Consider the following 72,089-nt stretch of genomic DNA (forward strand, 5'->3'; position numbering starts at 1 on the left):
CCCTTCTTATAATAGTCCGAACAAAACATAACTATGACCGGTATTCATAATCGGATCTTATATTTAAGACCGTCTTAAGTGTATCTTCAGATACTGCGTAGCCAATGAAATGATCTATACAGCATCTGCAGATAAGCTTAAGACGGTCTTAAATATAAGGTCCGACTATGAATACCGGCCTATGTGTGTTGTTATACTTAACTCTGCTTACTGTAAAACCATATTTTATCTTGTTTGGATTATTATGAGAAGAACTATACATTTAACTTTCTTGCTATTTTTGCTATTAGCTTTCCTGATTTTTTAACTAATTTCATAGCTTCTACTTTGAATTCTATTGTAAATTTTCTTCCATTTGACAGATTATACCTCTATTTTTCATAGTCTAAACTACCTACCAATATTATTTCCAAACAACCCAATTACTTCTACATCAGAAAGACAAGGTGGTACTAGAATCGAAAAGCCAAGCTTATTCATCCAAGCTTTTGTATCTTCGAGAGTTTTCTTAGTATTATCATGCTCTTCACTTAGTGTTCTTATTTGAATCTCAAGAACCTTTTCATATATTTTAGATGCTTTTTCGTAGTGTTTCAATGCTTCTACTGGATTATCTTGTGATTTTAATCTGCCAAGGTTATTATTTGTGTGTGCAATATCACTTAGGGCCACTTCAATCAAAGTCCAGTTAATTTAATCGTCGGTTAACTCACTCTTCGTCTCTTTCTAAGGCAGGTAGTTAGAAAAGGACGAAGAGTGAGTTAAACTACGGTTAAAGTTAAATGGCATTGGTTGAAGCGGGCCTTAGAGTGTTTAAAGTATGTTCATATTCTGGGTTGTTGTTTTGAAACTTATGAACTTCTTCGTAGGTTTCTAGTGCTTCTTTATAATGTCGTAGTGCTTCCTCTGGATTTCTTGATAGTTTTAAATCACCAAGCTTATTATGCGTATATGCAATATTACGTGCAGCATGCAGAATATCTTGCACAGTTCTTGAATTTGCTGGGTGAGTTTCCCATTGCTCTTTTTCTTGAATTGTAAGTACCATGGCATACATTTCAAAAGCCTTATTATAATGACTTAATGTTTGATTTAACCTTACCTCATTTTTGAGATCAGATGATTTTAATCTAGCAAGTTTATTATTAACAAATGCAATATCACGTATATTCTTCACAATATCTTAACTAAATACTGCATCAGTTCTTTTTATTTCATAAACCTCTTCATAAATGTTAAATGCATCTTAATAATGTTATAACACTTCATTGAATTTCGTTTCATAATCTTGTAATCTTTTGTTTGACTTTCGTTTTTCATTAGCTAAAGATTTAAGTTCATAAGCAATATCACTTGTGACGTGACGTCTTGGCGTCCGTCACAGGGGCGTTGCTCAACCGAGGGGGGCATTTTTTTATCGGAGTCGCTCCAGCCTCCCGAGGGGGAACGATCCGTCGCGTTCTTGTCGTTGTTATTTGCAGATAGATTGCGAACGGAATTGCAGGTAGAATGACCGAGTGAGGAAACGGACAACGGAGAGGCTGCCGGACAGGGAGGAGCTAAGGACGGGGCGACTAGAAGGCCTACGAGAGGACCGGAAGCGAGCATCGGGAGCCCGGGAGGAGCCGAGTCCTAGCGGACTCTCAGCGATACCGGAGCACAGCCAAAATACCGCCCCCTCGGCCTACCGAGCAGAGGATCTGCTCGCCAGCGTTATCACTGCCTGCAAGCTGCTATTCCCGAGTACCGAGGCGGGCCCGCTGGCCAGAGCGGGTGGAGGGAGGATCTTTCCGCCTCGTCCCTGTCGGAGTCTGGCCGCTCTGGCAGGGAACTACTGGTAGTAGCAACGGGAATAGGCAGCGCAAGGAGAATTACAAGGAGTGTCACCCGAGGGGCTGCGGATGAGCCGAGGTAGCGGCCGCATCGCGGATCTATCGCCGCCGAATCGACGGATTGCGCAGATCAATGCGCGGATTGATAAGGCCCTCTCGGCGCGCTCCGCGATCCTTACTGCGAGCCCGGCTAGCGAATAGTAAGGAGCGACTCCGAGGCCCTTTCCAAACAGTTGCGACTTGGAAGATCCGGACAACGAGGGACGAGCGCCCGAACTGTAAGAGCCTCATTCAGCGGCTGCATAATTCCGTTCCCGGCCAAGACGGCCCCTCGAGCCTCATTAGTATAAAACATCGAGCTAATCTATCGGAGGCGTGTTATCGAGGCCCGTCGGCTCCGGAAATCGTCTCGCGAAAGTAGAGTAATCCCGTACACTCCCGAGTGTACCGAGCCACCGCAAGGTGTTGAGTACCGGAGTGATTATATCCTCCCTCTCGGGATTCGCCGGCTCCAGTCATATTGTATCGTATAGCGTTCCGTGTATGGCGTAATTTTCAGTATCGTATGTTCGTTTCGTCTCGTTTCCTGATATAGTGCGTACTGTCGATTACAGATCTCTTGCGTACGACCGTGTTTTGGAGGGTCATGTCGGTTGCGGTAACGCGGTAATATCGTCTCGTCCTCTCGGTTCCGGTAATTTCGTCTCGCTCTTTTGCGGTAATTGATTGCGAGATGTCGTCTCGTCCTTTCGGTTGCGGTGCTTAGTTGCGAGTTATCGTTTGCGTGGAGTACCGCTCCAGTATCGTTTTCGTATCGCTTGCGTGGAATAACGCTCTTGTATCGTTGCGTGAAGTAACGCTCGCGTATCGTGCAAGATTATCGTTTTTCGTCTCGTGGCGTGGAGTGACGCTCCCGCATAGAGAATCGCGTACCTATCGTCTTGCGTTTCGGGTGTGCTTTCCGGGTATTGTTCATCCTGTTGATATCGTTCGGAATTTGGCGTCGCGACCGATCCGCGAGATCCGACGCGCTCGTGTCTCCAAAATCGGCGTCGTGCACGTCAATTACCATGATCTAAATGGCCTCCCGCGTGGCCACATCCCGTACTATTAATTTGTCTATTTTGCGGTCATTCAGTTGTGCTTATCGTGCTGTTTTGCGTTTATCGTATTTACGAGGTCTGTAAATAAAGTAATGAGACTGGTACCAGACCGCACGAATTGGTAACACTGCGCGTCTCCGCGCCACAGTGGGCGCACTTCAACATCTTATGTAGCTTCAGCGTGAGTGGCGAGGCGCTCGTGTCAACAGGTGGATTGTGAGAGCTTTTTTGCAAAGTGATTTGTTGCTGCGTCACTATAATGAGCGAGCGGAATTACGAGCAACGGTGTGCGATCAAGTTCTGTTTGAAACTTGGCTACAATGCGACTAAGACTCTGACAAAACTCCAACAGGCCTACAGTGATGCTGCTTTGTCAAGAGCCCAGGTGTTCAAGTGGTTCAAGGCATTTTCCGAAGGTCGGGAATCAGTTGAAGATGAGTCTCGGTCTGGAAGGCCATCAACGTCGAGAAATGACGAAAATGTGAAACGAATTCGAGATCTTGTGCGGTCTGACCGTCGGTTAACTGTCAGATTAATCGCAGACGAGCTGAATTTGAACCATACGACCGTCCACGAAATTCTGATCAACGAACTGGGGATGAGAAAAATTTGTGCGAAAATGGTACCCAAAAATCTCACTCCTCAGCAAAAAGAAAACAGAAAGAAGTGTGCCGCGATCTTTTGGAGCGGATTGAAAATGATCCAGATTTTTTCAAAAATGCGATCACAGGCGACGAGACGTGGGTCTTTGAGTACAATCCCGAAACCAAAAGATAAAGTAAAGAGTGGCACACTGCAAACTCACCACGGCAGAAAAAAGCGAGAATGAGCAAATCAAGAATCAAAACCATGCTCATTTGCTTTTTTGACAGTAGAGGAGTCGTCCATAAGGAATTCGTGTCTCAAGGGCAAACGGTCAACCAACATTTGTACCGTGAAATTCTGGAGAGGTTGCGAAAACGGATTGCTCGCGTGCGGTCAGACATCAAAGACATCTGAATGCTGCATCACGACAATGCGCCATGTCACACAGCGTTTTCGATTACGGAGTTTTTGGCACGGAAAAACATTCCTGTCGTCCCCCAGCCCCCGTATTCGCCTGACCTGAGTCCCTGTGACTTCTTTCTCTTCCCGAGATTGAAAACTCATCTCAAAGGACATCACTTTGATACGACCGAAAACGTAAAAGCGGCTGTAACCGACCAGCTGAAGGCCATTCAGGTTTCTGAGTTCCAGCACTGCTATGAAGACTGGAAACAACGTCTCAGGCGCTGCGTAGCTTCCCAAGGGAACTATTTTGAAGGAGACAGAGTTAAATTATAGTTAAATTATAAATAAAAGTTCATCTCGAAAAAGTCTCATTACTTTATTTACAGACCTCGTATTTGGATCTACTTGTTACTCGCCCTACCAAATATATTACTTGTTACTTTTATATGACTCGTTACTGACTTTCTCCTCTCCAGACTCTCATATTATCCGACCTCCGCCCTGAGGTCACGAAATAATCAAGCTACGGTACGGAATCTGGTTCTTGTGTACTTTTGAGTGGTGCGCTCGCGCACCTGGCGCTCAATACTTCAGTCCCGCATTTTACCGGGGATTGGTCCTCGCTGACCATTTAACTCGACCTCTAATCACCCGTGACTCCCCACGTTCACGGCGGAACGTGGGCTAGTCACGCGGTCGCGACCGTCGTTCATTTACGGCGTCGCACACTTCTGATTTTCAAAATATTAAAATACTTTGAATCCAATGCTAAAATATTTAGATATTTTTCGGATTTCAAAATATTGTCATTATAAATCGCATACGACAATTTACTTACACCACTGTTAATTGCAAGTTGTTTCATCACTGTATCATATAAAGCTTTGTACTCTTTATATGATTCCTCATATTTACCCATCAAATGTTTGGTATATGCTATATCATTTGAGACTAATAAACAAAGCTTATTAAGCTCGATGTCTTCCATTCTAGAAATAGCATGCAATGTATTTAAACTTTCTACATGTATTTTGCCTTTTATGCTGTTAAAAATCTCAAGCGCATCTTCATAGCAGCCTTCATAGCCCTTCTTGTTTTTTACTCGTGCCATAGTACGTTGAACATGCAAAACATCCAAATCTGAACTATCTTTGCTAAGCAAAACATTTTTTATAGAATCAACTTCTTCAACTTCCAAAAACTCAAGTACTAGGTCATACTCCTCGTTACTATACAACTTATCACCTGTATTTTTTAATAATCTAAAAGCTTCTTTTACTAATTCAATTTTTCCTGAATTATTATTTAAAGCTCCTAAAATTCCTGCAACATGTTTAGGGTTTTTAAATAAACAGTACATGTTTTGAATATTATTTTTTGAATTTTCTATTATGTTAGAAAATCCTTGAGTTGTAATAACCCCTTGTGTTAACTTGTTTGCTATTATTAACTCAATAACGTAAGGTGTTATATACTTTACCTTTAGTAATTTAGTTAAAAAATCCTGAGTGATATCTATTTTTTCATTTAATAAATAGTCTAAAAATATCTCATCACTAAAAATTTCTTCTATGTTCATAGATAAAAAAGGATATAGAATATGATCATCTAACATCTCAAGCAAGTTTCTAGTGGTTTTTACTACATCTACTATCACATCAATTTTTTTACCTTTATCATTTTCTACATTAAAGTCTGAAGAAAGATTTATGGATTTATTTCTTCTACTTCTAAGGCTGCCAAGCTTCTCTTCAATAGACTACTTTTGTTGAGTAGTTAATTTTAATTCTAACAAATTAAAAATCTCCTCTCCCTTAATGAATTTATCATAACCTTTTGGGTAGGTAACTTGTAATCGTCCTTAATAGATATAAGAGCGCAAACATCGTTATTAACTATTTCTTCAAATTGACTGATTGTGAGTGGGCTATCACTTTCTACATAGTATTTAAACATTTGTTTGAGATAACGCTGTGGTATTAGGGTGGCTCTTATTTACTCTTGGTGAAAATTTTTTGGGGATTTTTTCGCGCTACCCCCCAGTTTGGTTCCATTTTATAAAAAAATAATCTGTGTAAAATTTCAGCTCAATCGGATAAAGGGAAAGGGTGCCCCTGGGACCTTGAAAATCGAAAAAATCATAAAATCACAGAAAAAATCAATTTTATTTGTTTATCTTGCGAAATATTAATTATATGCAAAAAAGTATTATACAAAAGTTGTAGATCTATTAAAAATGCACATGTTATCATCTACCACTTTTTCTCATACGACTAACGATTTCCGAGAAAAAGTAATGAAGCCACGAATCAAGCTACTCCAGTTAGTATAGTATAATAAATTCAGTTTGTGTATTATAGATACATTTTCGTGTAAATACTAATTATTCGTGAATGGTCGAAGGACGAGCGGATTCGAGGAAAATTGTATTGTAATGATTTTAAAGTCAAGGCTGCGTTCACGCATTGGGCGCTAAAAGTCTATAGTTCACGTGACATGTAATCTGGACCATCCATCATGCAAGATGGATGGCAAAAGCTATTTATTGCTTGAAAATTTTTCTTTTTCGTGGTGATTTTGTATTATCATTACAAGAAGAAAATACGATCTGTAATATTTGTATTTTTCTTGTCAGTGTGTATGTCGAAGCATGGTTTTGCGCTTTCTGCTGCCAAAGCACCGTATCTGGATTACAGGATTCTTTTACAACGTTTTGAATATCAAGCTATCGATCGTGACATCTTTTGTGCTGCTTTACAAAAACTAAACAATCATTTATGGTATTTGAGCCCTGAACATGTCGCATTAGCTTTCTTTGATCCAAATTTATCATTTGAATCGAAAATGAAAATGGTCAATGCTTTGAATCGCGAAACAGAATCATCAAACGAAAATGAGAAACGAATACAAGTACAAATTGATAAAATCCCAGAAATTATTAACAACGGAATTGAACAATTCGTTTCCACCGAAACTAGAAGATTTTTCGAAAGATTTGACTTGAATGATGAATTTCTTAAAACAGAATCGTTGACGTAGCATAAAAATGAAAGTTTTGTAGGTCTCGAATTAGTAAATAGATTGAAAGTTGTAAATGATTCGGCTGAGAGAGGGATCAAGCTTATGGAAGATTATAATAAATTATTTACGAAAAACGAGCAACAGAAACAGTATATGCTTCAGATTGTAAGTGATTATCGCCGAAAGTTTCCAGGTTATAAAAAGAGACTTTATCTCAGCGTCAAGATTTGTAGTAAAAAGAAGTGATTTTCACATTTTTCTCGGAGATCGTTAGTCGTACTTTGTATAATACATTTTTGCATATAATTAATATTTCGCAAGATAAACAAATAAAATTAATTTTTTCTGTGATTTTATGATTTTTTCGATTTTCAAGGTCCCAGGGGCACCCTTTCCCTTTATCCGATTGAGCTGAAATTTTACACAGATTATTTTTTCATAAAATGGAACCAAACTGGGAGGTAGCGCAAAGAAAATTCAAACTTTGAAAATAAGAGCCACCCTACTGTGGTATCCATATTCCATATTCAGTTCTGAGTCTTCTTCTAAGACTTTTTATTAACTGTTTCTTATTGTTATCCCCTTTAAATGATTCTTTCAGCATTTTAAAATTGTTATATATCCGTTTTCTATCAATACCTTTCAATTCCCTATTTATTACTTGGTTTTTGCTTTTTTTACGATTCTCCTCTCTTTCCTCTATTACATATTCATTATCAATAACAGACATTAACTTTAGATACTCACATACAAAATTTGAGAGTGTTAAGTTACTTTCAACTCCCCTTCTGACTGCTGGTTCAACATTACTACTTTCATTCGCAGGGTAATATTTCTTAAAATTTTCCTGGGTACATTGTAATAAATTTGAGATTCCTTGCTCAAATGTTTGCTGACTAGAACAAGCAGGAGTTAGTTTCTTGAATTCTTCGCAAACTTTTCGGCTAAAGTAGTACTTAAAAAAGTAATCTAGTAACTTGTGTATTCCCTGTTTTAGTATAAAATTCCTTTGTAGAGAACTATCACCATGTGCGTGAAAATTATGAAAAAATTCATTTCTAAATTTTCTTATTTCCTCCAATCCCTTAGCACTCAATTTATTTCGTGATTCAGAATGCATCTTTCCCAAAATAGGCATAATGTTTACAGTAAGATTAAACATTATTTCTTCCCCTTTTGCTACGTTTGGTTTATTCCCAATTTGCTTTATACAGTTTTTAAACAGTTTCGATAATTTTCCCTGTATTTTATCGCTATTCAAGACTCTACCAAAACATTTTCTATTTTGCATGTCCTTTATCTCATTTATTGTTTTTAGAAAGTTTTTAGGCTCATGATGAAGCTGCACACTATAACTTTGCACTCTATCAGATTTGAGCTTTCCATCAACTTGATTCATGTAATATCTTAACCTTCGAAAAAAAGTTTTGCAGGAAATATTGGCTTTAACAAGCTTCTTCATTTCTTGGTCAAGATTATCTTTTTCTACTACTCTCTCATATTTACTATGTAGAAACAGGTCGTTCCGTATTGTCTTTGCCAAAGCTGAATTTTCAATTCCAATAATTTCGTGTTTGACCTTATCTAGATAATCTTTACTTAATTGAGGTGAGTCTTCTAATGCAATTGCTTCTAGAAAGAATAGAAACATGTTTACGTTTTTGTAAGAGAATTTTTGAATTTGTTTTAAATTGTTAAGAATCCTTGAGCATATTTTTATCTTATCTTCCATTTTGTTTTTCTCCTCTAGTTTTTTCGCAAGATTTTTCCTATCATCTGTAAGAGAAGAATCACAGTAATAAGTGTTCTGTTTAAATAGCTTTAGTACTTGTTGTACATTTACACTTTTGTCCTGTAATATTTTTATGATAGACTCTTCATCTTTAAAAGCAAACATTCCAGAGTTGTACTTATTTGTACGTTTCTTATCGATTGTATAGTCTTTAATATTATTATTTTGACCATTGTTAATCTGGCTCCATGCATTTTTAATAGTGTTTGGCAGCTTTTGCCCCAAAGAATCAACATAATGACCATGAAATTGTTGATTTTTACAATTTTTATATTGGTGATGTTGAATCACCAATGTTACCCAATGCAGGTTACCCAAATCAATCATAACTGCCAATAACTTTTCTTGATTTTCAGGTTTTCCCAATTCTGTTTGATATTGCCCTAACAGCTGATAATCTAGCTCGTTTACTGAAGTTACTTTAAATATTACTTTGCTGTTACTTCCATACCACTTAATTTTTGCAACATCCTCAACAGTCTTTCTTTCTAAAGACCTCTCATCATTTTTAATATTATTGATGGAATTATCTGTAAAATCATTAGGATCACAATCATCATAAGATTTTTTTAACTTTCTAAAGGTAACCTTCACTAGCCTTTCTTGATAATTATTGATAATACTTTGTTCTAAACCAAAATTGTAATGATTTCGTGCTCCACCGGTTCCTGATAAGTCTATATGGAACAACTGCATTCGAGTATTACCATTCTCATATTTGCTTTTAGTTGCACCAGAAACACTAATGCTAGCGCTAAGCATTTTACTCATTGCTTTTATTTCAGGTTCACCTCCCCAAGTACTAGAGTTTCTCATATCATATAAATACTTTTTCAAAATCTCTTGCAATAAAGCTTTCAAATTTGCTCCTGTTATCTGACATATAGTTGACTACTCTATTACGAAATGTTTCTCTTATTAAATCTCTAAGTCCATTACTGTCAGGAACACCATCTGAAAGAGGATTGTAATTCTGAATTGACGTTCTAACACTACTCAAGCTTTGAGATACAGTTTCTTCACTTCCAAACAAAGCTTCATATCTTTGTTGAAATAAAACATCATTGTCTTTAACAGGTATTAAATGAGCAAGAGTAACAGCCCAAAATAAGCAACTATTATCTGCTGAAACATCAACCTGCTGAAAAGCTTGTTGTTGATCATGTCCCCAATTATTATCAGATTTTCCTGCTCCACTTCCTAACGAATCTGATGATTGTTCTCTTGGACTGCTGACTTGACGAAAAGTTCCTGACTGCTGACCATCAGAATTTCCTACATGCATGACTACGTTCCCTATAAAGAATTACTAATATTCTTGATTTAGGATATTTTATTGCTTGAAAAGATGCAACAGAAAAAATTTTTATATGTCGATAAAAAGGCCTTCAACCCCCAACTATGGATTAACAAACGGTAGAAAAGGCAAGAAAATAGGATAAACTCCCATTAAATGCTTTAAAACCACAGCCATGAATAAAGATATAACAGAAATTTTCTGTTTCATTGATGATTTTTCTAATGCTATTGATAAAAATTTTGCAGATGAGCTACTGTCCAATGGCTACTAGAATACCAGAAATCAAATACTCTGAAATTGTAACAATAATTTTGCTTTACCACCAATCCAGATGTAAAAATTTCAAATCTTTTTACGTATGTTATCTCAAATTATTATACAAATCAGAGTTTTTAACTCTACCCTTGTATGATTGATTCATTGCCTTAAAACCACAGATTTTGTGGTACTTAGCGTTATTGTCACAATGGTTATTTGGACAGGCAAGAAATACAGGAATTTCATATATAGATGCAACTTCTATTGCAGTTTGCCATGCAAAAAGAATATCAAGAAATAAGGTTTTTGCCGGAATTGCAAAATTAAGCAAGAGTACATATGGCTGGTTTTTCGGCTTTAAATTACATTTGATAATTAATGAGAAAGGAGAAATTCAAGCATTTACGCTGACAAAAGGCAATATTGACGATAGAAAACCTGTGGCAAATTTGACTAAAAAACTTATCGGTCTTTTTTGTTTGGTGATAAGGGTGTAACGATGCATGTGGTTGCATCGTCTGTATGCCGCCCGCCCGACCATCGGCGGGCGAGGACAACGGGCCTCGAGCCCGAATAAATAGTCGAATCGCCGAACACGAGCGGAGAAAACCGAGCGAGGTCGTAGCGTCGCGCCAGCCGCTTTCCGTACCGGCCGCTCCGTGGACGCGGCGCTCGCGCGTTTCACAAGCCCTCTCCGCCGACCCGAAACGCGCGACAAACAACGCGTATCGCGAATAAATAGCGAGCCGAGAAGCGCTCAAGAGGAATCCTGTCTCGTCAACCGAACCGCTCGGATCGACGCTCCCGAGCCCTTACCCGCTACGAGTCACGGACGAAACCGGGGGTCAGGAGTTCCTGGTCTCCGCCGAGTGCATCTCGGCACCGTCACTCCGAAACGGACCCTTCTTCCCGTTTCCGTCTCCCCGGGGGTCACGGATACCAGGGGTGGAGAGTGTTTCGCCTCTGTCGAGTGCATCTCGACATCCGCCCGGTCGCCGACCTCCCCCCCCCCGGCCTCTACGACGGACCAACCCACGGGGTCGAGCGTACTCCGCCTCGGCCGAGTCTTCTCGGCACCCGGACGTCCAGAGCGCTCCGGGCACCCGGCTCCACTTCCCGCAGCAGGCCTACCGCGACCGCACCGAGCACCGGGCCCCGCGGGAAGCCCGGCCTCCGGCCGCACGTCACCGCCGCGCGCGCGCCGCGTCGCGAACCGCCACGACAAGCGGGCCTCGGGTCGACAAGCCCGCGCCTCGCGACTACTGTAAATAGCCTGTACATAGACGCCTTTGATTGATAAATATAAGCGAGTTAGTAAGGGACGACCCAGCTCTCATTTTTCGCCCTGCACCTACCCCGGACCCTCCGCCACGAACCACATCCGCAACGAGCTATACCGAGTGCCCCGCGTACGGAAGGTCGTTACATTGGCGCCCGAACAGGGACCGTCTCCGCTCCGCACCGTGGGTAGGAGCATCGAGGAATGCCGAAGAGCTGGATATATAGCAGCACAAAAGCCGAGTTGCAAGCCGAGCTGCAGCGTATCGGCCAAGACGCCGCGGGTACCATCGACGAGCTGCGCCGGCGAATGAGCGAGTACGTAACCACGCATCCCGAGCACATTCCGCGACCGAATCCGCCGACTAGACCGGAAATGAATCCGCCCGCCGGAACCGACGGCGTCCGGGACGTTACGACGGTCCCCGATATTACCACCGGCCCTCCGGGAGAAAGCATGGCCAAGACCATCAACCAGATCCGCAAATGGGGATGTCATTTCGACGGGAAGGACCCCGTGGCTTTCCTCGAGCGGGCCACCGAGTTAAAAATGAGTTATGGTTACGGCGACAGCCAGATGCTGGCCGGACTACCCGAACTTTTCCGGGGAGAGGCATTGCTGTGATGCCGAAACGGTCGCGACGAGTGGCAGGATTGGAACGATTTCGTGCAGGCTTTCCGCGATCACTTCTTCCCACCTCGGTACCGCGCTCAGCTACTCCGCGAGATCAAGGACCGGTATCAGAAGCCCGACGAGCCCTTCCGCAAGTTCGCAAACGAGCTATGCACGCTGATGCGCCGGGCAGGGACGCTGACGCCCGTCGAACAACTGGATCAGTTATATGAAAACATGAACCCACAATACCGGTACCACATCTCACGGGGTAGCATCCAAAAGATCAGCGAGTTCAGCGCGCGCGCCAGCGAACTCGACACGATCGACGCCGAATGTCGCGCCCGACGACCGGCCCCGAAACATCCGGTCATCGCCAGCACCGCTTACGACCGCACCGAATGCTGCTGGCGGTGCAAGCAGCGGGGACACACGCGACGCGACTGCCAGCGACCCATGCGTAAATTCTGCTCGCAGTGCGGGAAGGACGGGGTCTTGACGAGAGATTGCCACCCGCCGGGAAACGCGACCCGGGCCGGGGAAATAGCGGCCGAGCCCCGGCCCCCGAGCTAAAATATATCCCGAGACCACACCTGGCCGTCTTCGTGCGGCACCGGAAATTTCAAGCCCTCCTGGACACCGGGTCCGAGATCTCGTTCATAAACGCGACCACCGCGAACCAGCTCAAATCTCTCGGGTACCCGGCCCGGCCTATTGACGGTTGGGTGCATCTCGCGGACGGGACCGTCTCCGCCATCCACGAGCTCGTCCGGATCCCCGTCCGTCTCTGGGGGATAACGATGACGCATGACTTCCAGGTCATGCCGACACTAGACGAGCCGTTTCTGGTCGGGGTCGACCTCTGGGCGCGAACGCGACGACCGATTCCGCCCCCGCCTTTAACCCTGCCTACGCCGACCTGCACCGGGACGGTGGGCACCATCACGGGCCCCGAGGACAGCCGTCTCCAAGCGTTCTTGGCAGACGAGCTGCTCAAGTTCACAACCGTGCCAAGACCCACCGATCGCATCCAGCACGAGATCCGCGTCGCCACACCGATGCCGATCAAACAGCGCTACCGGCCGCGGAACCCCGCGATGCAAGCGGTCATTGACCGCGAGGTCGAGCAGATGCTCCGCGATGGAGTTATTGAACCCTCCAACAGTGCCTGGAGCTCGCCGGTCGTGCTCGTAAAAAAGAAGGACGGCTCGCACCGGTTTTGTGTAGACTACCGCCGCGTGAACGACGTCACCGAACGCGACGCCTACCCGCTACCACAAATCACCGCGACTCTCGACAAGCTGCGCGGCGCCAAGTATTTCTCGACTCTCGACCTGAAGAGCGGGTACTGGCAAGTACCCCTAACGGCCGGGAGTCGACCGGTCACCGCGTTCACCGTTCCAGGGAAGGGACTCATGCAGTTCCGGGTGATGCCCTTCGGGCTGCACTCCGCGCCGGCCACTTTCCAGCGGCTACTGGACCAAGTTCTAGGGCCCGAGCTCGAGCCCGAGGTCTTCGTATACCTCGACGACATCGTGATCTGCACGCGTACCTTCGACCGACACCTGACCGTTCTGCGCGAGGTATTCTGCCGCTTGCGGGAAGCCAAGCTGCGACTCAATAACGACAAATGCCGGTTTTGCACCAGTCGTATCAAATACCTCGGGCACATCGTGGATCACGACGGGATCCGTACCGACCCCGAGAAGGTGAGAGCCGTCGCGAAGTGGCCGACCCCTCGAACTGTGCGTCACGTCCGGCAATTTTTGGGCGTTGCCTCGTGGTATCGCCGATTCGTGGCGAACTTCGCGACCCTCGCCAGCCCGCTGACCGCTCTCACCCGGAAGAACGCGAGGTGGACGTGGGACGAAGCCGAGAAAAGGGCCTTTGATACCCTCAAGACCGCGCTTACCACGGCCCCCGTCCTGGCATGCCCGGATTTTCAACGGTAATTCGTGCTGCAGACGGACGCTAGTGCCACCGGGATGGGCGCCGTGCTCACACAATACTTCCCGGAAGGAGAGCGCGTGATCGCGTACGCCAGCCGCACGCTGAACCCCGTGGAACGGAATTACAGCGCAACCGAACTCGAGTGCTTGGCTGTCATGTGGGGGATCCGAAGGATGCGGGATTACTTGGAAGGTTACCACTTCCTGGTGATCACGGATCATCAGTCCCTCCGCTGGCTGCAGAAGCTCGAGTCGCCAACCGGCCGCCTCGGACGATGGGCTTTCGAGCTACGCCAACACGATTTTGAGATCAAGTACTGTAGAATGGCAAGAAGATTGTTTTAGTTTTGGAAACGCGACGTTGTAATTTTAGTTTTGTTTTAATAGCGCGGTGATCGCGTTCAGTTTGATATGCGGTTGACGATTTATGTTACTTTGTTTCCGCGGGCGACCACGCAGCGGCGTGAGCAGCGCGAAGGGAGTCGAGATCTGGCAACGAGCGAGTCAAGACGTGTTACGCGCAAGCCAGTTGTTACATTACGTTCTTCTATTTTATTGTACCGTATCTCAGTAAATTCTTGTGTGGATCATCAAGGATTCTTGTCATCTTTATCCCACTTTCGATAACATCCCACATATAAGTTGGGGGCTCGTCCGGGATTCGGACAAAATAGAGGAAAAAAGAAGGCGCGGTGGCAAGATGGCGTCGAACGAGGAGAAAGGCGAAAAGAACGATGGACAAGACGTTGCGGAAGCGGAGGCCATGACGGTAGCCCAGTTAAAAGACGAATTGAGACGACGTAAATTAAAGACGACCGGAAACAAAGCAGATCTGGTGGAACGTTTTCGTGCGGCCATGTTACTCGATGATCAAAAAGACGAAGATGCTGATGTTAGTGACGACGATGTGCACGGCCAGACCGATAAAGACGACAGCGAATCGGACACCAGTGACGAAGCGGAAGACGATGGACGACGAGGGGCACCCTCGGGCGCATCACGCAGACGAACAAGGTACACGTTAACCTTTAAGGACGTTGAGGATTCCATTGATACGTTTAGCGGCGACGACGGTAAAAATATCAAACAATGGATCAAGGATTTTGACGAAACAGCAACACTGTGCCAGTGGAATGACGTGCAGAAGACGATTTATGCGAAAAAACTTTTACGCGGGTCAGCGAAGATATTCGTGAAGTACTAGACACGAGGGAAGACATGGAAAGACGTGAAGATCGCATTGAAGCAAGAATTCGCCCAGAAAGCCGATAGTCATGATGTACACCTGCAGTTACAACGGAGAAGAAAGAAGATAGACAAGACATACCAGGAGTATTGTTATAAGATGGTGGAGATCGCTTCCAGAGCAAAGATGGAAATTAGTGCGGTAATACAGTATATAATAGACGGCATTCACGACGATGAGGTAAATAAGGTTATTTTGTATGGTGCGAAAAGTATAAAAAATAATACGTTCTTTGTTCTTATTCTTTCTTTCATTCTCTAAATTATGACGTCCGTTCTTGTGCTTTAAGTGTTTTATTCTTTTAAGTACATATTTATTTATAATGTTGACCGGATAACCGTTATTGGAAAGAATATCTTTGACAATCGTAATGTTTGAAACATGGAACCTGTCATCAGAGAGTAAAATGGCACGATCCACAAGGCTGTTAATGACACTAATTTTATATTTAAAAGGGTGGTTAGAAAAGTAGTTAATGTACCTACCAGAAAACGTGGGTTTCCGGTACCAATTTGTTATAATTGTACCATTGTCAACGATTATTTCAGTGTCAAGAAAGCTGATAGAACCATTATCACCCACTTCATATGTGAATTTTAACCTTGAGTGGTAATTATTGAACATGTTAAGTATTAGTGTTATACAATTAACATAAATTAAATTTAGTTTTGTTTGGTTAATGTACTATTACTAGAGATAGTATTATCTAGTGACTTTTATTTTTTTAGTGCGTTTGCCTTTCTATGTTAATTGGTTAGTTTTAGTTCTCCCCCCCCCGTTCCTTCGAGTTTCGAAGTTAATTCAGTTATGTTTTCGTTATACAAAGAATCCGACATTGTAAGCAGTCGATTAAATATAAAGTTTGTTTTTATAAAAGCTACGCCTTTATTTAGTACTGGTAGAACCTATATGCTAAGATTAAGTGCGTCATGAAGCCTGTCTTTTGAGATTATCATGAATATATCGTCCACATAACGATAGTATACGCGTATTTTGAAGTCAAGGTTGGTCAAACATTGTGATTCTAAATCGTCTAGAACCATATCCGCTACAATGGACGATAATGGCGAACCCATGGGAGTGCCAAAGATTTGTTCATAGATTTGTTTATTGAAGACAAAACTAGTTGAGCTCAATATAAGGTCGATTGCATATAAGAATTGTTGTAGGTTAAGTTTAGTAAAGCTACTGATCATTGGCCATCTTTTTTCTATACTATTTATAACTAATTCTTTAGGCACGTTTGTGAATAAAGAAGTAACGTCAAACGATACCAATAATTCATTAGGACTAATAGCAATATTTCTGATTGTATTAGCGAAGGACCAACTATCTTGAATAAATGAATTTGGTTTCGGTACGGCTTTCTTTAGGATCTTACTGAAATAGCTAGCTATGTTATACAATGGACTGTCGTTAGTGGAAACAATGATTCTCAATGAGTACCCTGGTTTATGGATTTTTGGTAATCCGTAGCAACGTGGCAGGTTTCCATTGGTGTTATGTAAATATTTATATGCGATTTCGTCTATAATTCCTTCGTCACGCCATACTTTGACCATATCGTTTATTTTATTCATAATCCTTTTAGTAGGATACTTATTGAGTCTATTATAGGTAGTTTTATCGTCGAGCAATAAAGACATCTTACTGTAATAATCAGGTTTGTTCAAAATCACTGTTGTCTGGCCTTTGTCCGCTTTGGTCACCATTAGGTCATCATTATCTCTAAGAAATTTTTTGCAGTAATTGAAAATATTACTAATATGTTTATCTACGTGGTTAATATGTCGTCTCCTATCTAAGAACTTTTGTAACGCGTTAGAGATAGCACATCTCGTCTCATTAAGAAGGTCGGTTGGTAACAAGTGATACTTAACTTCAAAATTCTTAACAATTTCCAAGGTAGAAGCCAAACGATCGTCTTTATGTGTATTGCTTATCGGCAAACCAAATTTGCCACCTAAACTCAACATGCTTAAAACCTCCTTAGGGATCTGTTTATTGCTAATGTTAACTAACCATCCGCTATGGTCGTTATTGAAGAGAATCTCAGGTATAGGAGACTGTCTAAATTTATTCAGATTGAATTTGTCAATTAATCTATTTTTTATGTCATTGTTATGTTTATTAAATCTGTTGTAATTGCTACGCATGAAGCTACTAATTTTCATGACACTAAGATTGATGTGTTTGATTGCGATCCACTTTTATTTTATTTTACTTTTTGATTTTTAATGACGTGCAAACATGTAAGTACAGTTGAAATTTGATTATTACCTTTTTTACATTTTGTATATTTTTTATATTTTCATATCAAAACACGATGTTCTTTTTCTAGTTATAATTCATTGACATCTTGCGTCCACAATTTGTCCGTGCCTCAAATGTTTTATTAAGACTTATTGTTTGAAGAAGACCAGAAACCTTAGTCGAAACATTACATTGAAATAAAGTGAATTTTGCCAATTAACGGTCGAAAAAACTACACTTCATTATATATTATCCTACAATTTTGGCGAAGAAGATAGTATAATAATTAACTTAAATTATAGTTTATAATACATTACGATCAGATTATGTTATATCTACAGCTTCTTATGTATTCCTTATAAAGGATAATATTTTTGTTTCTTAAATTGTGACAGGTTTCAAGAGAAAAAAGTGTGTATATCGTACCGGTGGCAATCCTATTCCAGAGTATTGCAAGACGACTCGTTATATGCTGCGATCTACTATGTTTTCCTAAACTTGACGTATTGTCGGAAAAGTATTGGTTATTAAAATGGAAGCCAAAGTATGGTTAAACTACTTTTAATTTGGGCTAATAATATCCTTCTTAACTTATCATTTTTCTTTCGCACTTATGTATACCTTTTCATTATTTTATTGCAGTAGTGTAACAAACGAGTATTTTTATATTGATATCTTGGTACATCCTGATATGGATCGTAAACTAAATGTCTCAGAGGTAATTATTTATAATATAGTTTATAATATAGCAGATCTTCAAATGGAAAAAGAATTCTTAAAAGTAACAAGATTCAAATACAATAATTGGTCACAAACATGCAAGTTGGTATAAATATGTTAAATTACACATTAAAGAGTGATTCGTTTCTAATTCCAAAACAATTTTTCGTTTTTCAGAATTTTAGTTTAATCTATGAATGTAATATTTGTTTTATTTGACATTAGAACTGGATGACTTTTATATCGAGACGAAGTCGTTTTAATATTAATATAATTTATGGTTATATCATTCCTGTTGTGTATGGGACAACATAAGGTTTACAGAACTCTTTACTGACACTATTATAAACTAATATATTTCGATAGCTGTTCGTACAACAGGTGTAACTCGTTCCGAGTCTCGTGAGAGAAGAGCTACGTTCCTTGTCGGGAATCCCTTCGATTCCACGAGCGAGCCCGTGAGACCTCTACACACTGGAAAGTACTCGCATATGCGCATCCGCAAATCGCTGTATCCAAACGCGCGCAATACGACTATACAGTCTTCCTTCCTACAAAATACACTACTAATATTAACATAATAAACGTAATCTCATAACAATTCCATATACTTGGATAAAGCAACTCGTTGGTTTCGGAAGCTTGAAGATCTGATAAAACAAGAGGAAGAATATCTGCCGACCTTAATACGGGAAGAAGAAGATGTAGTTACTTTCAGAAATAGATCACACGAGGTACCTGAATAAATTTATAAGCAAAGAAATGTGTGCGAGATCCAACTTTCGTGGTCGGATTCCGGCATTGACTGCTGATTTCGTTCGAAAGAGAACGTGCGACGTGAAAAGTGACCACTCGGTGATCACGGCAAGGACTGGGGCGTGTGACAGGAGTTCACTAATTCCGCGGAATGTTCGTTTAACAAGTTTATTGTAACACAGTCAAAAAATGAACAAAAAGTCAGTCACGGATTGTCTCGAGAGAACGCGAATCTGCGTGCATGTATCGTCCGTCGAAGATATCGAGCGTAGATCGGGAACGCGCGTATCTGCTACAGTGGAAAACGCGACGTTGTTCTACGGATGCACTCCGAACTCGATCTCGAGAAATTCGAACGATTTAACGTGCGGCCAAACTTGGGCGAAATAGATGAGTACTGTCTGCGACAACGATTCGTTAGCGAACGAGGCTGAATCTTATCTGGCTTTGTTCTCGATGAGCGATCGACAGCGACGTCTCTTGTTTGTCGCCTTCGGTGGAAAAAAATAGGCATACGTGGCCAAACAAGCGATCTCTTTCGTCTCTGTCCATCGCACGTGATGATTTAAGCCGTGCGAGCGAGATCGTCGGGGTTCGCGCCTGTACGAGGTCAATTTTCGATCGCGAACGACGCAAATATTGTTAGATCTGGATAGCGCGCGACAAACATCTGGTGCTCGATTTGCCACGCAAGACTCGACGAAATTTTAATCGAAGTCTAATTACAAAAATGGTTTGACCGTGGTCCGGATCCCTAACATACCGCCCGCCTCGGGACGACAGTGCCGAATGACGGATTAGTCCGAGCGACGCGCGGGGATTCCATCGAGTCGTGAGTGATTCAGCATGTATACATAAAGCTGGGATTTAAATGCCCGAGGTCTGCAGGCTCGGCGAAAGAAATGACGGCATGAGACGCTTGGTCAACAATGCCGCCCGCCGTGGCGAAAATGAATTGTCGCACGCTATATTATTCATCGCAGTAACTCGCGATCAAAAAATACAAATTAAAGAATAATGGATACGAAGAATACATCGAATTATTACATTGAATTAAGCGAACAACGTAAAGAAAAAAAACTAAAAGAACCGTTACGCTAATGGAATGAACTAGTTACATGACTTTATTGCCGAGTCGGTTCGATGTTGACTGGTAAGACGCATAGTTTGCGGATCGGTCTTCGGTACTCGGACGTTGTCGTGCGTATGGTCACAACGCGTACGAAGCCATCGTCTCCGGCGTGGCATTGGCTCACTCGACCGAGTTCCCACTTGCATGGGGGGAGCGGGTCGTTCCGTATGAGGACCAATTGTGCGACCTTAACGGAAGAGGTGGGTTCTCGCCACTTTGCCCGTTGTTGCAGCGTATTGAGGTAGTCGGTCTGCCACAACTTCCAAAATCGTTCGGACAATTGGCGAACGATTTGCCAGCGAGACAACCGGTTCTCGTTAAGGTCGAGCAACGACGGTTCCGGATGCGACGTCAACGCGGATCCGACGAGGAAATGTCCCGGCGTGAGACATTCGTAGTCGTCGAGTGTGTCGGTGAGAGCGGCCAACGGCCTTGAATTGAGGCAGGATTCGATGTTGCATAACACCGTAGTCAACTCTTCGAATGTGAGTGTGTGACTGCTGAGAACCCGACGGAGGTGGTGTTTTACGCTTTTCACCCCGGATTCCCAGAGTCCGCCGAAGTGCGGCGCGGACGTCGGTATGAAATGCTACTCGATGTGGTCCGCGGCGGTTTGATTCAGAAAATTTGGATCCCGTAAGGCCGTTTTATAGGCGATCGTCAATTCCTTGTCGGCGCCAGTGAATGTGGTGCCATTGTTAGAGTACATGGACGCCGGCAAACCACGTCGAGCACAAAATCGCGAGAATGCGCCGATGAACGCCGGCGTGGAATAATCGCTGACGAGGTCTAAGTGCACAGCCTTGGTGGCCAAGCAAATAAACACCGCGACGTAGGCCTTTCGCGAAGTAATCCCGCAACCGGCGGAAGCGCGTACCAACACGGGACCCGCATAGTCGACGCCGCAATGCAGAAAGCTCCGGGTCGTTGGCGTGACTCTATGTGCCGGTAGATCGCCCATTATCTGCATCGGAATCGCGGCTCGTTCACGAGTGCACACGATACATTTATGAATTCGAGCTTTGACCGCATTCCGAGCACGGAGTATCCAGAAGTCACGTCTGAGAACGTTAAGCGTCAATTGAGGCCCGGCGTGTAATGCGCGAATGTGCGCGTTGTGTATAATTAATTCGACCAGCGGATGAGCCGATAGTAGTACCGGGTGTCGAACGGAAAACGCGAGGGGAGCCTTCCTCAGGCGGCCGCCGACGCGCACAAGTCCGTCGCGATTGAGAAACGGAGTGAGTGCGAGGAATGGACTCCGTGACGATAGCGGTTGCTGATTGGCGAGCGCGTGGATTTCCGTAGGAAAGTTCTCGGTTTGGATCTTTTGAAGCCAGAAAACCTTAGCTAACCCGATCTCCGCGGATGACAGCGTTGGACCGAGAGCGCCGGTTGGATCACCAGGTCGAACCTGGCGACGACATAATCTCGTGAACCGAATTACGTACGCAGTCACGCGAAGTAGTTTTGGCCACGACGAGTACCGGGACGCGAGAGTCCAGGGTTCGGGGAGGGGCGCGCACAGGAGTGCGGTTCACTTCTCTTCGAGAGAGGCGTCGGCGGTAGGGATGGCCGGTCGTGAGGGCCAGTTGTCCGCTGACAGCTTAAGCCAGGATGGACCATGCCACCATAGTGGATGAGTCCCGATTTCGTTGGCGAGTACTCCACGGGACGCGCAGTCGGCGGGATTGCAGTCCGTGGGTACGTGATGCCATTCGCAGCTTGCTAATTGCTCTTGGACCTCAGCGACCCGGTTGGCGACGAAGGTTCGCCAGCGGGATGGATGCTGAGAGATCCAGGCTAGTACCACTGTGGAGTCAGTCCAACAGTGGCACGGAAGATCGTCTATTCCGAGATTACGTCGAGCGAAGGGAATAAGTTTAGCAAGTAACCCCGCGGCGGAGAGTTTTAGCCGCGGAATGGTCATCGGCTTGAGTGGAGCGACCTTCGACTTTCCGACGAGCAGAGTGACGCGTACTTCCCCGTCGTACTGGACGGTTTTGATATAGACCGCGGCCGCGTAAGCTAAAGTGGACGCGTCTGAAAATCCGTGAAGCTCGGCGTACCGAATATTAGCGGAGAGGCCTGTCCACCGGGTCACGGTCAATCCGTTAAGCGAGTCGATGATCGCATAGATTGCGTGCCACTTACTTAACAGCGGATCGGGGATGGACTCGTCCCAACCGAGTTTCGTCTTCCAGAGCTGCTGCATGAAGATTTTGGCAGTCGTGATGACGGGTGTTACCCAGCCGAGTGGGTCGAACAGTTTCGCAATCGACGAAAGAATAAGCCGTTTGGTTCGCGGTTCGATATCAGGCAGCGACACTCTGAACTCGAAAGCATCGGCTGACGGATTCCACCCGATTCCGAGAATTTTTACGCGGTCGTCGGAGGAGAGATCCTTACTGCAGGCGAGCCCGTGATTAGCCCTGTCGATATCGGCGAGGAGCTCGACCGAATTACTAGACCACTTACGGAGCGTGAATCCCCCGCTTTGCAAAAGCGCGATTATCTGGTCACGGACCAGCCGAATGCGAGTTAGATCGTCGGCTCCGAAGAGAACATCGTCAACGTAAATTTTATCCCGGAGGACCTGAACCGCCAACGGGAACCGGTGTCCTTCGTCGCGACTTAACTGACGTATGACTCCGAGTGCAAGGAAGGGGGAACAGGCCATTCCGTAGGTAACGGTGAGAAGCTGATAATCGAGCGGCCGGGATTGCGTGTCAAGCCAGACGATTCGCTGGTAATCAACATCGTCCTCGTGAATGCGGATTTGGTGGTACATCTTCACGATGTCGGCCGAATATACGTATTTGTGTTGACGCCATTGCATGATGACCGCGGGCAGGTCGGTCTGCAGTTTCGGACCTGGCAAGAGATGGTCATTCAATGACGTGCCGTTAGACGTAGCGCTCGACGCGTTAAACACTACGCGGAGACGAGTGGTTGTGTTGCTTTCCCGAACAACCGCGTGATGCGGGATGTACACAACCTGATCGGTGGGGTAACGCAGCCGAGGAGCAGGTCGCATATGTCCGAGCCTTTCATAGTCGTCCATGAACTCGGTGTACTCTTTTTTAAGATCATCGTTCCGTCTAAGCTTGGCAAATACGGAATGTAAACAACTCTCCGCGCGGGTCCGAGAATGGCCGATATTGATGGGTGGACCGCGTCGAAACGGCAACCGAACGATATACCGGCCCTCTGAATCGCGAGAGTGGGTCGACTGGAAATGTTGTTCGCATTGATCATCGAGAGTATCCGCGATAGGGCGCGACAGCACTTCTTCCGTTTCCCAGAATCGTCGAAGCTCTCGATCAAGCGATTCGGACGAAGAAACGTGATGAACGTGAAGGTGCCCGGCGGAGATCGTCGACTCAGCGGTGGAACCGGGATCCGATGGTTCTACGGGACCGGAAATGATCCATCCGAACACCGAGTTTTGTGCGATGGGCTGCCCGGTCTCTCCGCGACGAAATCCGTCTCTCAGGATGTCGCTGTATAAATCGGCACCGAGTAATACCTCGATCGGTTCCGAACTGGTCGGGTCTACGTCCGCGAGTGTCAGATTCTTCAGGTGCGCATACGACTCGAAATTGCACCGGTCAGTCGGAGCATACGACGTAAGCGTCTTCGGCAGAATGACCGCGGTGGTGTCGTACGTCGGATTAGACGCGTGACTAGGCGTGACTCGAATTTGCACCGCGTGTCGGAATGTGCCGGCGGAAATGCCACCGAGCGCGGAAACAGATATAGGCGATCTAACCCGTTTGGCCTTCAAGAGTTGAACAAGGCGCTCGCTGACAAAGGTCATCTCCGAACCCTGATCGATAAGAGCTCGAACGACAGCAAAGCGACCGGAGGAAATGCTCACTCGGTTTAGCGCCGTGGCTAATAACACGCGAGAACGCAATCGCTTGTCCGATGAGGAGATCAGCGAGGTCACTTCGGCCGCAGGTGTAGTCGAGATGGACGCAGTATCGGTGGTTGCAATGGTCGATGACCCCGAGCTAGGCTCAGCGCTCGTGTGAAGCATCGAATGATGTTTTTGTTGACACGACCGACACGTATGACGCTTCGGCAGTCGGCTAATGCATGATACGCGCTTAGGCAGTTTGAACATCGTTTATACCTTTTAACGACGTCGCGACGCTGTCCGGCATTTTTGCTAATAAATTCCGGACATTTCGACAGATAATGTCGAGCCTGGCACAGTGGGCACAGGTCTCGATCGCTCGCAGTCGAAGAGGCGGTAGATGCGCTAACTCGCGGCGTGGACTTGGATCCGGACTTGCGGAGCGAGTCGGGTGCGAATTCTTCGATGGCGCGAACTCGTGCGTGCAAGAATCGCGCAAGGTCGTCGTACGTAGGTAGGAAATCCGCGTCGCCCGCTTTCAGGGTCCAAGCCTTCCGCGTAACCGGGTCCAGTTTCTGTACGACGAGGTGGACGAGTCCGTCGTTCCACAGTTCGAAATCGCTGCGATTAAGCCGAGTTAGAGCCGATAGCGTGATATTAAGTTTATCGCGTAACGCGTGTAAATTGCTGGCTGATTCGCGTGTGACGGCTGGCAAGTTAAGCAGCGAAGACAGATGTGTCGCGACGAGACGACGTTTATTCTCGAACCTGCCTTTCAGCGTGTGCCACGCGATCGCAAAATTATCGGCAGTTACAGATAAATTAGCTATGCATTCGAGCGCGCGACCCTTTAAGCTCGAAGTTAGGTAGTGCATTCGGGCAAAATCGCTCAGATCTGGATTGTCGCGAATGAGAGCCGTAAAGCGATCGCGAAAGTGCTCCCATTCTTCTTACTTGCCATCGAAAGGCGGTAACCGAATAGTCGGGAGATGAGACAAAGAAAAAGGCGACGTGTCGGATCGCACGGTACTGTTCGCAATTGATTGAGTCTGACTCACGACCGGCTCCAGCTCTTCCAACCACACGGCGAGGTCGTCCATGGTGGCGTTGAACGCCGCTTCCGTCACATCTAGCAGGTTGTTGGAGAAATACTCGACAGTCGGACGGGACGCCGCAGAAACCAAGGTCGTCAACAAGTCGTGCCCTTGCTGATACTGCGCCCAGGCCTCCTTCACGGTGGCGATTCGAGAACGAACGATAGCAGCGTTCATATTCTTTCGGCCCGTCTTCTTGAAGTTCTCAATGGTACGCTCGATAGAGCGTTGGATTCGCGCTTGCTTCTCAATCTGCGCGTCCATGATCCCGTGGATTGCTTGTTAGGTCGTGTCACTAGCCTTGCACTCGCGCCCCAATCCGGCTCGAAGGACCAAATTTATGTGCGAGATCCAACTTTCGTGGTCGGATTCCGGCATTGACTGCTGATTCCGTTCGGAAGAGAACGTGCGACGTGAAAAGTGACCACTCGGTGATCACGGCAAGGACTGGGGCGTGTGACAGGAGTTCACTAATTCCGCGGAATGTTCGTTTAACAAGTTTATTGTAACACAGTCAAAAAATGAACAAAAAGTCAGTCACGGATTGTCTCGAGAGAACGCGAATCTGCGTACATGTATCGTCCGTCGAAGATATCGAGCGTAGATCGGGAACGCGCGTATCTGCTACAGTGGAAAACGCGACGTTGTTCTACGGATGCACTCCGAACTCGATCTCGAGAAATTCGAACGATTTAACGTGCGGCCGAACTTGGGCGAAATAGATGAGTACTGTCTGCGACAACGATTCGTTAGCGAACGAGGCTGAATCTTATCTGGCTTTGTTCTCGATGAGCGATCGACAGCGACGTCTCTTGTTTGTCGCCTTCGGTGGAAAAAAATAGGCATACGTGGCCAAACAAGCGATCTCTTTCGTCTCTGTCCATCGCACGTGATGATTTAAGCCGTGCGAGCGAGATCGTCGGGGTTCGCGCCTGTACGAGGTCAATTTTCGATCGCGAACGACGCAAATATTGTTAGATCTGGATAGCGCGCGACAAACATCTGGTGCTCGATTTGCCACGCAAGACTCGACGAAATTTTAATCGAAGTCTAATTACAAAAATGGTTTGACCGTGGTCCAGATCCCGAACAAAATGAGATTCTTGTAGTTTTCTCTTCTTTCTTTTGCGTAAGATTGATTAATATATTTTTACGTAATGAGAATATAGAACAATTGTAATGCTGGTATTGTGTATATTAATAGTTTATTTAGGTTTTTACATAAATCTTTTCGTTTTAAGTACTGATATGGCTTGAAGTAAGCGTATTACATATTTGTATTACATATTTATCTGCTGGAAGAAAAGTTTTCTAAACAATTCTCGTGTTTCCATATATATGCAGGTTGAATCTACCGTTACACGCTCTGCAAGGGAATCCGTGGATACACTACGAAATAAATTGATCAATTTGGTAACTCGGGTATGTACGTCTGCGCTCGTATGTGATATCTTTCAAAAAAGAATTCGACACACTCGAAGTTCTTTCAAAAAAGAACTCTACGCGCCCGAAGTTCTTTCAAAAAAGAACTCTACAAAACTAATGATATCAACAAATTGCGCCAACTACAATGGGTATTTATGCAAACCAGGAAATCTATTACTTTTTATTATTACTCTTTGGCCGATATTCATTGTTGATTCTTATTTAAGACCATCTTAAGTACATTCATAAGATATTTGAATTGATACGAATAAATATTTTAATACATATACATATATACATATGTCAATACAAATGTGTTTTTTGAAAATACTTGGCGCTGCTAAACCGAATAAAACATTCTCAACAAATCGAACCAATATGTTAATTGCCTTATTCTCTTTCTTCCTCTTTTGTGAATGTGTGTGTGTGTGTATTTCGGCGATTGTGTTATGTAAGTTAGGTGTGTGTGTGTGTGTGTCTCTCTCTCTCTCTCTCTCGTGCGCGCGCGCGTGTGTGTGAGACATTAGAGTTAAGTATAGAATAAGTGTAATTAACTACATTTGTATATTTCGGCAAGTTGTTGTGTAAATTAGAGTCTAAGCAAATTATTGTAATGTTTAGATTATTTAAATACTAAGAGAATTTTTTATTCGGTTTAGCAGCGCCAAATATTTTCAAAAAACACATTTGTATTGACATATTTATATATGTATATGTATTAAAATATTTATTCGTATCAATTCAAATATCTTATGAGTGTACTTAAGATGGTCTTAAATAAGAATCAACAATGAATATCGGCCAAAGAGTAATAATAAAAAGTAATAGATTTCCTGGTTTGCATAAATACCCATTGTAGTTGGCGCAATTTGTTGATATCATTAGTTTTGTAGAGTTCTTTTTTGAAAGAACTTCGGGCGCGTAGAGTTCTTTTTTGAAAGAACTTCGAGTGTGTCGAATTCTTTTTTGAAAGAACTTCGGGCGCGTACACTTGGCGCTTTTTTGTACCTTTTTTAAAAAAGGTAATTTTGTTGTGATTTCACACATTTTGTAGTGTGAAGTATTCTTTTTTATACTATATGAGGATTTGCATAACACGAAACATTATCTGTATTTTGTAAACCATGTAAACCCCAAGCAATATTTTGCCGTGATATTTGATTTTGACAATTCTCTTGAAGCAATTACTTTTGACAATGCCCATGGAACATCTTTCACTTTGCGATAGCGTTCTTTTGTAACAATAATTTACAATGAGATTTTAAGGCTTAAAACTTAAAATTTAGGCTCGATTGCACCTTTGTGTTTTTATAAAGGGCACATAAAAAAGAGACGAAGAGTGAATTAAGAGTGAATATTTTCAATTATAAGCTTTATAATAAATATTTTAAATATTTTACTATTTTAATTTTTTAATTATATCGATATCTTAACAAATGGCAAAGTTAGCTATTTTTTATTTAAACAAATGGTAATAACTTTTGACAGTTCAACTACAAACGAAACAACTAGAAACGGTTCTGAAAATGATAGCGCAAGCGGATTCGCGACATCTTAACAAATGGCAAAGGTAGCTATTTTGCGTTTAAACAAATGTTAATTAATACCTTTTGAACAGTTCAACTACAAACAAAACGAAACTACAAACGATTGTCAAAAAGTCAGCGCAATCAGATTCGCGATATATCTCAATCACACAGATACACCGACTGCATGAGATCGCTGCTGCCACCTATCGGAGCAAAACTGTACTGTACAAACGACGATGACGACGATAATAATGATGACGTTTCTTAATCGAAAATTTGCCAATTTCAGACTTTGCATCGCAATATCTCCGCTCGTAGGGCACGTAGGAGAAAAATGAAAACACTTTTATTATATAATTCGACCGCAAACTATCCATTGAGCCTACTTAGAAGTTGATCCTTTCAGCGATTATTGAGATCTAATAATCTGAGTGTCTGCGAAAGCGTCGCTTCGCGTAAGAGTCACGGTGCGGTCTCGCTGCGCGTATACTTGGCGCGAGACACTACCGTGTCTCTTGATATAAAAATTATACACACATATATACACACAAAAAGCAAAGAAATAATATTCTTGCAAATTTTCTCTTCTTCCTTTTGCATAAGATTGATATATTTTTACATGATGAGAAAATCTCCATGTAATAAAGGAAACCAATATTAATTGTATATGTGAACACTGTATTTAGTCTTTTACATAAACCGTTTCATTACAATTATTGATATGGTCTGAAGTATTACTACATATTTGTCAAATAAAATATCTGCTGGAAAAAGTTTTCTAATCAAATCTTGTGTTTCCACATATGTTCAGTCCGGTGTTAGACACACTATAAGGAGATTCATGGATTCAATACGAAATAAAATAATCACGATAGTATCTGGGGTATGTATGGCGCTCGGTGTGATATATAAAGATTACACGTATACATATAAAGAAAAAAGAAAACATAAGCAATAATAACAGATAATTATTTATTATCGTTAATTATTATCGTTAATTATATTTTCTAGTCGCGTGAACAAGAAAAATACACACTCAAACCGAAGATGAGGAAGCCTAGAATGCGATTTGCAGTGGAAATGATTGTGGAAATTTACGATTCGGGTATTGTAGGCGTGATAATCGGATGGAGGGAAAGAAAAGATTTTAACCCGAGAGAAATAAATATTCTATCTGCGCGGTATTACTTAGTGTTTTGCGAGAGCATGAACATACTTGGTGTTCCTGAAGGTACAAACAAACTATATTAAATAAATTATATTATAGTGTGAATGATATATTTCCTGTACATATAATAAACCTCGCGTGCATTTTTTTATTTCAGAGGGGGTAAGGAAGGTAGATACACCGGAACCTTTCAATACCTGCGCAGTCGGAACATATATTTTTCTGCATTTAAAAACACATATTACGTACCAAATAAAAGGCTGGCAGATGAGTATGGCAGAGAAGATATATTATTTTTATCTAATGAATTGTAGCGACAGCTTTTTTATTGTTATGTTTTATTGTTATTGTTTGAGGATGAGCGGAATGAATATAGTTTTGAAGAGAATTTTAGTAAAATCCTAATTTCTCACGAAATAATCTCAGTCCTTCGCAAGGACTCAGTACATTCGGTATTTGTCTGAGCAGGGGAAAATATTTTTCTCTAATGTTCGGCAAACATCGGTCGAAGCGGCTCGCGTTGCCATATATGGGCATGTCGAATCGTCGTTCGAGCAACTCGGGCGAATAACGAGATAGTTTGGAAGACCAAATGAAGAAAATACTGCGGCAAAAACCGAATCAGTTGTCTCACGATTCTAGTCGAAGAAAGTCTTCTTCTCTAGCTCGTAATTTTCTCTTTGTTCGGTTCACCTCACGAGTGCCGTGTAACCGAGTCTCGTTCGAACGACCATTCGACGCCTGGTTTTATTAAATCGGGTTCTCTGCGTTAACCACTATTAAACTGAGACGACAAATACAGATTCAATTTCACTGAATCGCAACCTTTACTTTCTTTGGTGTGTTGTGTCTAATCCTGCCGTCAAATCCTTATCGAAGACTTCCGAGTCTCGAGTGCACGATTCTCGCGCTCAGCGCTGGGCGTCGTCAGTGAATCTCGAACAGTTATATTCAAGATGTAAGATGTATTCTAAATATATTACCATCTTTCTATATATAAATATTGTCGAGTATAAAACTATATTTTATAAAATAAAAATCAAAAACAGTTGAACGTTATTACACCTTTACCTTGACAAAACCCAGTGAGATCTATCGAAATATGATTTTATTATTTTACTTTGCGACATAGATGAGTTATTGTTTGAAATTGCCTTCATTTTATTGGTTTTTGCTACTGATTGCCCAAGGAGGAATTGCAATCGCAGAAGTAATTGCAGCTGCAGCCCTGAGCCGCTAGTGTGGTAGGGCTTGCTCTTTTTGCACCCTTCACCATTGCACAGGCGAACATTCGAATCCCGCCGATGGCAGGCTTCGTTTTTTTTGTTACAATTAATCTAGAAGATATAATACATCGACATCGTTGACATACTCCGTCCAGTACTGTTGGAGGGTGGACACTTATTAACTTGCACTCTCGTTATACACTTTTAGATATATATTTGAATACAAACTTGCAAATTAAATACAAAATATATGTGCGCTTATGTAACACGCGACTCGCTAAAAGGGCTGGTAAGGCGTCATGTGTATAAAAGAAAAGTAGTGCCAACGCTCAATGTATCCTTGCGCCTGATACTCAACGATCGCTACCCTGCTTTATCAATAAACTATATAGATACATGGGCAATACTCTCAAGTACTATATGTCGATGATATATAATAAATACTTTTTTCCTTACTATAAAATTTTTGTTATATTCTGTGTTTTTTTGTTATAGTCCGCTTTTCTGTGTACAATTAAAGAAATTTCAGGCTGTTTGAATGTAAAACAAAATAAAAAAACAAAAAACACAGTTTTACAGTCATCTGGGGGTCTATTACGTATCTCTAACGTGAGTGAACATGCAAAAAGTGAACAAATTTACTAGCATATTTATAATTTGATTGGTCAACACCTAGTGAATTTGCTCACTTTTCCCATTTTCACTCACATAGAGATACGTAATAGACTCCCTGATTATATTTTCCACAAAGTATAAATGTTATGTTGTTTCACGGACTTTATACGTCCCTGAAAAGTTAGCCAATCACTGCAGTGATGCCAAATTCTGGGTACAGTACCATGGAGGGGATAATAGTGCAGATGATTCTCGTAAAGCACACAAGCTCTGCTCATTTTATCCCGAGCACTCACTCTGCTAAGTAGTGTTTCATCCGATTTCAAATACTTGAGCGACAAACCGATTCAATTAGTTCTACAACGAAACATATAGAAAGTTTGTACAAGTATCATATAATATATTCATTTATATTGCTTTTCATATATTGTTTTCCATAATGATTACGATAACGGACCTACCCGAAGAAATGGTACAGACAATTCTGAACTGTAACATTATCAGTTTCCAAGATATTGTAAATTTCTTCTCCACGTGCAAGCATTTCTATCAAATGATCAACGACGAAAATACATTCTGGCGACGGAAATTTTATAAAAGGTATTATCTATTTTTTTGTATTATATTTTCTTATTTTTCTTTTCTTCTTTTCTTCTATTTTCTCTTTTGTCCTCATTTAAAATAGTTCCGCCGTTGTGATTGATTGTAAGTATTGATGATACATAAATTACACATGCGCGTATACTTTACGACTGTATAGTAAATTATATCATGCATTTATGACACTAATTTTTAATAAATATCAAATATTAGTACAGTTTGTTCCGCCAGGAAAATTCACAGTAACAATTTTTTTTGACGACACCACTGGCAACTTTATTAAAACGTCGTTTTTTCTTAATTTTAATATAGTTGCCAGTGGTGTCATAAAAAAAATTGTTTAATAAATATGTAAATAAATATTTTTTTTGCTGCTTTATTCCTCTTACAAAGTCCACGTTATTCAAACAGCTTAGAATCGAATTTCTTTGCGACCACGTGTCTTTACGACCACGTGTCGATATGACCACGTGTCTATACGTGTATATACTATGTAGTACTGTGCCTATTGTAAGCGACCGATCAGTGTTTCTCATCCTAGACATAAGGGGCTTAGTGGACTATACGCATGCGCGTATACTTTATGACTATCTATTATACAATACGTTTCACTTGTTGCTGCTCAAAAACGTTTTAGAGTTTTATTTTACACGTTATTGGCAAAATTAAGTATACCCTGTTCTTACATTATTATTCCAGTTGGCCTGGTTTGAAAAACATTTGTAAAGAAGAGGAGCACAAAGAATATCTAGACTTTAAGGAAGTAGTAAGAGCACAATTAAACTGTAGAAAAGAATTGCGCCTTTTTTTAACGAAACTGAGCGAAAAGCATTATTATTGCTTTTATGAATCTTTGTTGAGTGAAGATATTACTTGGCGCATGTGGTTGGACGAGTATCGTTATCGGAGCCACTCGAAAAAAGTATTTGTCGAGGAGAAAGAGCTTGATGCATTAATGCATTCTAATAAAGTGACACATCACTTATATTATTATTTACTTATGGATGAGTTAAGAAGTTTATATAAACGATCACAGAGGTGAGATTCAATCAATGATGAATATTTTTAAAAGTTTCTATGGATAATTAAGTAATACTATAACGTATATGTTAAAAAGATAAAATACTTATTGCACAATTAATATACAAAATGTTTTAATTTTTAGTGAACATAGGACTGATCTCACATATATTTATTATGGAAAAGAGCTTCTGCCACATGTGAGGCATTATTATCTAAAACCCATGTGGCATGAATTTATGAATCGTCCTATTAAGCAGCAGATATTGGAAGAGGCGGCAACTCTTGTTGCACAATGGTTCCAACCGGAGCAACATATCTCTTACTCGTATGTAACAACGGAGCTGGAGAATATTGCACAACAAGTGATGGAGCGTCTTGAAGTTGTGAATCCTCAGCATCAAATATTCTCGGTATCTTGTGAACAGATCTCGTCTTGGAAATCCAATAATATCGATAAAGATGAATGGAACAAGAGTGATGCAAGAGAGATTTTATATATTCTTTCCGAGATATTATTCCAGAAACAAAAGTTCCAAGGAATTAGAACTTTTGGGAATACAGATTTCCTTCAAAACTACTTATGTATAAATTACGTAAGTTATAGCTTATAATACATTAGAATCAGATTATGTATAGCTTCATATTATTTTTTAAACGTTAATATCTTTGTCTCTTAAATTGCGACAGGTTTTAAAAGAAAAGTGTGGTTATATTGTTCTATTGGTAATCGTATTCCAGGCTGTTGCCAGAAGACTTGGGGTATGCTGTAAACTATTGTCTTTTCCTGTACCTGAAGTTTTGAGGGAAGATTATTGGTTATTGCAGTGGAAGCCAAAATGGTTAAACTAATTTTTATTTGGATTAATTACATCTTTCTTAAATTTTCATTTTTTTCGAACTTATATATATTTTTCCATTTTATTTTATTGCAGTAATGTAACAAATCCTGATGATGAGTTTTTGTATATCGATGTCTTACACGGTGGAATCATTTTTAATAAAAATAACTGGTCCAGAATTTGTGAGGTTGCACAATGTTCCATAAGTTCTGATGGATATTGCAGAATAAATTCCGTAGAGGTAATTATGTATAAAATATCATATCTATTAAATGAAACAAGAATTCATAAAATTAACGATTCAAATATAAGTAGTCACAAACACATGCAATTTGGTATAGATTTATTAAATCTCTGATACATCAAATTCGTTCATAATTCAGAAAAACAATGTTTTGTTTTCAATAATTTTAGTTTTATTTATGAATATGATGTTCGTTTTAGCTGACAGCATATTTGAGTTGCTGTTTTACTGCAGCAAACGATTTTGTTGATTCTGTTTATCATCACATAAACTGGAAGAATGAAGTTTGTTGGTTTTCGGAGCTTCTAGATCTCTTAAAACAAAAAGGAATATATATGACGATGGTAAATTCTGATACGTGGAGACCAAATTATGGAATACTTGTTACTTTTTGTAAGTTGCTACAGGTACGTCAATAAATTTATAACTAAAGAAAAGAAAGGAAAATAAAATTTCTGCAGTTTTCTCATTTTTCTTTTGCATAAGATTAATTCATGTTTATTGATTAATATATTTTTGCATGATGAAAATGTCTCCATATAATAATGAACACTTTATTTAGTCTTTTACATAAATCTTTTCATTACAAGTATTGATATGTTTTGAAGTAAGCATATTATCACATATTTGTCAAGATATTTATAAACTATCTGCTGGAAGAAAAGTTTTCTAAACAAATTTCGTGTTTTTACATATGTGCAGACTGAATCCATTATTATACGCAATCCAAGCAGATGCATCGATTTTGCACGAGATATAGTAATAACCAAGAGCAGATCTGGGGTACGTGTGTGTGCGGGCTCGTGCGTGCGCGCGCGCGCGTGTGTGTGATTTATAAAGATTCTACACCATGTGTACATAAAGAAACATAAGCAGAATATTCTGCGAATAATTATGTTATTTTAGTTATTTTACGTCACGATGACATTCTGAAAAAGATGATCTCCTTATATAATATAATACAAGAGGAAAAGGAAGCATAAATGTATAAAAATGTAGAAATGTAGATTCTAATCTTGATTGTGCATTAAATTTGAGCAGCTCGCGAGCGTTACTGACGATGGAAACCGCTATTATTATATACTTATGTAGACCCCACAAGTCGTTTACTCCAATTTACCTCCTTTCAAAAGATCATCTCTTTTGGAAATGTGTTTGAAGTTACAACAGAAACAGATTACTACAAATTACCAGAAAGATATAATTATTTCGTATCATTACTTTTCACTTTCTAGTCATATGAAGAACAATTCGCGCCCGAACCGAAAAAGAGGACACCAGAAATGAGATTCGCGGTTGGTATGATCGTGAAAAATGTCGAGTTGGATCTGACGGGCGTGATAATCGGATGGCTGGACACAAAACCTTGGCAAATGTATCCTGATTCGCCAGACGGATGTTATTACATAGTTCTTTGCGAAGACTTGCCACATGAATTTCAAGGTATAAACACACACTGTATTATATAAATTGTGTTATTCCGAGTTATGTATATTTACTATATACAGGGTGTTTTTAAAAGGTCTGGTCAAACTTTAACCACAGATGTTACGTATCAAAACAAAGCAAAATGTCCATATAAACATGGGTCCGGAAATGCTCCCCTTCTGAGATAACACAAGATAAAGTCACTTCATAGGCTTCTTTGGCTCAATTACTGTAGTAATGTTTTTTTTGTTTCGTCGCGGAGAAAACCTGCGCCAAGTTCGATCCCGGCCTTGGGGCAGCGGGGGATATGGGGATTGTTACCACTCTAAAAATCCCATCGTCGCCTGCCTCGAGTGAGTGGCGGAGGGACACCGGAATCTCTCACGAAAACGCCGTGAACTCCGTCCTCGCCTACGGGGAGGACGCCCAGTTGCGCACAGAATAAATCGGACACAACAGGTTTAGTGAAGGGTGTATATTACTTGGACACAGTTCAATTGGACACGTTGCAAATGGACACCGTTCACTTGGACACCGTGCAGTTGGACACCGTGCAGTTGGACACCGTTAACTTGCACACCGTGCAGTTGGACACAGAAAAATGCACACCGTTCACTTGGACACAGAAAAATGCAAACTGTGCAGTTGGACACGAAAAGATGGACATAGTTTGTTTGTTTGCGCGCGCGCGCGCACACACACACACACACACACACACATCGAAGGGGGGGGATGGAAAACGCTTTTTTTCATGTCTTTCCGTGTCGAAATAAATGGTGTCCAACTGCACAGTTTGCAGTTTTCTGTGTCCAACTGCACAGTTTGCATTTTTCTGTGTCTAACTGCACAGTTTGCATTTTTCTGTGTCCAATTGCACAGTTTGCATTTTTCTGTGTCCAACTGCACGGTGTGCAAGTTAACGGTGTCCAACCGCACGGTGTCCAAGTGCACGGTGTCCAAGTGAACGGTGTCCAAGTGAACGGTATGCAATTTTCGGTGTCCAAATAAACGGTGTCCACTTGCAACGTGTCCAAATAAACTGTGTCCAACTGAGGCGCTCCTTTAGTGAATCGGACACGGACCCAATCGGACACAATAAGAAACGGACACAGTGATAATCGTACACAACGCTAATCGGACACAGTGGCAATCGGACACATTGTCAATCGAACACAGTGGTTGCCAATTGCACACAGTAGGAAACGGACACAGTGGTTGCAATCGGACACAGTAGGAAATGGACACACGGGGGTTGCAATCGGACACAGTAGAAAACGGACACATGTTTCGTGACAGTTTCATTCTAATAAGGAAGAGTCAAAATTAGATATAAAGTAAACATTGCTTTGTCTTGCAAAGTACATGCGTGGATACAGTGTGGATACTTTCCCAGTATAAACTTTCTTTAATATTATTAATTTTTTATGCTAAGAAAGTATATGCTTAGGTGGAAGAGCACGAGGAGACGGGCTTCGCCCGTCACCTAGTACTCTTCCACATAAAAAAAAAAACTTTGGGGTGACCAAAAGTACTGCGTGGAAGTTACAATGTAGAACTTTGCTTTGCGTGGAACCTCGCTTCATATACTCTCAGTATATGCTTTCTAAATTTATTAAATATCGCACGTATGCGCAAAGTAAGCATGGTAGCATCGCTACGCCACATAAGAAATAGAAATAGAAAAGTCCTTACAAGTAACATTTCCAGGTTAGGAAAACTGTCACGGAACATGTGTCCGTTTCCTACTGTGTCCGATGCAACCACTGTGTGTCCATTTCCTATTGTGTCCGATTGCAACCACTGTGTGTCCGTTTCCTACTGTGCGCAATTGACACTGTGTCCGTTTTCTACTGTGTCCGATTGCAACCCCCGTGTGTCCATCTACTGTGTCCGATTGCACCACTGTGTCCGTCTACTGTGGCATCAAATGTTCTGTGTCCGATTGCCACTGTGTCCGATTAGCGTTGTGTACGATTATCACTGTGTCCGTTTCTTATTGTGTCCGATTGGGTCCGTGTCCGATTCACTAAATCTGTTGTGTCCGATTTATTCTGTGCGCAACTGGGCGTCACTCCCTGATTCTTAGAGTGGTAAAAATCCCCATATCCCCCGCTGCCCCAAGGCCGGGATCAAACTTGGTGCAGGTTTTCTCCGCGACGAAACAAAAAAAACATTACTACAGTAATTGAGCCAAAGAAGCCTATGAAGTGACTTTATCTTGTGTTATCTCAGAAGGGGAGCATTTCCGGACCCATGTTTATATGGACATTGTGCTTTGTTTTGATACCTAACATCTGTGGTTAAAGTTTGACCAGACCTTTTAGAAACACCCTGTATAGTAACATGCATGTATATTTTTTATTTCAGTGACTTTGGAGACGGTAAATAAGCCAGAACCTATCAATAGCGATGAAATCGGCAGATACTTTTCCAATTTCAATGGTAGTTTTTATACGCCAAATGAAGTGCTGGCAAAAGAGTATGCAGAAGACGTGGTATACTTAACTACTCACCTGTTACGACAACTTACCCTTAATATCAACCCTTAATAGCACGGAAGTATTCTTTTTTAATAATCTTGAGAAAACGTGAAATTACGTACGCGCAGTGTTCTGGGTGCACACTTTAACCGGTCTTTATTCAACGAAACAAAAGAAATAATACACAACACGTTTGACTGTTCTAAACAACTAAATATGATAATAATCACGACAATGGCGAGCATGTGGTACATGCGTGCCACCACGATAGCGAACGAACGACTTCTGCCGCGAACAAAGAAAACGAAATAGGGGTGGTGCGACGACGTCGCCTCGCGCGCGAAACTAAAACGATTTGTATCACTACGCGCAATGCCGTAGGGTCCGATTAGGTGCCACTTTCTTACAAAATAAAAGCTCGAAAAACCATAATCCTTAAGGCTACGTTCAAAAACACTACCCGAGTGCCCCAGTGTATCATTTTATCCTTGTTGTTCAGCGAATAAACAACAAGGATAAAATGATACACTGGGGCACTCGAGTGATGTTTTCAAACGCAGCCTAACACTCCCGGTTTTTGAGAGCTTCTAAACTTATTCTACACATGCCAATTCTCACTCGCAAATTACAAAATAAATCCGCGAGTTGATCTCTGCTAGGCATATAATTAATATCGATATCTCCGCATGTGTATTTTTCACGAATGAAATGATAACGAATATCAATGTGTTTACTTCTCTTATGGAATTCGGGATTCCTTATAATTTTGATAGCACTTTGATTATCAACGTTTATGACCGGAACGTTTGTCCATTGATATCCACTATCATTTAATAATTGTTTAAGCCAAATCGCTTCTTTAACTGATTCGCAAGCCGCAATGTACTCCGCTTCTGTTGTACTAACATAAGTGACACGGTTCTTTGGCGAATAGAGCCCCACGTAACAGCTCCGTCAGCTAATTTAAATAAATAGCCACTAGTTGAACGTCTGGTATCGAGATCTCCAGCGTAGTCAGCATCTGAGTATCCCTGAAGACATGCGTTTTCAACTAAACCATTATACAAAATACCCATATCAATTATACCTTTTAAATAACGAAAAACATTCTTAAGTACGCGCCAATGCTGCTCATCATATCCTATTCTAAAAAGGCGTGTAACTCCTTGAAATTTTTTTTTATCGCATATTGAGGCCTCTTTTCCGCGACGCTGATTGGTTCTCTCGCTTGGCTCGAACTTCGTGTTGCGAATGTCAGAATGTCATAGTCGCTGTCAGTGCGGTTATATTGACAATTTTATTTATTATATTATTTTTATTTTTTTTTATTTTTTATTTTATTTATAGCGCGCGTAGCGCGCGCCTGTGTGCTAGTCTGAAAATAAAACGACTTAAATAGTTCACTATAAACGCAATGTCCGGTCGCGTCACGTTTGCAAGGAACATTAAACTGCCAATGGCCTGATGATAAGGTATATTATTACGCATATCGTTTTCTCCCGTTGAAACTAAACTTCTAAATCCGCAGGAGTCTCTTTAACTTTCGCATCTAACATATTAAAACGTTGCAAAATGCGTTTAACATAAGAGGATCTGTTCAAACTTTAATCGGAATTAAGTTAATCATTTCGCACAAGTTTATTCTCTTCCGCTTCCTTTCTTCTAAGTCGGTCCCCGGTGGATCGAGTAGCTGGGGCTCGATAGGGAAGGAAGGTTGAGGTCGAGGATTAAACTTTATTCGGCATATTTCGTCTTTATTTGCGTTCCGATAAATTCAATACATAGAATAATGTTCGCGGAATTTGGTGTTTTTCTGCTTCTCGGCAGGGCGATATTTTCTATATTCGATCGATAGCCGCGCCGATACAAACATCGATACACCGCACCGCACGCGTCCCGCCTCACCAAGCTCGCGACATCGTTAGCAGTGATGCAAACTTCATACCCTTAGCACCATCGATACTGCACCATGGTGCTCACGCAACAAGCGCGAATCCGTGTCCGTGTGCGCTCCGCGCTCGGCGGCGGCTCGGCTGAGCTCGACGGCGACTCGGCTGAGCTCGGCTCTGCTTCGGACATTCCATGAAGTGGGCCACGACGCGCTTCTTGTTGCGTGTTGTAATATTAATATTAATATTAATTAATTAATATTAATATTATTATTAATTTATTTTATAGTCTTTATAAAACTATAAACTTTACACACACAAGCCGTAAACTTATATATATATATATATATAGTATAAATTTAACTTCTTCAACGATACCTAGTGAGGTTCAATGCTTACTTCAATTGGGTGGCAATTTTTCTTTACCAATTATTAATAAAAAGAAGTCGGTAGTTGAATTTGTTAAAAGTATTGAATCGAATACTGTTACGTCCAGGAGACTTCACGGTTCCTCGCTTCCATAATAAAAATATTAAATTTAGAAATAGGAAAAAGTAACAAATAAGAACTAAACCCCACCAACGGAAAAAATGACCGAACGAGCGCAGGGGGGCCAGGTGGACAGGCGTTACGCCAACCATAAGGCTCGCAGCTTTTCCAATCCCAACTGCGCTCGGCCGGAACGTCCGATAGGTAATAAACAACCAGAATTAAGAGCTAAAATCACTTAGCGAAGACAGCTCCAGAACCTGGAAAAGCGGAGCGGTACCCGCTGACGACAATAAAAGTAATCCACCACAATTAAATACTGAGAAATCTACCATACATGGGGAGATTCGAACTAGAGATACGACGCAAATGGACTAATGGAAACGTGAGCATGGATTGCAATATGGTAAACGGAGTGGTCTTCACAAGTGCCGCACTTTAACTTTCAAGAACAAAATCATAAATCTATCGGATGCCAGCTGCAATTCGGGAAAACCAAGCGCTCCAATAGAAATGAATTTGTTTTACTCTTCTTTTCTTCTGGGAAACAAATAACCCCCACCTACGCTCTTTTAGCCCTATATAAAGGGAACAATTTGGTCAGAGGTCCTCTTCAATCTTCAGTTGGCTTACAACACATATCGTACTGTTTCGTTCTCGTGATCGGGACATCGAGCTTAAATCTTAGAGTCAGTGTTGGACTCCACCCGAGGGACCTCTGGTCAGGTTGGCTCCCTCCTCAAACGCATTGACGATCAACTCCATCCAAGAAGCGGTACCAGAAAAGTAAGCCTAAGTTCATTATTAATTTCATTTTACTTCCCTCCAACCGTCTTCGTGGTTTCATTTCGGTTTCTGGCACAAAGAATCAATTCCGTCTTATTTCATTTAAGTGTCAAATTTCAATCGCGGACGCAGAAATACCCCGACAGAAACACAGGCAGAAACTGTGACGTGCAGCCAAGGGACACCTTACACCGATTCAGCACAATTAATAACCGATTCAGCACAATTAACAACCGATAACACCGAGCGTTACTCACCCCTTTTTGTGAATATCCCGTCACCTGGATCTAGCGTAATCGGGAATCCATCTTCTTCTCCCAACCACTCCCCCCTTTCCCTCCTTGAGTTGTCTCCACGGTGGTATTCACCCATCCCCTCTCCTGAGTTCGGGCGGACCCCAAACTCAGCCATCCCTTCCTCTACACCTGAACTAAGTACCTACCTTCCCTCACCAACTTCAGTCCTTGAGAACCTCGATTTTTTCGGCCTGGCCATCCCTACCATTCCTACATTAAGGGACTTTTCGCAGGGCGCTTTTCACCTATTATTGGAGTACTTCCTAGATTTCTTTCCCACCTATTCTCTTCCACTCCCTCCTACCACTATAATCTGCTGGCCAGGACCCATAAATATTCCTGCTCTCAGGATCGCAGTCGAAAACGCTGGTCCCGACACATTTATACCCTTTATAACCCACCACCGCGTTCATCCTGTATTAATCCCGGCGATTTATATTAGAGAGTTTATGTTTAATTAGGACATTTAAGTATGAATACGGTAGATTTATTTTATTTATCATTATAATTTGAAATATCGAATATGTATCAATAGTATAGAGAGTTTAATTTTTGAATTTTTAAATTTATATAGATAACCTAATATTACCTCCATTATGTGTTTCGAAGTTATAATTATCTATCCGTTACCTTAAATTATGTTATACACACACACACACACACACACACACACACACACACACACACACACACACATATATGATGTTCGGAAATGTATCATTCTTCTAATCAGAACTTTCTCAAATCTTTTTGTCTTAATTTTAAAGTTAGTCAAAATTACATTTGCGCTATTTATAAGAAAGAGAATCATGAATAAATTTGTACTCCAAATTCTAAATTATAGTCAAACGTATCAGTAGCGATTCATTAATTTCATTTATGTAACCATTAAACAGAATATATTAGTGGAAATGTTTTAAGTGACAAACCCAAGTTTCATTTATTTCTAACTACCCTCGTATAACATCCCATTCCTTGACAGATCGTACAGGTCCTATCCTTGGTAATAGGGATTCATTTCCCTTACCTAAAAAGGACCATCGAGTTGACCATCTCGAATAGTAGGGTAAAATCGACTTCGGTCGTTGACCCGAAAATCGAGTGTCCGTTTCGAATAATAGGGTAAAATCGACTTTGGTCGTTGATCCGAAAATCGAAACGTATCGGTCAGCTCGAACACACGAGGTACGGCGGTTGTGTGCCTACGTACCTCAAGAGGCGTCTGGTTGCGCCCTTCCTCGAGCTCACGGAGCTCTGGACGTAACAATACAAAGTACCTTAAATTTGATATACAATCAGCCATTAGAAATCGTGCTTGTCCAATTATTAATAATCTTCTTTCTTTTTCTCCTAAGGGATCATTGCATTATTCTGAATTAACAGAATTATTGAAATGTACTAAATCATTCATTTCCAGTAATTCAGATATTGTTTTTACCAGAGCTGATAAGGGCAATATCACAGTAGCTCTTGATGTTAATCAGTATAAAAATAAGATAGACAATATGTTACAGGATAAGGATACTTATGAAATAGTGAATAAAAATCCAATTAACTCTTTAATTAGTAAACTGAGAGACTTGCTTATGAGATGAAAAAATAATGAATTTATTTCTACGGATATTTACAAACAGATTTATTGCAGCGATGGTGTTTTACCGAGGGCCTATGGGTTGCCAAAAATTCACAAGAAAAATATTCTTTCAGAATTATTGTTTCTTCAATTAATAGTCCGTTTTATTCATTTGCACACTTTCTTCACAAATTGTTATCTGTTAATATTCCTAAGTCAGATAGCCACATTGACAATAGTTTTCAACTAGTTCGTAAATTAAATGGTACATTGATTGGCAATAATTACATTTTTATATCACTTGATGTTATTTCATTGTTTACAAATATTCCTTTGGATCTGGCTGTGGATAGTATTGTAAGAACATGGAATTTTCTGGAAGATTGCAATATCCCAAAAGATGATTTTATTATAGCATTAAATTTAGTATTGAATTCAACTTTTTTCACTTTTAATAATAAGATTTATAAACAAAAATTTGGCACACCCATGGGCTCTCCTCTTTCACCTATTATAGCTGATCTTGTAATGCAAGACCTTGAGAATTGGGCTTTGAACATGCTTGAGATTACTCCTTCGTTTTATTACAGATATGTTGACGACATAGTAATGGCCATTCCATCAAATTGGTCTGATAGGATACTCACTATTTTTAATTCTTACCATCCTAGAATGCAATTTACTTTGGAGGTGGGTGGCGACAGAATTAATTTTTTGGACGTTACTTTGATTAGAAATGACAATTATATAATATTTGACTGGTATCACAAGCCTACATTTTCAGGACGTTATCTTAATTACATGTCTCAGCATCCCATTTCTCAAAAGAAAGGTACTATTATGAATATAGTAGACAGAGCCTTTTTATTGTCATATCCGAAATTTCACGATAAAAATATTAATTTTATAATAAGCACTTTATTGAATAATGACTATCCTCTTGATTTTATTTTTGACACTATCAACCATATATTAAGATCTCTTTTGAACAATAGAACTATGATGCAAAGTAATACGGTGGTTGTTAAGGATACTGTTAAACAATCATGGTTCTCGATACCGTTTGTGGAGAATATTTCTAGAAAATTTATTAATATCACACATGACTTAAATGTCAAATTAGCTTATTTTAGTTTGAATAAGTTACAAAAATTTGTGAAGCCTCTTAAAGACACTCTCCCAGTGAATGTTAGTAAAAATGTTGTATATAGGATTGCTTGCAAGGTCTGTGATGCAACCTATGTAGGACAGACTTCTAGATTATTAAAGACTAGAATTTCGGAGCACAAGAATCATATTCGCAGAAACACTACTTCACATTCTGTTGTTACTGAACCTAGACTCAATTTAGGTCATGAGTTTGACTGGGAGAATGTCATTGTTCTTGACCATGAAAAGTTTTTGTCGAAACGTTTGATCTCTGAAATGCTTCACATTAAATTACAAAATAATAGTATTAATTTACAGACGGATACAGAGTTTTTGCATCATGGCTATTGTTCTGTTCTTTCTAAATTGTAATTTTAATTTGGAAATGTTTGTGCTTATTTCTTGACATTTTCACCTTGTTTTGGCTTTGAGGCAAGTTGTTTGTCTCAGCGTTCTTGTTGCTCCGATGAACCGACCCATTACGTGATATGACTTCGTCCTAATAGTTACATATTTTTGACTCACGACTTCTGTTAATTTTATACTATAATTGAGTTATTTGTTCTTTAGTGTATTCTTTGTTATATCTTGGCGTTTGTATATTGTGGGAGTGTTTAATAACATCAGTTTTTATTATTTATTGTATTGCGCGCTATAATTCTTCTGATCGTTTACAGATTTGGATCACTTTATACTTATACTTTAAATTGTTCACCTTGGAATTGTACGGAACCAACTTGTTACTAAAGATGGCCTGATATTGTGGCCGAAACGTATCAAGAGACACGGTAGTGTCTCGCGCCAAGTATATGCGCAGCGAGACCGACCGTGTACTGTTACGCGAAGCGACGCTTTCGCAAACACTCAGATAATTAGATCTCAATAATCGCTGAACGGATCAAGTTCAGAGTAGGCTCAATGGTTAGCTTGGGGTCGAATTATGTAATAAAAGTGTTTTTATTTTTCTTCTACGTGCCCTAAGAGCGGAGATATTGCAATGCAAAGTTGGAAATGACGATTTTACGATTAAGATACTCCGTTTTCTCCGTCATCGTCAAGTGTGGACAAGGGGGATTGCGGAAGGGGAGAAGAAATGTGCTACAGAACGTTCTTCATTGGCTAGAGACTTGGCCAATCAAGAGGCACGATAATGTCTCGCGCCATGTGTGAATATTAGTGTTTACGACGTGTGAAGTGCAAGAAGTAGTTTGAGTGAGTTCAAGTGCAATAGTCCAGCACTGCAGCTATAAAGAACACATGTCAAGGAAGATGTGAGACCGGGCGGAGAATCCGAACGCAGCCAAGGAAGACATGTGCGGCTGTAAGTACTTTTTGGTAATGTTGATTAGCTGTCAATAATTTTATATCTACGTTCTTCATGCCAGTGTTACCAGACTGTTCGCAACCTGCTAATAATTGCATTTCTGTCCTTTATCAATGATTAATTTTATTTATTGCATTTCTGTTCTTTAATCGATTATTAATTTTATAAATATTCTATCTATGTTCTTCATGGTAACTGTTCGCAACCCGCTAATATTTTTTTGCATTTCTGTTCTTCTATTGATGATTACTTTTATAAATTTTATATCTTTGTTCTTCATGGTATTGCTAAATGTTTATTGCATGTGTGTTCTTTTAGTTTATTGCACTTCTGTCCTTTTATTGATGATGAGGATGAGAGCCCAAGAGTGATGTGATGTGATGTGAAGCTGGGATAAATGCTGGATGGATGCAGAGAGAGATATAAAGATAAGGACATAAATTTTATATATTCTGATGTTCAGCACGTTAGTCATTGTTCTTTTATCGATGATTAATTTTATAAATTTTATATCTAATAGTTTAGTGCATTTCTGTTCTTCTATTAATGATTACTTTTATACATTTTATATCTTTGTTCTTCATGGTATTGGTAAATGTGTATTGCATGTGTGTTCTTTTAGTTTATTGCACTTCTGTCCTTTTATCGATGATGAGGATGAGAGCCGAAGAGTGATGTGAAAGTTGGATGGATGTGGAGAAACATTTAGAGATAAAGAGTCAGGCATGAGTTCCTTTACGATGGTGAGGTTGATGCCAGAAGAGTGATGGAAGCTGGGATGGATGCTGGATGGATGCAAAGAGAAATATAAAGATAAGGACATAAATTTTATATATTTTGACCTATATTCTGACGTTCAGCACGTTAATCATTGTTCTTTTATCGATGATTAATTTTATAAATTTTATATCTAATAGTTTATTGCATTTCTGTTCTTTTATTGATGATTACTTTTATAAATTTCATATCTATGTTCTTCATGCTACTGCTAAATGTTTATTACACATCTGTTCTTTTAGTTTATTACACTTCTGTCGTTTTATCGATGGTGAGGGTGATGCCGGAAGAGTGATGTGAAGTTATCATTACAATTACAATCATTACATTCGTGTATATTCGTTCCGATGTTTCGCATCATCGTTCACCGAGTTTCCTTCGCTTCCTTTTCGTTATGACAGTTACATGTAGGCAGGGATATATATTATTGTTAATATGTGTTGTAATTGTGTAGTTTATTTACGAAGATAGTTACGAAGAAAATCGTTTTGTTAGAAAGAAACTCGTTTTGTTAGAAGTAAGATGATTTTATAAGATGATGTTGAAACAGTATAATTGTCTAATGGCAAGATTGGCTGTGTATTCTGTAATTCTTTCAAACCCGAAATTCTTTCAAAAAAGAACTCTACAAAACTGATATCTTTCAAACTCAAAGTTCTTTCAAAAAAGAACTCTACAAAACTAATGATATTAACAAATCATTTTGCTGATAATAAGTGTTATTAATGCCATTAATAAAAAGAAAAGAATAACATACTTCACACTACAAAATGTGTGAAATCACAACAAAATTACCTTTTTAAAAAAAGGTATAAAAAAGCGCCAAGTATAAGCGCCCGAAGTTCTTTCAAACCCGAAATTCTTTCAAAAAAGAACTTTGCAAACCTGATATCTTTCAAACCCGAAGTTCTTTCAAAAAAGAACTCTACAAAACTAATGATATCTTTCAAACCCGAAGTTCTTTCAAAAAAGAACTCTAGAAAACTAATGATATTAACAAATTGCGCCAACTACAATGGGTATTTATGCAAACCAGAAAATCTATTACTTTTGTTGGGTATATGCAAACCAGAAAATCTATTACTTTTTATTATTACTCTTTGGCCAATATTCATTGTTGATTCTTATTTAAGACCATCTTAAGTACATTCATAAGATATTTGAATTGATACGAATAAATATTTTAATACATATACATATATACATATGTCAATACAAATGTGTTTTTTGAAAATACTTGGCGCTGCTAAACCGAATAAAAAATTCTTAGTATTTAAATAATCTAAACATTACAATAATTTGCTTAGACTCTAATTTACACAACAACTTGCCGAAATACATAAAATATATGTACAAATGTAGTTAATTACACTTATTCTATACTTAACTCTAATGTCTCACATACACACACGCGCGCGCGCGCACGAGAGAGAGAGAGAGAGAGAGAGAGAGAGAGAGAGAGAGAGAGACACACACACACACACACACACACCTAACTTACGTAACACAATCGCCGAAATACACACACACACACACATTCACAAGAGAGGAAGAAAGAGAATAAGGCAATTAACATATTGGTTTTGTTTAGATTTGTTTAGAATTTTTTATTCGGTTTAGCAGCGCCAAATATTTCGTTGAATGTCTTCTAATGTTTGCGTTGTCTCTGAGTTTTCTAAAAAATGACAAAAGAGTTAACAATCAGTAATGGATATGAAATTGTAACAAATAAATAAAGTACAGCGTTATAACGCGAAATATGAGAGAAAGACAACAAGAATATGACGGTATATTTGATAATAATTAATTTATTACTTACCGCATTCCATCTCCATACTTCAGTGAAGCTGTCCTGTGGAAAAATGGCTAGAACCTATGATGGGTGTTTATTATTCGAAGTTCATTTGTTGCACATAATCTCTGTCTGCTTGTTTATTACTTTTCTCGCTCTGCGTGAAATCGTTGCGGAAAGCTGAAGCTGAAAGGGTCTCGACTGTGAGTCTTTGAAAGCTTATTTCTTATACAGCTGTTAAAACTTTTTCTTTTTTTACTTGTTCATTTTCCTTCCTTTCCACTTCTTGAAAGATATATAAATATATTATTGAAAGATATATATATATCTTTTTTGAAATGTGTGATTCATTAAAAAAGAAATCTAAGCGAAGCTTTTCAGAAGCTTGGCTTAACGATGATCGCTATAAGACTTGGATACGGAAAGTTCCGTTTAATGATAGTTCTTTTCATTGTACTATATGTAAAAAAGATTTTTCTTGTAACACGTGCATTTCAAGACATGCGGATTCTTCGTGTTACAAAAATAATATTAAAGAAATCACATCTTGTGAATCAAATAGCGATAGCGATGTTAATTTGAAGAAAAGAATTTGTAAAAGAAAATTTCGACAACAATGGTTAGACATCGAAGAATTTCAACCCTGGTTACGCGAAGCATTACATGCCGAAAATTTATGTCTTTGTTCTTTTTGTGAAAAATATATGACAGCTAATTTGTCACATATTATACGTCATGCAGAATCCGCAGCATATATAAGAATTGCTACACAAAGAAATATAGAGAGAAAGGAAAGTGATGAAAATATTAATATAACGGATGTTGTGCATTTTTCGGATACTTTTGATCAGCAAGCGAAGACAGCACAAATTCGGTTCGCTGCGTTCATTGCCGAAAACAACATTCCGTACCAAACTGCTGAAAAAATGCTCAAATTTCTCCAGCAAATTATAAAAGATTCAAAAATATTGCCAAGTATAAGTATGAGTCGAACTAAATGTCAAAAAACTATTTCAAACGTGTTGTGTCCTGTTGAAACCGATCGTGTAGTCGATATTATTCAAAATACAAAATTCACTGTTTTTATTGATGAAACGTCAGATATTTCTAATTAGAAATGGATGACGTTTCTTGTTCGGTATGTCGATCCTGAAACATTAAACATTCGCTCGCAATTAGTTAAATTAATTGATATAGATGCAAAAGATAGTAGCGCTGATAAATTATTTAAAGCATTTAAAGATGAAATGTGTAAATTACAAATTCCATTTCTAAATATTGTTGCTTTATCATGCGACAATGCGTCCGTCATGATAGGCAAATATTCGTCATTTAAAACAAAACTTGAAGAAATGTGTAAAAATTTAATAACATTTTCATGCCCATGCCATTCCGCTGCCTTAATTGCACATGCTGCATGTAGTAAGATTCCAGACTATTGCGAGGAATTTGTAAAAAAGATAGCAAATTATATTAATGGTAGTCCCAAGCGATTTGCTATTTTTAATGAATTTATGAATTTTTTTAGGAAAGAAACCGTAAAATTCTTAAGTTGTCCGATACACGATGGCTTTCCCGCTATTCATGTATTGAAAGACTTCTTCAATATTGGAATACAATCGAGCTTTTTTTAAGAGAAATGGTAGTAATTGAAAAGACGACATCCGGAGAATATTTATTATCGATAATGCAAAAACCTGATGTAAAAGCATATTTCTTATTTTTAAAATATATTTAAAATTTTTTTAATTCTTTTAATGCATTCTTCCAAGCTTTGGAGACAATAATTCAGTTATTGCAACCAAAGTCATTTCAGTTCCTAACCATAATTTGTAAACATTTCTTGAAACCAGAACTTTTGTGCAATGTAAATAATAATCACAACAAAATTACCTTTTTAAAAAAAGGTACAAAAAAGGTGCCAAGTATACGCGCGCGAAGAAAAAAAGAACTCTACAAAAGTAATGATATCAAACCATTGCGCCAACTATAAAAATGGGTATTTATGCAAATCAGAAAATCTATTATTTTATTATTATGTATACAACATCCTATTCCAATCCAAGCGTTATTTTAATTCTCTTTAAATATTATTATAGTATTTTGTCACAAAAATGTATGAAATCTTCAAATTGCGCCAAGTGCAGAGAGAATGTATCGAAAATTAATTATTGTACTATTTAAAAAACTCAAGTGGTAGTATTCTTATCAATTAGAAAGAGAATATATGTATATATTGTTTTGAAAAATTATTGTTGTACTACTTTCAAAAAATAAAAAGTGATACATATCTTTTTATTGTCACTCTTCCTCTTCCAATCCAAGTGGTAGTAGCTTTCATTTATCACTTGGATTTTAATTTGTTTGAATTCTAATGGAAGGAATAGGAAACGTAATAGAAAAGAATAAAAGAGGTTACAGTACAAAATGTAAAAAAATAATATTTAGTTAGTGCAAAAAACTTGGCGCTGCTAGACCTCGCTACCGCCCCTTAACGCACGCATGCACTTTATATAAAACCTCAAGCTGCTCGTTCAGATATAAAACTGCAATCCAAGAAATTTTACGCATGCATAAGCGCTTATTATATTATTATATATAAAACTTAAATCTAATCTAAATTTAACAAACAGCTTACATTTAATGATGAAAAATAGATAGAGAGATAGAGAGATAGATAGATAGATAGATAGAGAGATAGAGAGATAGATAGATAGATAGATAGAGAGATAGAGAGATAGATAGATAGAGAGATAGAGGGAGAGAGAGAGAGAGAGAGAGAGAGAGAGAGAGAGAGAGAGATAGAGAGATAGAGAGAGAGAGAGAGAGATATTGATTGATTGATTGTGTCTATATTTAGCATCTGCTACTTTTGCATAAATCACAATACACATGCATCATATGTATCACATGCAAATCCCATTACACATTTCATGTTATAAACAATTCTTATCATAAATAAAAAGAAAATAAATACAATAAATAAATACCTAAATCTTCATAAATAAAATAAACTATAGTTACAATACCATTTCCTTCTTTTATCTAATCCTATCCTATTTTTTCTTTATATGTTTCGCTAGTTTCATCTTAAACTCTTTCATTTTCGATATCGTTTGTATTTCTATTGGGATCTTGTTAAACAATTAGAATCCATTATATATTAAATTCTTATGCGCTGTTAATGTTCTTGTTCTTTCTATTGCTAATTCCATATTGTTCCTAGTGTTATATACATGTTTCTCATTTATTCTCCTTATTTCAGCAAATAAATATTTTGGCACCATGTTATTTTTCATCTTATATACCATTATACATACATTATATTCCATCCTTTGTCTTACACTCATAAAACACAATGCCTCCAACATGTCTTTAATCGCTGTATACCTATTTACATCTAGTATTATACGCATTGCACGATTTTATGTTTTCTGTAACATTTCCATTAATCCTTGATTGAAATTTAACATTATGCTACTACAATATTCATAGTGTGGCGCAATTATAGTTTTATATATTAACACCTTTGCATAACTACTTAATGTTTTTCTCATTCTACCTAGAAAACCTATTTTCTTACCTACTTTTTTAGCTATATACCATGCATGCTTCTCGAAAGTTAAATGTTTATCAATTACTATTCCTAAATACTTCGTATCTTGTACCTCTATAACTGCTTCCTTCTCTATGCATATATTATAATTTGTTCTCATTTTTATTTTTCTGGGGTCACTAATAATCATAAATACTGTTTTTTTTTTATTAATTTTTAAAGAATTTTTCTTTAACCATTCTGTCAGTGCATTTAAAATTTCATTCAAAGTTTGTATTATAAAATCACTATCGTCACTATATACATATATTATTTTGTCATCTGCAAAAAGTCTAAAGCTACATGTTTTACCTCTATAAATCTTAATAATGTCATTAATATATAAATTAAACAACAGTGGTCCTAACACAGAACCCTAAAGTACTCCTGTTTTAATTTCAAGCTTTTGAGATAATTCTTCCCCAATTTTGACTTGTTGAGTTCTATTTTCTAGATATGATTCAAACCATTTCAATACAGTTCCCCCTATACCGTACATTTTCAACTTTTTTAACAATTCTTTCCGATCAATGGTTTCAAATGCTCTTTTGATATCTATAAATACTACTCCTATTTTTTCATTCCTATCCAATCTCTGCCTCCATTCTATAAGCGTTTTTTGAATTGCGGTTTCGCACGAATGTCCCGCTCTAAATCCTGACTGCTCTTCAATCAATATGTCATTCTCATTAATATATTCGAGCAATTGGTCTTTCACTACTTGTTCTAAAACCTTTTCATATACCGGTAACGTATTTATCGGCCTATAATCCTCCGCCTTATTACTGCCATTTACCTTTGGAATTGGTGTAAGAGATAGAGAGATAGAGAGATGGAGAGATAGAGAGATAGATAGATAGAGAGATAGAGAGATAGAGAGATAGAGAGATAAAGAGATAGAGAGAGAGAGATAGATAGATTGATTGATGTCATTTATTTAGCTCCAGTAGCTACTTACAATACAACTTACCTACTAAAAAAATTATGTTTCGCCACATTAAATATTATTCATTACACCTTCACGCTCTCTCCTCTTAATATATATAGCTAACATTCTTCTAAATCTTTGTATACTTTGTTCCTCCTTAATTTCTCTTTGTAAATTATTATACATTTTAAATCCTCGATATAATACCATATTCTGTTCCTCACTAGTTCTATATTTATCGACATATATATTACCTCTTTGTCTAGTATTTATTGCACTTTCATACTGCACTATTTCTATTTTACTATGTAAATAGTTCGGACACATACCATTAACCATTTTATGCACCAGTACACATACATTATAATCAATTCTTTCTTTAATCGACATAAAATGCAACGCTTCAAGCATGTCATTTATCCGTACTCTTCTATTGCATCTAAGTATAATTCTCATACCTTGATTTTGCAATGTTTGCAGGTGCTGTAAATTGGTTATACTTATACCCACTAATAATGACGCACAATATTCAAACAATGGTGCTACTATTGATTTATACACAACACATCTCATGTACGGTGTCAAATCTGATCCAATTCTTCGCATATATCCTAACTTTGCTCCTACTGTTTTACTAATATAATCAATATGCGCCGAAAAATTCAAGTGTTTATCTATTATTACTCCTAAATATTTTATTTCACTCACTAATTCCAATTTTTTATTATCCATATAAATTTGTACATTGTTTTCTACTGTTTTCTTCCTAATCCCCCTAATCAACATCACTTTTGTTTTATCTGCATTTAATTTCAACCTATTTCTTTTCAACCATTCTTCTATTCTCACCATTTGTTCATTCAACTTATTACTAATTTCCTCACTCGAATACCCAGTAACATAAACCAATGTATCATCAGCAAATAATCTTATTTCACCACCGTCATTAATAATTTCAATTATATCATTTATGTATATCAAAAATAATAATGGCCCCAACACCGATCCCTGAGGAACACCTGTATTCATATTAATGGGATCCGATATCACACCATTAAATTTTACTCTTAATTTAATATTTCTCTATCTACTATTTCAAATGCTCTCTTTAAATCCAAAAATGCCACTCCTATCATTTTCCTTTCTCCAATTGTTTTTTTCCAACTAGTTATTACCCACTGTAAAGCTGTTTCACATGAATGTTTAAATCTAAATCCCGACTGACATTCTTGTAGCAACTTATTGCTTTCCAAATACTCAACTAATTGTTTTTATACAACCATTTCTAATATTTTTTCATAAACTGGCAATTTATTTATCGGCCTAAATTCATTCATTTTCTTTGTTCCTCTAACTTTAGGTATAGGAACAACAATCGCTTCTTTCCATTCGCTGGGGAATATCCCCTCTTCTAATGATCTATTTAATATATTACATATTTTATCTCCTACTACTTCTACTACCATTTTCATTATTTCAACTGTTATTCCTTCTTCAGTTCCTGCTTTATTTTCTAAGTTCTTTACCATGCTATATAAATTCTCTACTTGAATCTTTTTAAAACCCTCAAATATACTATCAGTATATTTCGCCTTCACTAAATTATCATCGTTACAATCACATCTTAACTGCCTAACACTATCTACGAAATAACAATTAAACTCATTAACCATCTCTTCAACGTTACCAATTATTTTATTTCCACATTGTATTTCATTATACTCATTATTTCGTGTATCTCCTTTCAACATCTCTTTCAATGTACTCCATATTTTCTTTGGATCTTTTTTATTTTTATCTAATTGTTCTTCTAAATAGCCTCTTTTTGCTTTCCTACAAATATCCACAGTTTTGTTTCTTAACTGTTTAAATAGATCCCAATCCTCTTTCCTTTTACTCATTCTAGCTACTTTATACGCATTATCTCTTTCTTTTATTACTTCATAAATAAAACTGGAATACCATTGTTTTCCCTTCCATTTATCTTTTATAACTATTATCTTTGGTGGTGCTACTGTATCAATACATTTAACTATCATACTTATTGCTAATTTTGCCAATACATTAATACTATTTCCTTCAATGGCACTGAAACATTCTTTAACCAATCTTTTAAATTTTTCCACATCCATCCTCTTATAATCTCTGCGTACAATACTCTTGTTCTTTTTTTCCTTTAATCCTCTTATGTTCAAATGTATTACAATTGTCGAGTGATCTGTTATCTTTAGTTCGTGACACATTTTTGTTTCTACATTCATATTAGAAAAAACTAAATCTATTATAGTTTCAGATGTATTTACAACTCTCGTAGCCTCATTAATCATTTGTTTTAATCCAACTGTATTCATAACTTTAATCAACTTATTTTGAATATGATTATTTAATTTCATATCTATGTTAAAATCCCCCATAATAATAATGTTATCTCTCCGCATATTGCTAATACATGTTTTCTCCAAAAAATCTACAAACTTAGCATCACTGCTATTTGGCGAGTGATATACTAACATTAATACTCCTTTATATTTCCTATCTACAATTTCTACTGTTAACACCCACCAGTTTCTTTCACATGTCGCAACTTCAATCTCTCTAAACTTAATTTTACTATTTATATATAATAAAACTCCTCCTGCCCTGCTTAATTCCGAATCGCATCTTACACATTTATACCCATCAATTTGCAACTCGTGGTCTTCAATTTGCTGTGTTACATGTGTCTCAGTAAACCCTGCTATACAGGGTCGTAATTTTCTTATTAGCACATTTTCTATTTCGTCTTTATGTTTTAAAAACCCTTGAGCATTTAAGCATAATATACTGTTTTCTACTTTAATCGAACTAACTAATTGCTAACTACCTTGAATTCTATTTTTCTGCTTTTCTATTTCTCTTTTGTAACATGGACAACTACTATCGTATGCTGAATGATTTGATTTCAAATTTTTTATTTTAAAGTTCTTAATCTTATCCTCACAATTCGCGCACTTTTTTTCTTGACTTCTACACTCTTTCGTCGCATGCTGACCAGCGCAATTTCCACACATTTCACCCTTAGTACAATCCTTCGCAAAATGATAATATCCGCAACATTTATAGCATCTTAAAATCCCTATATATTCTTGCACTTTACATATTTTCCATCCTATTTTCACTTTTCCTAACTCTGTCAGTTTATCATGTGTCTCGTCGTTTACTTCCGCTATAATTGTAATTCCTCTTATTTTCCCGTTTGTTGATTTATGAATAATCTTCTCAGATGTACCGTTCTTCCTATATCCATTTTGTTCTTCACCCTTCTCCCAAAATTTCTTCTCCTTCTCGCTGTCCTCCTTGTCAACATCAAATATCCTTATTTTCCTCATTTTCTTCATTGGTGCTTGTATTATACAGTATACTTTTCTCCAAGATCCCTAGTTACTTTATTCTTCAATTTTTCAGCCTGCCTCTTATTTTCGCATCCTACCACTACTGCTCCTCTTGTCACTTTTGTCATTTTGGTAATACCAACTCCCAATTTTGTTATATCTATTTTCCTTTTAATTTCCCTCTTCGTTACTTCGCTGGAGTTCTCTTCTTCTGCCTCCTTTGGTTTGATGATTATTACAGACTCTTGTTCCTTTTGTACTGCTTCTCTGTAACTTTTACTTTTATCATCTCTGATCCCTGCATTCATCGCTGGTGAATTATTTACTATTTTTTGCACTTCCTTCATGACCGTTTCACTTATCAATAATTCCAATTCATCATTCTTCCAGTGTTGTATTTCTTGCCTTACTCTATCCATTTCCTCATTAATAGCTTCAGTAATAATATTCCTAATAGCTTCCTTTCCTACCATTTCATCCTTTATTTCCTTTATCAGTTTATACATATTATCAATTTTGTTCTCCATCTTCCCTACTAGAGGGCTACTTGATGCTTTGCTGGTGTCTGACATTTTCCTCTCTCTGCATTCCGTGATTATTCGCACGCTACTACTACTTTCTTTCTCTGTATCACCACTCTTACCACCTATTCTATTTGTATTACCACTTTTACCACCTACTCCATCTTTCAACATAATTGTTTCAACTTTTCCTTTGCATAGTACTAATTCATTCGAGGCATTGTACATTTTATGCAATTTGTGACAGTTTGGATGATGTAGCTTATCACATGGTATACATCTATAAGCCTCAGTTTTTATTTCCTTCCTGCATTGCCTACACGCAACCGGTCTTTGGATTTCCACATTCATTTCAATTACCGACGATGCTCGCTTTAATATACGCTTTGGCCACACAGGTGTGTCGCTGTGCGTAGCCGCTAATCCGGTGATTCACCAAGATGGACAGCAGCGAACATGGCCCACCTGCTGAGCGCTTTCACTCTTCTTCAGTCCCTTTTGTTCAAATTATTTATTCTCCACTTTAGATAACACTTCCACAACAACTTCCACGCATCTATCTTCGCTGGCCACCTTCCTTTCAACTCAAAAATAACTTCTTCCTCGTCAATTACTCATTCTCCTGGGAGTACGACGTGACACGACGAGAGAGAAGGAGAGAGAGGGAGAGAGAGAAAGAGGGAGGGAGTGAGAGAGGGAGGGAGAGAGAGAGGAGAGAGAGGGGGGAGAGGGGAGAGAGAGGGGAGAGAGAGAGAGGGGGGAGAGAGAGAGAGAGAGAGCATACACACCTACTATTATGCCCAGTTTCTTCATACCTCTCAATAGCTATCTTCCAGATAACTAAAAATTTGTTTTCTTTATTGAAACCTCTGATTACGTATTTAACGGATAGCTATTCTTCATACTACTCACTTTTGACACAAAGTGTCTAGAATGTTATTATAAATTACCATATTCTGTCAGGTTACAAAAGTGAAGAAAACTGATTCTACGAGATATCTTTTGGAAAAAGTTATCGAGAGGTGAAGAAATTGGGCCTTAAACGATGAAAGAGAGAAAAGCATTTCTCGTATTACTCGGTCTAGCAGCGCCAAGTTTTTTGCACTAACTAAATATTATTTTTTTACATTTTGTACTGTAACCTCTTTTATTCTTTTCTATTACGTTTCCTATTCCTTCCATTAGAATTCAAACAAATTAAAATCCAAGTGATAAATGAAAGCTACTACCACTTGGATTGGAAGAGGAAGAGTGACAATAAAAAGATATGTATCACTTTTTATTTTTTGAAAGTAGTACAACAATAATTTTTCAAAACAATATATACATATATTCTCTTTCTAATTGATAAGAATACTACCACTTGAGTTTTTTAAATAGTACAATAATTAATTTTCGATACATTCTCTCTGCACTTGGCGCAATTTGAAGATTTCATACATTTTTGTGACAAAATACTATAATAATATTTAAAGAGAATTAAAATAACGCTTGGATTGGAATAGGATGTTGTATACATAATAATAAAATAATAGATTTTCTGATTTGCATAAATACCCATTTTTATAGTTGGCGCAATGGTTTGATATCATTACTTTTGTAGAGTTCTTTTTTTCTTCGCGCGCGTATACTTGGCACCTTTTTTGTACCTTTTTTTAAAAAGGTAATTTTGTTGTGATATCATTACTTTTGTAGAGTTCTTTTTTTCTTTGTTTTATTAACGGCATTAATAACATTTATTATCAGCAAAATGATATTTCGCACTAAATTATTAGTTACTTACTTTATTACAGTATGATTTTGCAACTATGCAACACTTCTTTTACTCTCACCAACCCTGTATGGGCGCAAAGCGACCTTGTATCCTTGTATATATACGGGCGCAAAGCGATCCTTGTATATATGATACGGGAGCTGATATATACTTTATGTACTATCAAGTTTTTGTAAGAACAATAATAAATATCTTTAGCACCTCTAGGCCATTGTCTTTTTTTAATTTGTGCATCATCAGCTTCAGTCCAATTACTAGACATTCCTTCTCTACATATACTCGTGTAATGACCATCCTCAATACATAAACCACTATGAAATATAGCATTCATAAGCTTATACGTTTGTCTAGCTATTAAAACTTTAGTTGTAGGAATAGTACATATATTAAATTTACGTATTGCTTTCATCATTTTATCATCTTGAGATGAAAATAATACTAAACGAATAATAACTATATCTTTCGTTACTGTTAATTCGTTCTTCAACAAAATATTATTTCCTGTACACTGTTCGCATGACCCATCAGATTCACACCAATGTGAAACTGTAACATTTAATAAATCATTAAGAGTATAGCTTTTTTTCCCAAATTGTTAACAGGTATTGAAATTACTACATCGTTACAAGTAAATTCCTTTGTATAATCACAAGATTTACATCGACTAGTAGAAGTTACTTGATGCTCTACCAGTTGTCTTATACAATCATATTTAGTGAACAGGATTGTAAGAAACTCAAACACATCACGTTTTACATTTATTGAAAACGGTTCTCCTAAATATTGCCGTACTGCATATGTACTCAAATTGCACATTCCATTTTCATATTGATGCATCAACATTCTTAAAACATCTGATTTATTATACTTCACCAATTGTTTTCTAATAGGACTTAAATGCATTAGACATTGTAATGCTGCATTTGCATAACACGAAACATTGTTTGTATTTTGTAAGCCATGTAAAACCCAAGCAACATTTTGTCGTAAGTTTTGACATATTCTAAATATATATTTCTAAACATATGTTTATAACATATAACCATATGTTTAGAATAGGGCAATCATGTTGAATCGTCTTGACTTTACTTCTCTCATAGTTTCCGAGATATTCGCAATTATCTTCGAAAAATAGTTTTTTCGCGATATTACGAACGGAGCGTCCTAGAGGGTTCGTTCAGAGCCCATTCGACGGGGATTTTCGAACCGCGTCGAATGCTACCAGAAACAACCCTCTATCTCTCATAGTTTCCGAGATATTCTCAATTTTCTTTATAAATTGTTTTTACGCGATATCTCGCGAACGGACCGTTCTAGAGGGTTCGTTCAGGGCCCATTCGACGGGGATTTTCGAGCCGCAATGAGTACCCTATATATTAAAAGACCGACTGCTGCTGCTGCCATCTAGGAATAGAAAAATGTACTGCACAAACGACGACGACGGTAATGATAACGACGTTTCTTAATCGAAAATTTTCCAATTTCAGATTTTGCATCGTAATATCTGCACTCGTAATGCACACAGAAAAAAAATGAAAAAACGTTTCTTATATAATTCGACCCCAAGCTATCCATTGAGGTTACTCTGAAAATGATCTTTTCAGAGGTTATTAAGATCTGATAATCTAAGCGTGTCTGAAAACGTCGCTTCGCGTAAAGATACCCGGTCGTGGTGCAACGTCGTCCCCGTCATCGTCCGGCGACGTGGTGCAACGTCTTCGCCGTCGCCGTCCGGCGACGCGGTGCAATGTCTTTGCCGTCGCCGTTCGGCGACGTGGTGCAACGTCTTCGCTGTCGCCGTCCGACGATGTGGTGTAACGTCATCCCCGTCGCCGTCCGGCGACGTGGTGCAACTTCTTCTTATATATTACTTATATATTAAAAAACCGACTGCTGCTGCTGCCATCTAGGAAGAGAAAAATGTACTGTACAAACGACGACGACCGTAATGATAACGACGTTTCTTAATCGAAAATTTTCCAATTTGAGACTTTGCATCGTAATATCTGCACTCGTAATGCACATAGAAAAAAAAATAAAAAAACTTTTCTTATATAATTCGACCCCAAGCTATCCATTGAGGTTACTCTGAAAATGATCTTTTCAGAGGTTATTAAGATCTGATAATCTAAGCGTGTCTGAAAACGTCGCTTCGCGTAACAGTACACGGTTGGTCTCGTTGCGCGTATACTTGGCGCGAGACACTACCGTGTCTCTTGATGTCGAATTTACAAATAAAGAAAATCAAAAACCTTTAAATGAAATTAATTTAGGAACTGAATGTGAAAAACTTAATGAAATTATTACAGAAAGACATGCAGACTTAGTTGCAAATGTTCGAGAGAATTGTTTGCAATTTTACATTACTGCTGCCGAGGAAATTAGTAAAAGATTACCAATAAATGATAAATTTTTATCAAAATTAAACGTTTTTCAGCCGGACATCGCTTTACGCGATATTAACAGAGAAACTTCATTTAATGATGTTTCTTTTATCGCTCAAACTATTAGCGGGTTTGATAATAACGATTTAAGAAAAGAATGGTTTGCTTTACATCAAGGTTTTACAGAAGTAGAAAAAGATAATCTTGCAATATTATATTTTAATACGATGTAGAAACAAATTTTCACACATAGTCAGCAATATCCCAACTTAAAATCTATTTTGAATGCTGTAAGATCGCTGCCAAATTCGAATGCCGATTCAGAAAGAATCTTTTCCTTTTTGCCAGATTTGAAAACGAAAAAACGAAATAAACTTTCGCATCAAAGTGTCAATGCTAGTTGTGTGCTTAAATCGGCATTGAAAGCAAGAAAGGAAACTGCTGCAAACATAGAAATTACTGACAAACATTTGTCTTACATGTCAAAGGACAAATTATATTCTGCATGTCCCAAGAAACCAAAAAATCAGTTAACATTATATGCTGCAGATGATGAAATTGCTGGTCCCTCCTCTATTGATATGTGTTAAGAATCTGTCGAACACTGTGTGTACTGGACATCACATCTCTAAATAAGAGATGTGATAAGAATCTGTCGGACACTGTGTGTGCTGACATCACATATGGGTAAATTATGCATTATAGGGGAGCCAGCCCTGATGACCTTGACCTTGACATATATTGGGTCATTAAGTATGAAACTTTACAAATAGAACATAAACTTTTGCATTTTTTGGCACATGGACATGATTTATTTTCAATCGAAGTATGCGCCCATGTTATCTACGCACTTCTGCCATTTTAGTGGTAGTTGGTCTATGCCTCTACTATAGAAGCCAGGAGTACGGGAATCGATGAAGTCGCGGAAGGCTGTTTCGACTGCCTATTGAGAATTGAAGAATTTTCCCACCAAAAGTTGTCCAAATTCCGGAAAAAGTGATAGTCGGTAGGTGATAGATCTGGTGAATATGGTGGATGACGGAGAGTTTCCAATTCCAACTCCTGTAGCTTTGCCACGGTCAGTCGTACAGTGTGCGGTCGAGCATTATCATGCAACAGGATTGGCATTGACCGATTGACCAATTTCGGTTGTTTAATAGCAAGTTGTTGCATCATTTCGTCCAGTTGCTTGCAATATACTTCAGCCGTTATCGATGTACCAGGTTTCATAAAGTTGTAGTAGATAACACCTGACCTGGACCACCAAACAGTCACCATAAGCTTCTTCTGTGTAATGTTGGGTTTCGCGTGATGTCTCGGTGGTTCATCAGCGTTCAACCACTGATGTGAGCGTTTACGATTGTCCACTTTTCATCGCAGGTCACAATTCGATTCAAAAAGATTCATTTTTGTGACGGGAAAGCAAAGAAAGGAAAGCCTCTAGACGTTGCGCCTGCTGCGCATCGGTCAATTCGTGCGGGACCCATTTGTCCAACTTCTTTATCTTACCAATTGCAGCTAAATGAACCAATATGGTGGGTATGGAAACATTGAATATCGATGCCAATTCACGTGTACTTTGAGATGGATCGGACTCTACTACGGCTCTCGAGTGATCATTATCCACCTTCGTCTTTGGTCTTCCACGTGGCTCATTAGCGAGGCTGAAATCTCCATCTCTGAAGTTTTTGAACCAATTGCCCACCGTTGCTTTAGTAGTTGAACCTTCACCAAATACAGCGTTGATATTACGAGCTGTCTCGGACACTGTGGTTCCACGGCGGAACTCATATTCATAAATCACACGAATTTTGGACTTTTCCATAGTTCTATAAAAAATAATCCACCAATAAAACTAATGAAGATATTTGAACAAACAAATATGACATTTGAAGAGCGAACATACATCTATCACACTAACCTAACCTGATACTGACGTCTGGCGCCAAATTTGAGATAACAAATGTTAAAGATGGCGCTTTTACATTTGTAAAGTTTCATACTTAATGACCCAATATTATAGAAGTCACCCTCCTGAGTGACCGTCAGAAGGTTTTAGCCGGCGGTCATTGTTTATTAAAAAATTAATAACCAAAAAAGTTTAATAATTTTGCACAAATTTTCAACTATCTACGCTCGTTCACAGCCCTTTTCGCGGGAGAGCGGGGGGTAGGGGCTTCGCCCCTCCCCCCCGCCGGAGCCAGTGTAACAGATTTCACCGCACAGAGTTCAAATTAAAAAGTTATTAACAAAAGAAGTTTCGAAAATGTAGTCGTTATTTTGAATATTCAAAAACATAAACGACGAATATGTATATGAACGAAGGAAGGAAAGTCATTTAAAGCAGTGAATCGTTAATATATAGAATAGTTTCTTTTAATATAAGTACAAATTATTCTCTGCTTTAACCTAACCTAACCTAACCTGGCTTCGCCCCTCCCCCATCGGGATCCGTGCCGTGTACCACGTGATCAAAATCTGTATTGTGAAATCTGTTACATTGACTCCGGCGGGGGGAGGAGCAACGCCCCTGCCCCCAGCCCTCCCGCGAAACAGGCTGAAAACGAGCGTATGTGCCCGGGGCTCCACTTTCGGAAAATATAACCTAACCAAGGTTAGGTTAGGTTAGGTTAAAGCAGAGAATAATTTGTACTTATATTAAAAGAAACTATTCTATATATTAACGATTCACTGCTTTAAATGACTTTCCTTCCTTCGGTCATATACATATTCGTCGTTTATGTCTTTGAATATTCAAAATAACTACTACATTTTCGAAACTTCTTTTGTTAATAACATTTTAATAAACAATGACCGCCGGCTAAAACCTTCTGAAGGTCACTCAGGAGGGTGACCTCTATAACATATGTCAAGGTCAAGGTCATCGGGGCTGGCTCCCCTATAATGCATAATTACCCACATATGTGTTAAGAATCTGTCGAACACTGTGTGTGCTGGACATCACATATGTGCTAAGAATCTGTTGAACACTGTGTGTGCTGGATATCAATCTCTACATAAGAGATGTGGTAAGAATCTGTCGAACACTGTGTGTGCTGGACATCACATTTATATATACATATATCCTTTGCAGCATATAAAAATATTAAAATGTGGTACAATAGGGCTATAGGCGAAGGTCCACGTTACAAAACCTAACGCGCTATTAGTGGCACCTCATGGGTAGTGTGGAAGACCATTTTAAAATTAATAATTAATATATACTTAATTTCAGGTATTAATTTTTAGTATAATTATAATTATTTATAATTTATAATTAATTATAATTATACTAAAAATATAATTATTAAGTATATTTTATAATTACAGGTAAAATAAATAAAATTAGCAATAACAATTTGTCTGAAAACATTTATTTGTAAATATATATATAAGTTTACGGCTTGTGTGTGTGTAAAGTTTATAGTTTTATAAAGACTATAAAATAAATTAATAATAATATTAATATTAATTAATTAATAGTAATATTAATATTATAACACGCAACAAGAAGCGCGTCGTGGCTCACTTCATGGAATGTCCGAAGCAGAGCCGAGCTCAGCCGAGCCGCCGCCGAGCGCGGAGCGCACACGGACACGGATTCGCGCTTGTTGAGTGAGCACCGTGGTGCAGCACCGATGGTGCTAATGGTACGAAGTTTGCATCACTGATCGTCAGCTGATCGACACAACAGCAAATTCAGTCAGTTGTTCGCTCTCGATCAAGACACTAGTCGAATTGTTCGCCGGTCAGCAAAGTTCTTTTTTCTCGTTTCAAGTCGTTATTCTGTATTTAATCGAATAAACTATCACAGTTATCTATTTTATCTAGTTCGTATTATTTACAAGTGCCGATTCAAATCAAACCAATTTCAGATTCTATATTTGCATTAACATTTAGTGGTCCTTCGAGCTGGATTTCCGGAAAAAACGGTTACATTGAAAACGCGACTTATCTGATCGCCGCAGTTCTGCGTTCTCGGTTGTGCCGAATTCCTGTATAACGCGTCTATTCGCCGATCAGTGATTCGGTTACAGTGCAGTTCGTATTCCGGTCTTTGTGAGCCGATTTAGCCGTTAGTTCAGTGGAGTCTTTGTCTTCGCTTCGTAACAAACAGGACTATCGAACCTTCTCGAACGTCCTCAAAACAACAGTCATGACAACAGTCGGTTCCATCATTGAAAAACAACATGACCTTCTCGGGCGTATTTCTCGAGCGTTCACCAACACAAAGAAGCTCGGAACGGACAAATTAAACCGGTTCACCTTGGATGCCAGGATCAACACCGTCACCGCTGATTGGGAACGATTTCAAGTAAATCATGACATTCGTGACAAACTAATCGGTGCACTGACGGAAGAAACTCGGAAGCTGGATTACTTTGTCAACGATGTTTATTCAACATGTGAAGAAACCTACTTCGATTCGGTTTCATCGATCACGCAACTTCGGGAGTCGATATCGGAGCCTGAACATGCGGCAGCTGACTCAGCCAATGCAACTCTTCGCACTGGCTCTTCTCAATCTTTGCCAAAGATCCAATTACCGAAATTCATTGGGACCTACCAAGAATGGCCTGCCTTTCGAGATTTATTCGCCTCATTGGTGGTGGCTAATCCTGACATCACTTGAGTGGAGAAGCTACACTATCTAAAAACTCAAGTGTCTGGTGAAGCGGCTCGGTTTCTCGCAAATATCTCGATTACATCCGAGAATTTCGCACGTGCCTGGGAATCGTTAACCTCGCGGTATGATAACAAACGGCTGCTGGTCTCCGCCAATCTCGACCGGTTGTTTGAGTTGAAATCGCTGACGCAAGCCTCCGGTAGTGACCTCAAGCTTCTTCTGGCCACGGTGAAGGAATCTCTAGGCGCTCTCAAATCTCTCGGCGTTCCGGTAGGCTATTGGGACGTCATCGTGCATTTCGTGACCAGGAAACTCGACCCCAAAATTCTGGAGGCATGGGAGATTCATCTGGGTGAGTCCACTGATCTCGCTACCTTTTCTCAGTTGGAAACGTTTCTTGAAAGTCGTATTCGCGCTCTCGAAGCGGTCAGTTCGCGCAGTAATTCCTCAAAGGCTACTTCGGCCTCGAAATCTGCATCGAAATCGAAATCATCGGCTCGGTCTTACGCCGTTGTAGTCGGCAATTCAAGTTGCTCGTTTTGCTCCGCTTCTCACTACATCGCGTCGTGTTCATACTTCGCTGCCAAATCGCTAGACGAACGACATGAGTTCGTCTCGCGGAAAAACCTCTGTTACAATTGTCTCGGCGCTCATCGCCTAACGGACTGTCGTTGTGTCAAACGTTGCCGACGCTGTAAAGGGAACCATCATTCTCTGCTGCATCGCGATTCTGTTTCTTCCGTTCCCGCGGCCAGTACGTCGGTGACTCAACCGCCAGTTCCTACGAGCTCAGCATCCAATCCGTCTGATACGAGCAGTAAATCCGCCGCTCATTCACGCTGCTTCGGACCTCCAACACGACGGTAAACCCGTGCTTCTTGCAACTGCTCGCGTTCGGTTGGTCACTGATGGAAATCACAGCATCGAAGTCCGCGCTCTTCTGGATCAAGGTTCGGAGATATCTCTCATTCGAGAGTCCTTGGTTCAGTTGATGCATCTTCCTCGTCATCGAGCTTCACTGTCCTTATACGGTGTCGGCTCGAATAAGCTCGGCTCGTCTCGCGGACAAACCTCCGTGCGAATCCAGTCGCTTCTCGATCCGCAATCAGAATTTTGCGTCACCGCGTATATTCTCCCGCGGTTAACTGGCAATATTCCATCCGATCCGATCATCGATGCAACTTGGCCGCATCTAACAGATCTTCAGCTCGCCGATCTGAATTTTGCTGTTCCGGGATGTATCGATCTCATTCTTGGAGCAGATGTTTACAGAGATCTCATTCTCGACGATGTAAGAAAGGGAACCGTCGGCACTCCCGTCGCTCAGCTTACTGTACTCGGTTGGATCATTTCGGACCCAACGGGTAATGACTCGGCGCATCCGACTAACCGATCCATTGTCGCGTATTCCATAACGGAAGATTTTAATCTTAATGACGAATTGTCCAGATTCTGGACTCAAGAGGAGGTCTTCGCATCCGCGCACACGAGTAAACTCACGGCGGAAGAACAGGAGTGTGCAACGCACTTTCTCACCACTCACTCACGCGATAGCACAGGACGATACATAGTTCGATTGCCTTTTCGCAAATCGGTCAATGAGCTAGGTAAATCTCGAGCCAAAGCTGCACGAATACTTGATCGCGTTCGCAGTCAATTTTGGACCAACGAATCATTCCGTCAATTGTACGTTGCATTCATAGAAGAATACTCTGCATTCGGTCACATGGTCCGTGCTTCTCCGTCGGATAGATCCGTGTTTCTGCCGCATCATGGAGTTCTTCATGAAAGTAGCACCACGACCAAATTGCGAGTAGTTCTAAATGGTTCATCACTCACGACTAACAACGTTTCGCTGAACGACTGCCTACATGCCGGATCAAAGCTGCAACAGGATATAGATGCAGTTATTACTCGCTGGCGTGTTCACGCGTTCGTCTTTGCCGCGGACATCGAAAAAATGTTCCGGCAGATTCTTGTTCACGAAGACGATCGCGATTTTCAACGAATATCGTGGAGTGAAGCCGGTCCGCCGGACGAATATCAGCTTTGCACGGTCGCTTTCGGCTTAACAAGTTCACCGTTTCTCGCTATTAGTGTTCTATTTCTGTTGCGACGAGTCAATGTGACCGCGGGACCAAGCACGCCATCGCTCTAAGCCTGTCAACACCCGCCTAAATCACCGCTTCGATCGATCCCGATCTGTCTCGCTTCAATAACATGTTTCCTTCTGGCCGCGTGAATTGTCGTTACGTCCCCCGCTCCGACCTAGCAGCCAATCGAAGAAATCCACGAACGTGTGATCTTCGCAATATCGCCGAAAAGCCGAGCTCCGACGGCTCGGACGATTCATTCGACCAAGCGTCGGGTCTCAAGTAAAGTCGGTCCGGGTAGCGAATTCACTCATTGTTCAAACCGCAATAAATCAAACCAGTTTATCGAAAAAAATCACTTCAAGATCCTCCACCACTCCTATCATTCCTGGAACTCTCCTCAAAATTCTCGAAACATTAGATGGTCCTTCGAGCCGGATACCAATTTTCGCGCTACACATCAGTTATCTCGTACCTCGCGAATCGCCAAGTGATCTACCTCTCCAGAGTCTCTCAAGCGTACAGGGCATAAGATTACGCCGTTCAGCGAAGACTCTGCGATCAGCAGCAGCCCGCCTTTATACGCCTCCACCATGGTGAAATTCAAAGCCGTGATACAAAGTCAACAAGACCTTCATCATCGCATAAGCCGTACCGTGGAAAACTTCAAAAAGGTCAGTAAGGACAAAATGACGCCACTTAACATTAATACACGACTAGAAATGTTGGAAGGGCATTGGAAATCGTTCCAATCTGCTCATTCCGCGCTCGTCTCCGCTCGCACCGAAGAGTGGTCCGCTAATTCCTATTTCAAGGACGACTTTTATGAAGTTTGCGAAACCTCTTACTTCGCTAACAAAGATAAGCTCCTCGAACTTCGTCAGAAGCTCTTATCGGAATCGGCGCCCGCGACAAAACCGCACGACCTCTCCGTCTCGCCGGCAACCCGTAGCGCGATCGCTCGCGCTCTGCCGAAAATTTCGCTGCCAAAATTCGCTGGAGACTACAGAACGTGGCTGGTCTTCCGAGATCTTTTCCGCTCCATGATCATTAACAATTCCGACATTACATCCGTCGAAAAGTTACACTATCTCAAAAACCACGTTACGGGAGAAGCAGCGCGTCGCATTACTAACATCGCGATCACCGACAACAATTTTGATCGGGCTTGGGAAGCGTTAGTCACGCGGTACGATAATAAACGGGTACTGGTTTGTTCATATTTGGAGCTACTGTTCAGCATCACATCAGTCTCGCGCAAGTCCTCTGAAGATCTCAAGGAATTACTCGCAACAGTCCACGAAGCAATCAGCGGCTTACGGTCTCTCGACGCTCCAGTTGACTCGTGGGATTATTTCCTGGTTTATTTCATCGTCGGCCGTTTAGACATCGACTCTCGCAAGGCGTGGGAGCTCCAGCAAGGATCCATCACGGAACCTGCGACATTCGCTGAACTCGAAGCATTTTTGGACGGATGAACGTGCGCGCTTGAAATGATCTCACCGAGCCCGGCGGACAAACCTTCGCGTACGGCCAAACCGGGGACGAAATCAAGGAACCCGGCACGTACTAACGCCGTCACCACTTCTTCCGCCAAGTGCGCGTTCTGCAGCGATGACCATTACCTCGCCTGCTGCCCGGGATTCTCGGCGAAAACGGTTACTGATCGCCGCGAAATCGTCAACGCGAAACGACTGTGTTACAATTGTCTCAGCGCCCACAAACTAAGCGAATGCCGCACTCTGAAGCGATGTCAGATCTGCCAAGGTCAGCATTACACGCTAATCCATATCGCAACGGCAAGCACCGTCACGAGCAGCGCGGCTCCTACTTCCGCGACCAGCTCCGGAGCCAACATCTCGACCGAGGCCGGCGCCACATCATTACACGCCGCCTTGGACTCGACCTCACATCGATCGCCGACGCTTCTTCCGACGGCTCGTGTACACATCATCTCGGACTACGGCGCCCGGGTCATAGCGCGAGTTCTCCTCGACAGCGGGTCCGAGCTCTCATTCGTACGAGAATCTCTCGCGCAACTCCTTAAGCTTCCCCGTAAAACCGCCGCTATTCCGATCCTCGGCTTCGGATCGCGGTCCGTCGGATCAACCCGCGGACTCGTCGCGCTTCGCGTTGAATCGCGCGTCAGCCGGAGTTTGGCTGTAAGATCGACGCCCACGTAATGCCCAGTCTCACGGGTCGCATTCCAGCCGCGCCGCTGTCGACCAGCACGTGGAGGCACACCCACAATCTCAAGCTCGCGGATCCATCGTGCGCCATCCCAGGCAAAATCGATGTCATCCTCGGCGCAAACGTGATCGGATCGCTACTGCAACCTGCCTCGGGTGTTCCGGCGCCTTTCACTGTCCAGGGTCTCGAAGGTCAACCAACCGCGCAGTACACTCGACTCGGCTGGATCCTCTTCGGAGCAACAGAAGCCTCGCCGCGTAACATCCGCTCCAACCACGCGTTCCACGGAGTTCCGGATCACGATCTAAACGAAATGCTTCAGAAATTCTGGGCTCAAGATGAAATCCCAGTCGGCAAGCGTCACATACTCAACGAAGAAGAAGAACAATGCGAAAAGCATTTCCGCGACACGCACTCTCGAACCGCCTCCGGGCGATATGTGGTCCGCTTGCTATTCCGTTCGCACAGACCAACCCTCGGCTCTTCCTACCTCACTGCTTCTCGCGCGCTCACGAACCTTCACCGTCGTCTTGCAACAAACGCGACGTTTTCGCGACTTTACACGGAGTTCCTTCACGAGTACGAAGCTCTCGACCACATGTCTTGCTTACCAGCAACCTCGTCCATGGAACCACCAGCGTATTGGTTGCCTCATCACGGAGTTCTTCGCGAGACCAGCGCCACGACTAGACTTCGAGTTGTGTTTAACGGATCAAGCCGAACCAGCACTGGCGCTTCATTAAACGATTGTTTGCTGGTCGGGCCGAAGTTGTAAAGCGAAATATTTGACGTTCTGCTTAGATGGCAATTACACGCCTACGCCTTCACAGCAGACATATCGAAAATGTACCGGCAAATTCTAGTACACCCGGAGGATCGCTCGTATCAACGGATTCTATGGAGTGTATCAAGACCAGCTGCGACATACGCGTTGAATACCGTCACGTACGGTCTCTCTTGCTCTCCCTTTCTCGCCCTCAGGGTTATTCGCCAGCTCGCACAAGACGAGCGAGTGCAATACGAAATCGCCGCGGACGTGCTGCTCCGCGACCTGTACGTCGATGATGTTCTGTCGGGAGCCGACACAATTTCTCTCGCGCGGGAGAAGGCTCGTCAGGTAGACCGGATTCTCATGGCGGGCGGCTTCCCGCTTCATAAATGGTCATCCAACGAACCCGCCGTGATTGACGATATTTCAACTGATCGACACACGCCCGATGAATCGCGAGACGTAGGGTCGGACTCGTTCTCACGAGCGCTCGGATTGTCGTGGCTACCTTCAAGCGACTCCTTCATAATGCGACTGCAATTTACCTCGACATCCACTAGACTAACGAAACGCGGCATCCTTTCGCGCATCGCGCAAATCTACGACCCACTGGGCTGGATCACCCCGGTCACCATCGTCGCCAAGATGCTGATTCAGGATCTCTGGAGACTCGGAAGAGACTGGGACGACGACCTGCCTAACATTTACGAGAAGCGCTGGAGGGACTTCGAAGCCGATGCACCTCCACGACGTATGCGATACCGCGATGGCTTGGATACTCCTCACGCGTGATTTCTGTCGAGCTGCATGGCTTCGCCGATACCTCACAACACACACTTGGCGCCGTGGTGTATCTCCGAATGTTAGATGACGATGATAACGTTCGCATTTCACTAGTGGCCGCCAAAAGCAAAGTCGCGCCTCTTAAACAAATGACGATCCCGCGATTGGAGCTTTCAGCCGCGGTACTCTTAGTTTGGCTAATCTCACGGATTCAAACTGCGCTAACTCTCGATACCGTTTCGCTATAGTTGTGGACCGATTCCAGCGTCGCACTCACCTGGATTACTGGACATCCCTCACGGTGGAAAGAGTTCGTCTCCAACCGGGTCGCGTTTATACGCGACCAAGTTCCATCGGCCCGATGGCGGCACGTATCCGGTGTCGACAATCCCGCCGATTGTGCGTCTCGGGGCTTGTCACCCACCGCCTTATCGAAACACTCGCTCTGGTGGAGGGGTCCAAGCTGGCTGGCGAGACCGTCTCTCGCCTGGCCGAACGACGCTCCCGCCCCGAAGAAGGAAATCGACTTCGAAGAACGACCGCACCATTGCACGATCGCAGTCACCCAGACACCCGACCAATGGGATCTTCTCGGCCGATTCTCCAGTCTCAACCGCCTCGTTCGGGTAACCGCCTGGATCAAGCGTGCGGCAGGTCGATTTCAACGATCACCCGCAACCAGTCTACCGACGAGAGCTCTAACGGCAGCAGAACTCCGGAGCGCGGAGTTATTCTGTGTGAAACTCACGCAGGCTTCGTATTTTTCGGAGGAAATCGCTTCTCTCTTGCGCGGCAAGTTTCTTCCAAAATCTCACCCGCTAAACCGTTTTACTCCTTTCGTAGATTCCGAAGGATTCCTACGCATCGGAGGAAGACTCAACAACGCGCAGCTCGACCCCGATACGAAACATCCCATCTTGCTTCCTCGAGAGTCTGCCTTCACGACGCTGCTGCTGGCGGACACGCATCGTCGAACCCTCCACGGGGGGTGCAGCTCATGCTCGCTACTCTTCGGCAACGGTTCTGGATCCTCGGCGGTCGCACGCCAGTCCAGGCCTTTGTGCGTCGATGCACTCGATGCACACGGCATCGCGCTATTGCTGCGCAGCAACTCATGGGGCAGCTTCCTTCGTCGCGCGTTACACCATCGCGCCCATTCCGGAACACCGGGGTGGATTATGCCGGACCATTCACTCTCCGAAC

At 40.5% G+C, this 72,089-nt stretch overlaps 8 protein-coding genes across 8 annotated transcripts; 6 read left to right on the forward strand and 2 right to left on the reverse strand.

The window, feature by feature from the left end:
* Positions 1-3,194: 3,194 nt before the first annotated feature.
* LOC105285938 (protein GVQW3) lies at positions 3,195-3,764 on the forward strand. Its single transcript, XM_011350510.2, has one exon. It carries the CDS (start codon positions 3,195-3,197, stop codon positions 3,762-3,764), a length of 570 nt encoding a protein of 189 aa, XP_011348812.2.
* Positions 3,765-13,317: 9,553 nt separating this feature from the next.
* Positions 13,318-14,139, forward strand: LOC105274440 (retrovirus-related Pol polyprotein from transposon opus). Its single transcript, XM_026974026.1, has one exon. It carries the CDS (start codon positions 13,318-13,320, stop codon positions 14,137-14,139), a length of 822 nt encoding a protein of 273 aa, XP_026829827.1.
* Positions 14,140-16,287: 2,148 nt separating this feature from the next.
* On the reverse strand, positions 16,288-17,556 carry LOC105285091. Its single transcript, XM_011349046.2, has one exon. The coding sequence runs from the start codon at positions 17,554-17,556 to the stop codon at positions 16,288-16,290; it is 1,269 nt and encodes a 422-aa protein (XP_011347348.2).
* Positions 17,557-21,780: 4,224 nt separating this feature from the next.
* LOC113563035 lies at positions 21,781-24,372 on the reverse strand. Its single transcript, XM_026974027.1, has one exon. It carries the CDS (start codon positions 24,370-24,372, stop codon positions 21,781-21,783), a length of 2,592 nt encoding a protein of 863 aa, XP_026829828.1.
* A 5,317-nt stretch (positions 24,373-29,689) lies between these two features.
* Positions 29,690-33,507, forward strand: LOC105280358. Its single transcript, XM_011340858.2, has 3 exons — positions 29,690-31,846; positions 32,462-32,800; positions 32,928-33,507. The coding sequence occupies exons 1-3, from the start codon at positions 31,602-31,604 to the stop codon at positions 33,394-33,396; spliced, it is 1,053 nt and encodes a 350-aa protein (XP_011339160.2). The 5' UTR covers positions 29,690-31,601; the 3' UTR covers positions 33,397-33,507.
* A 5,612-nt stretch (positions 33,508-39,119) lies between these two features.
* Positions 39,120-41,830, forward strand: LOC113563089. Its single transcript, XM_026974198.1, has 2 exons — positions 39,120-40,940; positions 41,048-41,830. Coding segments are annotated over exons 1-2 (651 nt in total). The 5' UTR covers positions 39,120-40,939; the 3' UTR covers positions 41,698-41,830.
* Positions 41,831-67,737: 25,907 nt separating this feature from the next.
* LOC105286056 lies at positions 67,738-68,622 on the forward strand. The gene has a single exon (XM_011350696.2). It carries the CDS (start codon positions 67,738-67,740, stop codon positions 68,620-68,622), a length of 885 nt encoding a protein of 294 aa, XP_011348998.2.
* A 704-nt stretch (positions 68,623-69,326) lies between these two features.
* On the forward strand, positions 69,327-70,109 carry LOC105286055. The gene has a single exon (XM_011350695.2). The coding sequence runs from the start codon at positions 69,327-69,329 to the stop codon at positions 70,107-70,109; it is 783 nt and encodes a 260-aa protein (XP_011348997.2).
* The last annotated feature ends 1,980 nt before the right edge of the window (positions 70,110-72,089 follow it).

This window comes from Ooceraea biroi, chromosome 12 (assembly GCF_003672135.1).
Source record: "Ooceraea biroi isolate clonal line C1 chromosome 12, Obir_v5.4, whole genome shotgun sequence".
Lineage (NCBI taxonomy): Eukaryota > Metazoa > Arthropoda > Insecta > Hymenoptera > Formicidae > Ooceraea > Ooceraea biroi.

What these genes read in the sequence shown, in the direction of transcription:
- LOC113563035 (XM_026974027.1), bottom strand. Translation starts at nt 24,372, where the DNA reads ATGTTCAAACTGCCTAAGCGCGTATCATGCATTAGCCGACTGCCGAAG.
- LOC105286055 (XM_011350695.2), top strand. Translation starts at nt 69,327, where the DNA reads ATGCCCAGTCTCACGGGTCGCATTCCAGCCGCGCCGCTGTCGACCAGC.
- LOC105285091 (XM_011349046.2), bottom strand. Translation starts at nt 17,556, where the DNA reads ATGAAAATTAGTAGCTTCATGCGTAGCAATTACAACAGATTTAATAAA.
- LOC105285938 (XM_011350510.2), top strand. Translation starts at nt 3,195, where the DNA reads ATGAGCGAGCGGAATTACGAGCAACGGTGTGCGATCAAGTTCTGTTTG.
- LOC105274440 (XM_026974026.1), top strand. Translation starts at nt 13,318, where the DNA reads ATGCTCCGCGATGGAGTTATTGAACCCTCCAACAGTGCCTGGAGCTCG.
- LOC105280358 (XM_011340858.2), top strand. Translation starts at nt 31,602, where the DNA reads ATGATTACGATAACGGACCTACCCGAAGAAATGGTACAGACAATTCTG. An exon ending in TTTTGTCCTCATTTAAAATA is followed by an intron (nt 31,847 to 32,461) that starts GTTCCGCCGTTG and finishes TTATTATTCCAG; the next exon opens with TTGGCCTGGTTTGAAAAACA. An exon ending in TTATATAAACGATCACAGAG is followed by an intron (nt 32,801 to 32,927) that starts GTGAGATTCAAT and finishes TTTAATTTTTAG; the next exon opens with TGAACATAGGACTGATCTCA.
- LOC105286056 (XM_011350696.2), top strand. Translation starts at nt 67,738, where the DNA reads ATGGTGAAATTCAAAGCCGTGATACAAAGTCAACAAGACCTTCATCAT.